Below are 72,089 nucleotides of genomic sequence, written 5' to 3' on the forward strand. Positions count from 1 at the left end.
GTGTGTTTGTCCGCGCGCAGTCTCTACTGCGCATGACGGCTTCAGACAAACACACTTGGCCTTGGACTTTTATAATATAGGATGATGAAAATAATGGTATCTTTAGAAAGTCCATTTAATGGCGAGAAAAACTGTATATAATATGTGTGGGTACAGTAAATGAGTAAGAGGGAAATTACAGCTAAACACAAACACCCCAAAAATGTAAAAATAGCCTTGGTCCCAAACAGACAGAAAATGGAAAAGTGATGTGGTCATTAAGGGGTTAAAAGGTTAAAATACAGCGTTCCCCTAATGGGATTAGTGCAGCAAAAATAAACACCATTACTGGACAGCTGTTTTTATTAGAACTCTTCAGCAGTAGATAGGTTTTTAATTGATGTTTAGTAACACTAATTCCAAGGCAAAGTTAAAATTATATAAATTATGGTGGGAACTGGGGATAAAAGCATGAGACTAAAATTCTCCAACTTGTAGCAATAGCTCAATAGAGTTATTGCATAGGCAATTAGCACATCTAAGCAATTATACCACTCGTCTTTACCCAGTATTCCCATATACACTGTTACCAATACCGGTGGATGCTGGGTAAGATTTGCAAATTAAATTTGCAACATCCCAGATGTTTGCTTTTGGTATTACTGTGTTTTAAAGGGACAGTATACACTCATTTTCATACAACTGCATGTAATAGACACTACTATAAAGAATAAAATGCACAGATACTGATCTAAAAATCCAGTATAAAACTGTTTAAAAACTTACTTAGAAGCTTTCAGTTTAGCTCTGCTAAAAAGGTAGTTGGAAAGCCCACTGCAAGTGGGAAATAAGACACTCCCCCCATCCCCCTTCTTTTGCATATGAAAAGACCCTTTATACAAGCAGGAGAAGGTAGCTGACGGTATTCTCATAAAACTTTGGGGCTTGGTTAGGAGTCTGAAAATCAGAGCAATGTTATTTAAAAATAAGCAAAACTATAAGAAAAATTAAAAAAACAACTTTATGGGCTATATAAATAGATCATCTACAAAACATTAATGCAAAGAAAAAATGAGTGTATAACATTCCTTTAATGTAGTGATCTCTCAACAGGGAAAGTGTAGCAAAATAACCCACTACTGGTCAGCAGTTTTAATCTTATTAAAACACTTTAGCAGTAGATATGTTTAATAGCTGTCAAGATAGAGCTCATTTAATGGGAAAACACAATTTATTTTAAAGATGGTGGAGCTAAAAGCATGTCATTAAAATCCTCCATTCCATAAAAGTAAATCAATAAAAATGATTGCATAGGCAATTAGCGCATCTAGGCACGTATCCCCACTTGCCTTTACTCAGTTAAACTCCACATACACTGTAACCAATGCACCAGATGATTCTGGGTAAGAGATGCAAATTAGATATTTAACATATTCACAGGATGTTTGCTTCTGATACTGTGTTAAAACACAGAGGTATGAAATACCAAAAACTTTACTGGACAGCTGTTTCATTCTTATTAGAGGACTTCAGTAGTAGTTTTTTGATTGCTGCTAGGTAAAGCTCATTCAAGGGCAAAAAAATAAAAAAGGGCAAGATATGTACACTTTTACCAGTGCACCACCATAATTTAAATAAATTTTGATTTGCCCCTGGAATGAGCTTTATCCAGCAACAATCTAAAGCATAGCTTCTGTTGAGGAATACTATTAAGAGCAATGTTGCAATGTTGCAATGTTGCAATGTAGCGTTGTAGCGTTGTTGTTTTTACTGCACTTACTCCTTGAGGGGGCTGATGTGTATTAATACAGTATCTCAAACAAAGAGCAGCAATTTTAAACAACTTTCCAATTTACTTCCATTAACAAAATGTGCACAGTCTTTTTATATTTAAACTTTTTTAGTCACCGGCTTCTACTGAGCATGTGCAAGAATAAGTGTGTATGCATTTGTGAATGGCTGATGGCTGTCACATGGTTTGTGTATGCATTTGTGATTGGCTGATGGCTGTCACATGGTACAGGGGGAGCGGAAAAATACATAACTTTTAAAATTGTCAGAAAAAAAATCTACTACTCATTTGAAGTTCAGACTAAGTGCTATTGCATTGTCTTGTTATCATGCATTTGTTGATTATGCAAAGAGCTAAAGAGGGGGAAGTGCAGAAGAGAGGGGGGAGAGAGAGCAAAATAGAGGGAAGAGAGAGAAAAAGAGAGGGGGAGAGAGAGAAAAAGATAGGGATGGAGAGAGAGAGAGAGAGAGAGAGAGAGAGAGAGAGAGAGAGAGAGCAAAAGAGAGAGGAGAGAGACAGAGCAAAAGAGAGGGGGGAAGAGCAAAAGAGAGGAGGGAGAGAGAGAGCAAAAGAGAGGAGAGAGACAGAGCAAAAGAGAGGGGGGAGAGAGAGCGCAAAAGAGAGGGGGGGAGAGAGAGAGCACAAAAGAGAGGGAGAGAGAGAGAGCACAAAAGAGAGGGGGAGAGAGAGCGCAAAAGGGGGGGGAGAGAGAGCACAAAAGATAGAGAGAATGCAAAAGAGAGGGGGGAAAGAGAGAGCGTAAAAGATAGGGGAAGAGAGAGCGCAAAAGAGAGGGGGAGAGAGAGCAAAAGAGAGGAGGCAGAGAAAGCAAAAGAGAGGGGGGGAGAGAGAGCAAAAGAGAAGTGGAGCGAGAGAGCGCAAAAGAGAGGGGGAGAGAGCACAAAAGAGAGGGGGAGAGAGCAAAAGAGAGGGGGGAGAGAGAGCAAAAGAAAGGGGGGGAGAGAGAGAGCAAAAGAAAGGGGGGGGAGAGAGAGAGAGCAAAAGAGAGGGGGAGAGAGAGAGCAAAAGAGAGGTGGAGCAAGAGAAAGCACAAAAGAGAGGGGGAGAGAGCGCAAAAGACAGGGGGAGAGCACAAAAGAGAGGGGGAGAGAGCACAAAAGAGAGGGGGAGAGAGCAAGGGGTGGGACCGCTGTACTGCAAAAAGTGGCCTGTGTGAACGGGCTTTAGGACTAGTATATATATATATAAGTTCAAAGTAGACAAGCACTACAGAAATCCAATCTCAAGTGCCCAGGGTGCAACAGAAAGGCAAAATAGAAATAAAGAAGAGTGCACTCGTCAGGACTTTTCAGAAATGTATTCCCTGATGCCAGCAAATGGTGGAATGCAGTCTCCCTGAAACTCCAAGTACCATGATCAAATGTGGCCCAAATTTGGAAAAGTGTTTCTTTAAAGAATGCCTTTAGTTGCTGGGACATTATAGAACCCTTAAAGGGACATGAAACCAATTTTTTTTTTCTTTCATGATTCAGATAAAAAATATAATTTTAAACAACTTTCTAATTTACTTCTATAATCTAATTTGTTTCATTCTCTTGGTATGCTTTGTTGAAGGAGCTACAATGCACTACTGGTTTCTAATATTGAACACATGAGTGAGGCAATCACAATCTGTATATATATATGCAGCCACCAATCAGCAGCTAGCACCTAGGTTCTCTGCTGCTCCTGAGCTTGCCTAAATAAACCTTTCAGCAAAGGATAACAAGAGAAGAAGCAAATTAAATAATAGAAGAAAATTGGAAAGTTGTTTAAAATGATATGATCTATCTGAATCATGAAAGAAACATGTTGGGTTTCATGTCCCTTTAAAGCATGCAACAGTAACCAAAAAGCCACCACTGATTTTAATAAAATAAAACACAAATACTACCAACAAGCATACAGTCACTGGTAAGTAGGTTTGTTGTAGGTGGTTGTGCAATAAAGCTACTTTTTATAATGGGACTTTAGTGGGAAGCTACTTTCATATATATATATACGTCATTGTGTCCAAAAGTAGTAAATAGTAATGACAGAGGCTGTAAAAAGGTTTGCCAGTGCGAAATATGGCGGATTTAACTTCACTTGTGGAGTTACGTATTTAGATACCCCACCCGGAAGTGATTGACTATAGGGAGTCGTGTTATATAGGTGTTTGTATGTTCGGTAGCGATACGCTCGCCGCTCCATTCTGGTTTTTATTATAGCGATAAAGATATTATGATGATCATGCCCCATCCGCCATATTTATTAAGGGAAAGCTTTTGCAGCATTTAATTTTATATGATTTGTGACAGGACTGGAAGTTTGTGACGTAATAAAACCGCGCCCTTATCTGGCACGTTATGTGAGTAAAGCATTCTGGAAGTTGTAGTTTTGCAGTTTGCTTTACTGCGGCCTACAAGGTAAAGAGAAGATTTTGTTTGTTAATTATATTTACTTATCTCTTATGACAACGAACGGGAGATTGTGAATGGGGAGGCGATTTTGGGGTTGATGTTTTCCTTGTCTGAGTGATAGGCCTAAGAACATGGGGTGTTAAAGAGTGGACAGGAGTTTGTGTGAGAGGCTGAGAAGGGGCTGGTGTGAGAGAAGTTTAGCAGGAGCTGGAGTTATTGGTCTGAGAGGGTAAACATGCGCTTTGTGTGAGGAAGAGGAGATTGAGCTGGGGCTCAGAGGGTGTGCAAGGGCTGCTCTAATTCAGAGGGGACTGAAACCGGGGGAATGGGACTGGTGTGAGGGAAAGAGGGGTGAAAAGGCAGCCGTGTGTGAGGAAAAGGGGGCGAGGGTGATGAGAGGGGGGGCTAGAGAAGTTCAGCAGGGGAGCTGTGTAAAGGAGAGGGGCAGAGATGGTGAGCAGGGGGCTGGTGTGAAGGAGAAGGGGCTAGAGATGGCGAGCAGGGGGACTGGTGTGAAGGAGAAGGGGCTAGAGATGGTGAGCAGGGGGGCTGGTGTGAAGGAGAAGGGGCTAGAGATGGTGAGCAGGGGGACTGGTGTGAAGGAGAAGGGGCTAGAGATGGTGAGCAGGGGACTGGTGTAAAGGAGAGGGGCAGAGATGGTGAGCAGGGGGCTGGTGTGAAGGAGAAGGGGCTAGAGAAGGTGAGCAGGGGGACTGGTGTGAAGGAGAAGGGGCTAGAGAAGGTGAGCAGGGGGACTGGTGTGAAGGAGAAGGGGCTAGAGAAGGTGAGCAGGGGGCTGGTGTGAAGGAGAAGGGGCTAGAGATGGCGAGCAGGGGGACTGGTGTGAAGGAGAAGGGGCTAGAGATGGTGAGCAGGGGGGCTGGTGTGAAGGAGAAGGGGCTAGAGATGGTGAGCAGGGGGACTGGTGTGAAGGAGAAGGGGCTAGAGATGGTGAGCAGGGGGGCTGGTGTGAAGGAGAAGGGGCTAGAGATGGTGAGCAGGGGGACTGGTGTGAAGGAGAAGGGGCTAGAGAAGTTCAGCAGGGGACTGGTGTGAAGGAGAAGGGGCTAGAGAAGGTGAGCAGGGGGCTGGTGTGAAGGAGAAGGGGCTAGAGATGGTGAGCAGGGGGACTGGTGTGAAGGAGAAGGGGCTAGAGAAGGTGAGCAGGGGGCTGGTGTGAAGGAGAAGGGGCTAGAGAAGGTGAGCAGGGGGCTGGTGTGAAGGAGAAGGGGCTAGAGATGGTGAGCAGGGGGGCTGGTGTGAAGGAGAAGGGGCTAGAGATGGTGAGCAGGGGGGCTGGTGTGAAGGAGAAGGGGCCAGAGATGGTGAGCAGGGGGCTGGTGTGAAGGAGAAGGGGCTACAGATGGTGAGCAGGGGGCTGGTGTGAAGGAGAAGGGGCTAGAGATGGTGAGCACGGGGACTAGTGTGAAGGAGAAGGGGCTACAGATGGTGAGCAGGGGGGCTGGTGTGAAGGAGAAGGGGCTACAGATGGTGAGCAGGGGGACTGGTGTGAAGGAGAAGGGGCTAGAGATGGTGAGCAGGGGGCTGGTGTGAAGGAGAAGGGGCTAGAGAAGGTGAGCAGGGGGCTGGTGTGAAGGAGAAGGGGCTAGAGATGGTGAGCAGGGGGGCTGGTGTGAAGGAGAAGGGGCTAGAGATGGTGAGCAGGGGGGCTGGTGTGAAGGAGAAGGGGCTAGAGATGGTGAGCAGGGGGCTGGTGTGAAGGAGAAGGGGCTAGAGATGGTGAGCAGGGGGGCTAGTATGAAGGAGAGGGAGGCTGGTGTGAAGGGGAGAGAGCTGTTAGGGAGCAGGGGCTGGTAAGAGGGAGATTGGAGGCTGAGAGATGGGGGTTGGTGCAAGGGAGGGTGAGAAAGTGAGCAGGGGCTGGTGTGAGGAGGGTGTGCATGGCAGTGGTGTGAGGGAAATAGGGATGTGTTTGAGTGATATTAAGTTAAACCATAAGAACATGATCACCCAAATATGTTAATGTGCTGAGCTGTGAGTGTGCATTCTGCGCATATATTATTTACAATCACTCTTCATAAACTTTCATCGGATATACAGAACAGTTCTGTTGAGTCTAATAGGAGTGTATGTATGATTGCAGATTTACAGCTTTGTCCATCTGATTTTACAATAAAGTTTTTTTTTCTAATTGATAGCCCTACTGACAGCTTATACACTAACGTAGAGAATGAGAAAAATGTAGTGTTTAGAGAAACGTAACTTTAATTTAAGCTTATTTACAGTGTGCAAAGCTACTTATCTAATCGTTTTTGATTTTATCACATAATTATTTTTTTTAACATTTGAACCATGCATTTTATAGTTTTAAATGTAATATTTTTATGTTAATTATATATACAGGTAGCCCTCAGTTTACGCCGGGGTTAGGTTTCAGAAGGAATGGTTGTAAATTGAAACCGTTGTAAATTGAAACCCAGTTTATAATGTAAGTCAATGACAAGTGAGGGAGATAGGTTCCAGGCCCCTCTCAAAATTGTCATAAGTAACACCTAATACATTATTTTTAAAGCTTTGGAATGAAGACTTTAAATGCTAAACAGCATTATAAACCTAATAAAATAATCACACAACACAGAATATATAATTAAACTAAGTTAAATGAACAAAAACATTTGCTAAACAGCATTATAAACCTATTAAAATAATCACACAACACAGACTTCACTTGCATTTTTCTGCAAACGGTTCTTTCTATGCATTCCAATCTGGACTGATTTATAGACAGGAAGATCTTGTTCCTTTGAAATCTGCTCGATAGCTCAGGTCTGGTTAAACTGATTAATTTCAGCTTGCTTGGGTTTGCTGCAACACAAGCGGACAGCTCCACCTACTGGCTATTTTAATAAATGCACTGCTTCTCAATGCTTTTCAATAGCAGTCACATGACTGGGAAAAAAAGGTTGTTATTCTGAAACGGTGTAAATTGAACCGTTGTAAAACGAGGGCCATCTGTATAACTTTTCCTTATTCTTTTAGGTCTCTTGGCTATTATAACTAAACCACTGATAAACAAGATGAACAGACACAAAAAAAAGATGGCGGAGCAGTTTTTGAATCATGCCCTGGGCATCATCTACTTGCTGACAGGAGAGGTGAGAGCTGTGGGGAAATGTTATAATGTTCCTGTCTACTCATTACTGTGTATTAGTTGTCTTTAAAGGGACACAACAATCAAAATGAAATCTTTGTGTTTCAGATAGAGCATGCAATTTTAAGAGCCTTTATTTACTTTGTTAATCTTGTATCCTTTGTTGAAAAACATAGCTAGGCAGCTACACACATATGTCTCTTCTCATTAGATAACCAGATGTATTCAGCTAGCTCCCAGTAGAGTATTGCTATTTTGGAGCTGATTTTAAATAAACTATATGGCCAAAAATATGTGGACACCCCTACTAATTATTGGGTTCAGGTGTTTCAACCACACTCATTGCTAACAGGTGCATAAAATCCAGCACATAGCCATAAAATCTCCATAGACAACGTTGACAGTACAATTGGTCACACTGAAGAGCTATGTGACTCATGTGGCCCTGTCATAGGATGCCACCTTTCCCACAAGTCAGTTTGGGAAATTTCTGCCCTACTAGATCTGTATCGGTCAACTGTAAGATCTACTATTGTGAAATAGAAGCATCTAGGAACAACCACAGCCCAGCGACGTAGTTGTAGACCACGCAAACTCACCGAGCAGAGCCACAGAGTGCTGAAATGTGTAGCGTGTAGAAATCACCTATCGTCTGTTGCAACATTCACTACAGCGTTACAAACTGCCTCTGGAAGCAACATCAGCACAAGAACTGTGGGTTGGGAGCTTCATGAAATGGGTTTTTATGGCCGTGCAGCTTTACACAAGCCTTATATCGACATGCGCAATGCCACTCGTTGGCCGGAGTGGTGTAAATCACCACTGGACCTCGGAGCAGTGAAAATGTGTTCTCTTTAGTGATGAATCATGGCTCACTGTCTGGGAGTCTGATGGAAAAATCTTGATGTTGTAAATACCAGGAGAATGCTACCTACCAGAATGTATAGTGCCTGGAGTTGTTTTTCAGGATTTGACTAGACCCCTTAGTTCCAGTGAAGGTTCATCTTAATGCTACAGGATACACAGACATTTTAGACCACTGGGTGCTTCCAACATTGTGGCAACAGTTTGGGGAAGGCCTTTTCTTGCAAAAAGTGAGGTCCATGAAGAAGTGGTTTGATAAGTTTGGTGTGAAGTAACTTGAATGGCCTGCACAGAACCCTGACCTCAACACCATTAAACACCTTTGGGATGAATAAGACCATGGGTTTGGAATTGGGATGTCCAACAAGCTCATGGTCAGGTGTCCACATACTTTTGGTTGGACTCGTAACTGGTTCTCTCCTGACTTATAATTCCCCACTTACTAGTGTGAATGTATATACCTGACTATATATATATATATATATATATATATATATAGTGTGTGTTCTCCACAGAATATTTTGCAAGCCGGTTGGCATTATGAAGTAGCCAGGTGGGGGCAGGGTAATAATTTCTAATATTATATAATTTTCTGCTATATATATATATATATATATATATATATATATATATATATATATATATATATATATATATATATATATATATATAGTGTGTGTTCTCCACAGAATATTTTTCAAGCCGGTTGGCATTATGAAGTAGCCAGGTGGGGGCAGGGTAATAATTTCTAATATTATATAATTTTCTGCTATCCAAAGCACAAATTAATTGCATAATTTAAAGGGTCAGTCAAGTCCAAAAAAAACTTTCATGATTTTAATAGAGCATGTAATTTTTAAATAACTTTCCAATTTACTTTTATCACCAATTTTGCTTTGTTCTCTTGGTATTCTTAGTTGAAAGCTAAACCTAGGAGGTTCATATGCTAATTTCTTAGACCTTGAAGGCCGCCTCTGCAATTGACAATTTTTCACCACTAGAGGGTGTTAGTTCATGTGTTTCATATAGATAACATTGAGCTCATGCACGTGAATTTACCAAGGAGTGAGCACTGATTGGCTAAAATGCAAGTCTGTCAAAAGAACTGAAATAAGGGGGCAGTCTGCAGAGGCTTAGATACAAGTTAATCACAGAGGTAAAACGTGTATTATTATAACTGTTAGTTATGCAAAACTGGGGAATGGGTAATTAAGGGATTATCTATCTTTTAAAACAACAATTCTGGTGTTTACGATCCCTTTAATATAAATGTATTTAATGATAATTTGTTTATTTTTAATATTAGCATAATTTAGCTTAAAGTGATGGTAAATCCAAGCGTATAACAAATGCTAGGATTTACCATCACTAAAAATAAAGTGGAGTTTAAGTGATCAAATATGTAAAACAAAGGTGCTAAAACTCACCCTTTCTGTGCCGTTGAACATCGTTAAACTCCGCGTTTTCCTGCCGTCCATGGCACATCGGTCTTCTACCAGTGAGGTGACGCTTGCACCTCTAAACCAATAGCCGTGCGTGCATACAGAACACTGTCAGTTGACACGCACGCCTATTGGATTAGAGGTGCAAACGTCACCTCATTGAAGGAGACTGATGTGCCGTGGGTAGCCGAGCCGCTGGCTTTAGCGATGTGCTACAGCACATTCAGGGTGAGTTTAGCACCCTTTTTGACATATCTCATCACTTAAACTCAACTTTATTTTTAGTGATGGTAAATCCTACCGTTTGTAATACGATTGGATTTACCATCACTTTAATATTGGCTAACATTTTCTTACAATTATTTAATTCTAATGTATTTGATTCTGTTGCTCCCTACAGGAATACACCATTGTAAAGAAAAATTCCTCTCGCAGCAGCATTCACCGATTGACTGGAGAGGTGAGCATTATTAGTGAAAGTGAAGTTCTACAGATTCAGGCACAGTGGTGGGCTTCTAAATTAGAATGTCTCCTATTAAACTATTGTAGTTGGAATTCTACTAGATTAAGAATGTTGTCCCCGCAACAGCAACAATCAATACATTATCCCTTATGGTTGTTGCCGTTATTCTGAAGAGAACATTCCTGGTCTAGTTGTTTTTCAGTTAAAATATTTGGAATCTAATATGCTGTCTGGGAAATTCCAATAGTATTATTATTATCGGTTATTTGTAGAGCGACAAGAGATTCTGCAGCGCTATAAACATAGGTGGTATACAAGGTAACATTTATAGGGATCAAATGGGTAGAGGGCCCTGCCGAGAGTCACACCGTTGAAGGCTCTTATGAAGGTGATCTGCAAGCAGTTGGGCTCTTAGGCTTACATGCTAAGGGGGTTAATTTCGGATAGTAATGGAGAAGAGGAACTGGTATTAGGAAAGGTTAGTGTAGGTTGTAAGCATCCTTGAACAGTAGACTCTTTAGGGAGAGCTTGAAGCTTTCAAAACTAGGGGAGAATCTTGTGGAGCGAGGCAGAGAGTTCAACAAGATGTGAGCCAGTCTGGAGAAGTCCTGTAAACCAGAGACAGTGATTCCCTTTACAGACCAAGTTGTATTTGGACCTGTGTGTATTTCCTACCTTACGCATGTTCGCTTTAACGTTCTCCTGGTCTTGTTATCAGACAGAATAAGTTCCTGTGTCAGCACTGAATGAGTTATGTGTATTTCAGGTACCTATAAAGTGTGATGACGTTGCTGTGTATTTCTCTATGGACGAGTGGGAGTTTATAGAGGGACAGAATGAAATGTACAAGGACACCATGAAAGAGAATCGTCCACTCAAAACAGTAGGAGCCGAGAGCTCAGGTAACGCTGTGTTCTCACTATTGAAAGTAAAATTTTAATATTTCAGAGGTTAATAACTAAATACATCAAATGTTCTAAGATGATCATCCAAGAGTAAATGCCAAAATTCTTCCTTAATACCAAATTAATTGTCCATGTTTATAGTGTCAAAGTAATACAGATAAACATAAAGAGGACTTTCATTCATCACGTATAAAAAAACTTCATGCTGAAAGTTCCTTTATTTGCAGCAAGTTTATGCTGAGCTTAGCGCCTCCGGCCGCCCACTCCAAAATGGCATTTCCTCAATGAGTTGAGGTTTCCACCTGCTAGCCATCTGAAATAATGCCAAAGGGCAAGCACAGCTATTGGCTAAGAGGTGGAAACCTCACCTCATTAAAAAAAAAATGTTTTGTCGTGGGGGACCGGAGGCGCTTAGCTCGGCATAAACTTGCTGCAAATAATGGGACTTTCAGCATGAAGTTTTTTATACTTTATGAATGGAAGTCCCCTTATTTATAGCATTTCAAAAACGCTAGGATTTACCATCATAAATTGTAGTACCTGTCATTTCCCAAACAAAACATCAAAACAATGTAACTAGGTAAAAACATGTTGTATTACTTCTCTGCCACTTAAAGGGACACTAAACCCATTTTTCATGATTCAGATAGAGCATACAATTTTAAGCAACTTTCTACTTTACTCCTATTCTAAATGTTTCTTCGTTCTCTTGGTGTCTTTTATTTAAAATTCAGGAATGTAAAGCTTAAGGGCCCATAAAGTTTTTTTTTTTTTTTAAATAAATGTATAGTTTTGCTTATTTTTAAATAACATTGCTCTGATTTTCAGACTCTTAACCAAGCCCCAAAGTTTTATTTGAATACCGTCAGCTACCTTCTCCAGCTTGCTCCTGTTTGTGTAAAGGGTCTTTTCATATGCAAAAGAAGGGGGAGGGGGGAGTGTCTTATTTGCCACTTGCAGTGGGCTTTCCAGCTACCTTTTCAACAGAGCCAAACTGACAGCTTCTAAGTAAGTTTTTAAACGGTTTTATACTGGATTTTATATCAGTATCTGTGCATTTTATTCTTTATAGTAGTGTTTATTAGATGCAGTTGTATGAAAATTAGTGTATACTGTCCCTTTAGGAGCCGGACCATTTTAGGTTTAGAACCTGGACAGTGCTTGCTTATTGGTGGCTACATTTAGCCCCCAATAAGCAAGCGTAACCCAGGTTCTGAACCAAAAATGGGCAGGCTCTTAAGCTTTACATTCCTGCCTTTAAAATAAAGATGGCAGGAGAACGAAGAAAATTAATAGGAATAAATTAGAAAGTTGCTTAAAATTGCTGCTCTATCTGAATCATTAAAGAAAAAAATGTGTGTTTAGTGTCCCTTTAAACATACTGTATTTAGCACATTCTATCCTTATAAGTCCGCTAACCTGACTTTATACACTAAACAGGGAATTCTAAAGCCTTATCTTCTTAGCTCCCTCATGAGACTGCACTGAAGGCCCTCCAAGGCGGCATCCGAACCGTTATAGAGCCCTTTGCCTTCTATATACAGTATGTGAATATTGCTCCCTAATGAAAATGTCATTGATGTATTTTATTCTAACCTTTGTATCTTATGTCACCGAATGCTCTATGATAATACATCTCTACGTTGGATATTTAAATGGACACAAAACCCCATATTTTTATTTCCCATTTCAGGCAGAATATGTCATTTAAAACAACTTTCCAATTTACTTATATTATCTAATTTGCTTCAATCTCTTGGTATCCTTTGTTGAAGGATCAGTATTGCACTACTGGGAGCTAGCTGAAAGCCACCAATCAGCAGATTCTGAGCCTACCTAGGTATACTTTTCAAAAAAGGATACAAATTGGATAATAAAATAAATTGGAATGTTGTTTAAAATTGCATGCTCTATCTGAATTGTGAAAGAAAAAAATAGTTTCATGTCCCTTTAACTTTTCTCTCACTGTATCGCCTGTGTTTGTTTAAACTTGTGTGTAGTCTACCTTTAAAGGGACAGTTTACTCAAAAATGTTCTCCCCTTTAATTTGTTTCCAATGATCCACTTTACCTGCTGGAGTGTATTAAATAGTTTACAAGTAGCTCCTTTACCCATATATTGGCATTTGAAATAGTTGATTTAGCCTGTGTTATCCCCACCTATTCTGAAAGTTTGTGGCCGCAGGTCCAAGCTATAGATAAGCTTTGTAAACACAGCCAGCAGAAAAAAATTACACTCCCAGTGGGATATAGCAGAGATAAGGTAATACAATGTTGATTTTCCATTGTTCTCTCCAAGTACTGGTGATTGTTTTATGGACATATGTAAGATAAAGAAGCTGGTATATGTACACAATGTGATAAAGTAATGAGATCTGATTATATTTACAGATATAAGATACAGACACATGTATATGTACGCAGTGTGATAAAGTAATGAGATCTGATTATACCTACAGATATAATATGTAGACACATGTATATGTACACCGTGTGATACAGTAATGAGATCTGATTATACCTACAGATATAAGATAAAGATACATGTATATGTACACAATGTGATGCAGTAATGAGATCTGATTATACCTACAGATATAAGATACAGAGACATGTATATGTACACAATGTGATATAGTAATGAGATCTGATTATACCTACAGATATAAAATACAGACACATGTATATGTACACAATGTGATACAGTAATGAGATCTGATTATACCTACAGATATAAGATAAAGACACATGTATATGTACACCGTGTGATACAGTAATGAGATCTGATTATACCTACAGATATAAGATACAGACACATGTATATGTACACAGTGTGATAAAGTAATGAGATCTGATTATACCTACAGATATAAGATAAAGACACATGTATATGTACACACTGTGATAAAGTAATGAGATCTGATTATACCTACAGATATAAGATAAAGACACATATATATGTACACAGTGTGATAATGTAATGAGATCTGATTATACCTACAGATATAAGATATACACATGTATATGTACACCGTGTGATAATGTAATGAGATCTGATTATACCTACAGATATAAGATACAGACACATGTATATGTACACCATGTGATACAGTAATGAGATCTGATTATACCTACAGATATAAGGTAAAGACACATGTATATGTACACAATGTGATAAAGTAATGAGATCTGATTATACCTACAGATATAAGATACATACACATGTATATGTACACACTGTGATAAAGTAATGAGATCTGATTATACCTACAGATATAAGATACAGACACATGTATATGTACACAGTGTGATAATGTAATGAGATCCGATTATACCTACAGATATAAGATAAATACACATGTATATGTACATAATGTGATATAGTAATGAGATCTGATTATACCTACAGATATAAGATAAAGACACATGTATATGTACACACTGTGATAAAGTAATGAGATCTGATTATACCTACAGATATAAGGTAAAGAAGCAGGTATATGTACACAATGTGATAAAGTAATGAGATCTGATTATACCTATAGATATAAGATAAAGACACATGTATATGTGCACAATGTGATAAAGTAATGAGATCTGATTATACCTACAGATATAAGATAAATACACATGTATATGTACATAATGTGATACAGTATTGAGATCTGATTATACCTACAGATATAAGATACAGACACATGTATATGTGCACAATGTGATAAAGTAATGAGATCTGATTATACCTACAGATATAAGATAAAGACACATGTATATGTACACAGTGTGATAATGTAATGAGATCTGATTATACCTACAGATATAAGATACAGACACATGTATATGTACACAGTGTGATAATGTAATGAGATCCGATTATACCTACAGATATAAGATAGACACATGTATATGTACACAATGTGATATAGTAATGAGATCTGATTATACCTACAGATATAAGATAAAGACACATGTATATGTACACAATGTGATATAGTAATGAGATCTGATTATACCTACAGATATAAGATACAGACACATGTATATGTACACAATGTGATACAGTAATGAGATCTGATTATACCTACAGATATAAGATAAAGACACATGCATATGTACACAATATATGCATATGTACACAATAGATAACAAGCTAAAGATGGGTGCACAATGCAGAGCAGCAGCTTCAAATGCTAATAAGATACTAGCATGTATTAAAAGAGGCAATGACTCAAGGGAGGAAAGCATAATTCTGTCAGTATATAAAGCCCTGGTAAGACCTCACCTTGAGTATGGAGTGCAGTTCTGGGGACCAATCGCAAAAAAAGATATTGCAGAACTAGAAAATGTACAGAGAAGGGCCACAAAGCTTATAAGGGGATTGGAGAATTTAACCTATGAGGAGAGGTTAGCCAAACTGGGTCTGTTTTCTTTAGAAAAAAGGCGCTTGAGAGGTGACATGATTTCTTTATATAAATATATTCAAGGCCCATTTACAGAGATGGCAGAAGCTCTGTTTATTCCAAGACAATTGTTTGTGGCCAGAGGTCACAATTTAAGGTTGGAGGAAAGGAGATTTAATCTCCTGCAACAGAAACGTTTTTTCACTGTAAAAGCAATAAAATTGTGGAACTCATTACCAAAGGAGGTAGTGAATGCCAATACCCTAGATACATTTAAAAATTATTTGGATACATTTCTGTCTATAAACAAAATTAATGGATATGATTGCTAGTATTAAATGGGTTACCTTTTAGTGGGATTATTTCATTTTAACTGGAGCTTTTTGTATATATTTTAGATTTTTGATAGGTTGAACTCGATGGACTTCGGTCTTTTTTCAACCTCATCTACTATGTAAATACAAAGTTTGATAAATTGGCAATTAGATTTGACAGGTCATTGCTGTGAAAACGTACAAGCAGAAGAGGAGGAGAGAGAGAAACTTCCACAAGGGGAGACCCACTCGGATCTCTGTACAGGTGAGTCATATACTGTTTGTGATCATATACTATGTACATTTTATTTTTAGTACTTGTGAACTTCAATGCAAATGTTGATGGTGCAGATAACTTTGCGATATATTTTATCATTAAAAAAAGCTGATATAGAGCTTTTTTTAAAGGGACAGTCTAGTTAAAATGAAACTTTCACGATTAAGATAGGGCATGTAATTTTGAACAACTTTCCAATTTACTTTTATCATCAAATTTGCTTTATTCTCTTGGTATTCTTAGTTGAAAGCTAAACCTAGATAAGCTCATATGCTAATTTCTAAGCCCTTGAAGGCCACCTCTTATCTGAAAGCATTTGACAGTTTTTCAGTTAGACAGCGCTAGTTCATGTGTGCCACATATATAACATTGTGCTCACTCCTGTGGAGTTATTTATGAGTCAGAACTCATTGGCTAAAATGCAAGTCTGTCAAAAGAACTGAAATAAGGGGGCAGTCTGCAAAGGCTTAGATACAAGGTAATCACAGAGGTAAAAAAGTGTATTATTATAACTGTGTTGGTTATGCAAAACTGGGGAATGGGTAATAAAGGGATTATCTATCTTTTTAAACAAAACAAATGTTTGTGTAGACTAGGATTGCACCGATACCATTTTTTTATGACCGAGTACAAGTACCGATAATTGTTTTCAAATACTCGCCGATACCAATTACCGATACTTTTTTTTTTTAATGTCATGTGACAGTTTACTAAGCACAATGCAGATTATTTTAGATTCCTTCTTTATTATTATAAAGGGTTGTAATTCAAAAGACATTATGAAATAATAAAACAGTTTTATTAGTTACAAAGTTCACTGAACATGTTTACAAATAAAAACAATTACAATATATTAAATTTAAAGGGGTGATACGATTGGGTTGTAGGGCTGTTATATAACATCAATCTGACATTTGTATGGAGGTCCGACTCTAAGTTGAACAGTCTTTCCCTTTCCACACTACTGCATGGGGCAGAAAGATATTTTTGGGCCATTTTAGCCAGAGCTGGAAATCTGTTTAACTGCCCAGTACTTCAGGGGTTTGTCTGAACGAGGTACAGTGATCTCTCCAACAATAATACAAATAACAGCAATTTGTATTGGCAGAACAGTAGTAAACAATTTTTTTTAGTTTAGTCTCCACTCCAGTTTAAAATGAAATGAGAACATGCAGTTTGAAAAAACGCCACAAGATAGCATATGGGTAGGAAGTGGAGGTATCGCTTTAAGTATCGGTGCATTTTCACGAGTACAAGTACTCATGCAAATACTTGGTATCGGTACCGATACTAGTATCGGTATCGGTGCAACCCTAGTGTAGACTGTCCCTTTTAACGTTAACATCAGCATTTTTTGCATGCCCTGGCAACAATCTGGGTGTACTCAACCACCGATTGGTGCATTTGTTCTGCGCATGAGCTTGATTGACAGGTGAATAATTGCACAGTACATACACGCATGAAAACACATTTATAAAAACAATATAGATTAGAGCGGAGAGGACAGGGAGCTGCAGTCAGACACATTAATCACTTGCAGTGTCTTAAGGACATGATTAGCAAAAACTCGCCGGCATAGAGAGAGCAGGCAAAATCTTTGGGGGCTTTTTTTTTTTTTTTTTTAAATCAAAATTTTTTATTGAGGTATGTTAGAAAACATCATACATTTGCGTCATCATTATTGTGGAATACAAATTTGGAAAAATCACAAAAACAAACAGAACACATGCTTGGGTTTTTACACATTTTCTACCAGAACACATGGGAAAAATTTGCATAGTTGACATACCTGTGGGTAACATGTAAGATCCTATAGAATACCGAAATCCACATTATCACTAGAAATAAATCAAACTTTGTGATGCGATGAAACATCATATATCTTGTCTGAACGTATTGGTAGGATACCAATCTGGGGGAGTCCCAGCAACCAACCCAAGCATGCTAGTGTTATATATATTTTCTACTGAGAGACATAGAAAAAATTTACTCAGCAAACATAACTGAAGATAACACAAAAAATCTCTTACAGTATAGGAACCCACAAAGTCTCTAACAATAATGCAGACTTTACTATATAACAACAAAATATTGATACCTCTTTTTAATTTGTAATGTAACTTAATACCTATACCTCTTTAGTATGTATTGCTACCTATTAGAGTGATCATATATATCTGTCCTTTATAAGCCACATCAAACGTATTTGTGAGAGGTATTACATTTCAACAGACTTGTGTGTGTTAGTGCATAAGGGCGGATTAATACCGCCTAGTAATTCACCGCTCCAGGCGAACAGCGTGTCTATTCACCTAAAGGGGTGAATACATAAATAGGTACACGATGAAAAAAGATACCACATAAGCCTTCTTAAAACATATAATGCATACTATTAAGACTAGGATCCTGCTAATAATGAAACCAAATCTAAAACCGCAATTGAAAACTAAGAACAGAGTGAAATACAGAATCTCACTATATCAGTGTCATGCAAACTCATATAAGGTAACAAACTGCTGAAATATGATTCATAACCACATGCTGATATATAGGTATAACAAAAGGTATATCCTGACTTCTTTAAAGTGAGACGCCCTTTATAGATTTGTAGCTGACTAGCTTACATCTAGCAAAAATAACACTATTTGTCTCACAACCTGTCAGACTGTTCTCTCCTCATGACGATAGAACACACTAAACATACATTTGCAGATATTAGGGTTCCCGTCTGTGAGTCATGGCTAGCATCACATTATATCTTTTTTATACAATTAGAACCTATGGTGACTTCTAGGGGGCACTAAGAACATAAAAGCACAAATATATACTTAAAAGTATTAACATCTATCCCCCATCTCTAGGTAAACTTTGTGAGTACCCATAGATTAGGTTATGACACCAGGATACTCAATGGACATATGTAATTTTGGATAGTCCCCCATACACAACATCAAAATGTCTATAAGAGCACTATATGACCCCCAAAATGACAGCAGTAGTCCCTCATCAGAAATCAAGAAAATGTCACTTCGTTGTCTGTTATGGTTAAAACTTGTATGCTCCGTAGAAAGTTGATAATAATAATATTCAGCTCGTCTCATCTTTTTCTCGAGACTGGCAGATCTAATTATATTTAGGGCTAGTTCTCACCCCCTTTACGATCCGATGCTGCATCAGGGCTCACCCTATACCCGTTCTGCTGAAATGGACCGATGCACCCCGAATATCTCTCCAGACGAGAAGGCTAGCGTACTGCAACTTATGTATGCGAACGAGGGAAATTTGATCTCGCAGCTTTACATCTTCCAGTAGTCGCCTCTCAGGACGCACAACATGCTTTGCAGCCACCGGGCCACGGGAGCCGGCCGCTCTCCCCCAGCCCAGCGCCACTTTCACACGACGTGCATTCAACACCTCATCGCAGTGCCATACCAACTCTGGGCTGCAAACATCTCGGCTTCTGGAGGCATCGGGCGGTGAGTTGATGGGTTTGGGTATTTCCACACTCGAGCAGGAACCAGTATTAGACACCTCCATAGGCGAAGCCTCCTGGTTAAAACTTGTGAGCCCTTGTGGGAATACTGTACGCGTATCTGGAGCAGGCCGTAAGGCCATCTGCATATCCCGCCTTGTACTTCTTATTGTTACCATAAGGTCGAGCATACAGTCATCAAGTTTAGTTTCTAATTTTGATAGCAGAGCCTGTAATATTCTGCAAGACATCTCCATGTTCGTTGTTCGCACGTCAGTAGCGGCTATTGAGCTTATTCAGACATATTTCTTAGGCTTATGGGGGGATGAATGTTTGTATTTGCGGCCTTAGGCCACCACCTAGTATTATTGAGGTCCGGGTTCAGGCCCATAAAATGCAAGCCCAGCTTTATGGACATCAAACTGTTCAGAATTTCCTCCTCTATTCCGTGATCCAATGCTTTTCCCCCAAAACTGGCAATAAATCTCTGAAAGCAGCTAGGAGGTGGAAGTTCAGTGAGGAGCTCTGATTAAAACAACCTAGCATGGCCGCCACCCGGACACGCCCCCCCGGGGGCTTTTTTTAACATATTGTAATGAATGTGTCTTTCTTTCACACCCAGGACCTTGGATATCTAGATAAACAGTTACCAACATAGTATTTACTCCTTAAAGGGACACTCAGGTTAAATAAAATTTTCATGATTCAGATGCAGCATGTAATTTTAAACAACTTTCCAATTTACTTCCATTAAAAAAAATGTGCAGTGTCTTTTATATTTACACTTTTTGAGTCACCAGATCCTATTGAGCATGTGCAAGAATTCAGACTATACGTATATGCATTTGTGATTGGCTGATTGCTATCACATGGTACAAGGGGAGTGGAAATAAACATAACTTTGAAATTTGTTATAAAAAAATCTACTACTCATTTGAAGTTCAGACTAAGTGCTATTGCATTGTCTTGTTATCTTGCATTTGCTGATTATGCAAATCTAATGTGTTGACTGGTCCTTTAAAATGTTTATAGGAACCTCGCAGGACTGACAAGACTTCATAGATAATCTCGACAGAGCGGAGAGCTTTAGGGTCATAAGTAGTTTACCTTTGGACATCCCAGCATATCCTTAATTTGTTTTGATTTATATGCACTGTGCTTTATTTTTGTTAAGTAATTTACCTAACAAGACTCAAAAAAAAAAATTCAAACTAGTTTAATTCATTCTCTGTTAGACTTGACAGGTGAGTGTGAAAATCTGCAAACAGAAGAGGAAGAGCGAAATGAAATTCCACAAATGGAGAAGCACTCCGGTCTCTGTACAGGTGAGTTATATATGTTATTAGTACTTAAAGGGACATTGCGGTCAACATTTAAATGCCCATCGTTGAGTTACATCTTTGAATAGAATCATATTGGCAATATACATGTATATTCTAGTAAAAGTTATCACTGTTTTAGTGTTAGCATTTTTCTCTGCACGTGCATGTGAATCATAACTAGATATTCTCAGTGCACCAGCATTTTAAATACAGCAGCTGCTCAGATCACCAGTGGGGCTTCTATCATTGTCAGCAATTAACAAACTGAGTCATTTCACCTTATGCTCTCTCAGCAAGTGCTTTGTGTAAAATGCTGGTGCACGGTGCATACTTATATACACTATAGAAACAGCTATAGCTTTTATTAGAAGCATTTTTAAAAGCTGAAATGCATCCATGTGGGTTCCAATTTTGGCTGCAATGTCCCTTTAATTACTAAACCTGAGTGGAAATATGTAAAGTGACATTGTGGCCTATAATTCTAACCTAACGTTTGAAGTGACTTTGCAGTATATTGCATGATACATAAAGCTGCTTGAACCTGTTTCTTCATTTCAAGATCAGCACTTTTTACATATACTTAGGTGCTGATTGGTGCATTTGCTTGACGCATAAGCTTGATTGACAGGCAAGTAGATAAATGATGCACATGCACACATTATTAGCGGTATACACCGCGATTAGCTTGCAGAAGAGTTCGCTGCTATGGAAGGACATAGTGTTGGCGGTCTGTGATTGGATGTTCCGTCTGCCTATCAAGCTTCTGAAAAAATTAAAGGGACAGTCTACACCAGAATTATTTCTTTTTAAGACACGATGAGTCCACGGATCATCTTAATTACTAATGGGATATTCACCTCCTGGTCAGCAGGAGGAGGCAAAGAGCACCACAGCAGAGCTGTTAAATAGCTCCTCCCTTCCCTCCCACTCTAGTCATTCTCTTTGCCTACGTTAGTGATAGGAAGAGGTAAAGTGAGGTGTTAGTATAGATTCTTCAATCAAGAGTTTGTTATTTTTAAAGTAGTGCCAGAGTGTGCTACTTTGTTCTAGGGTATAGCCGTAGTCCATGTCAGTTTCTACAGTAGAGCTATTGGTGGCTTTAGAGCAATAGGAACTTGTGGGACATAATTCTCACTGCGCCTCCCATACATTTTTTGCTGCCCTAATCCTGATAACCTAAGCAAACTAAACTCAAGCTTTATCATTTTCCACAGGGCTATGGGAGGGAGAGGACCTCCTAAACCTGCTGAGCTGCCCTGCTTCCGGGCAGAGTTCAAGGTAAGTGCTAACTTTTTATTCTGGATCTGGAAGATCTCAGAGGAGTGGAACACTTTATTATATTTCAGGGGACATAGCTTCATTTCTGTAAGAAGGAGGACCCTGTGACAGCAATTACTATGTAGGCACTGGAAATCAGAGATTATCGATACTTGTTTAGTCATTCAGTCCACTACTCGGCCTTCAGTGGCTCAGGGCATGGAGGTAATCGGGGCTGATGGTGGCGGCAATGGACATCATCCTGTTTGCTCGGTTCCATCTCAGACCTCTGCAGTTAAGCATGCTCAGGCAATGGATCGGAGATTATACAGATTTGTCTCCTCGAATACTACTGGAGCAGGAGACAAGGGATTCTCTTTAATGGTGGTTGTCTCTGGATTATCTCTCCCAGGGAACCTGCTTTTGCAGACCATCTTGGGTATTTGTGACAACAGACACCAGCCTTTTAGGGTGGGGAGCAGTCTGGGGCTCCCTAAGGGCTCAGGGGGTTTGGATTCAGCCCTTTCTTCCTATAAACATTCTGGAGCTGAGAACTATCTACTATGTTCTTCTGGCCTGGCCTCAGTTAGCCTTGGTCCAGTTTATCAGGTTCCAGTTGATCAAAATGTCGTCAGTGGCTTACATCAATCATCAGGGAGGAACGAGGAGTTCCTTAGCGATAAGAGGTATCCAAAATAATTCAGTGGGCGGAAGCCCCTTCTTGCTGCCTGTTGGCGAGCTACATCCCAGGGGTGGAACATTTGGGAGGCGGATTTCCTGCGCAGGCAGTCCTTTCTTCCAGGGGAGTGGGTATTCCATCCGGAAGTGTTCTCCAGCTTTTTCCTCCGTTTGCTTTTCTTAATCAGGTCATTGCTTGAATCCAGCAGGAAAGGGTTCGGTGATCCTCATAGCACCGACTTCGCCTTGTAGGATTTGGGATGCAGATCTGGTGGACATGTCATCTCTGCCATCTTGGAGACTTCCGTTGAGGAAGGACCTTCTAATTCACGGGCCCCTCCTTCACCCAAATCTGGTTTATCTGAAACTGACTGCTTGGAGATTGTACACTTCTTATCCAAGCAGAGTTTTTCTGACTCAGTCATTGTGACCATGATTCAGGCTTGAAGACCTGTTATTAGTCAAATTTACCATAAGATATGGCGTAAATATCTCTATTGGTGTGAATCCATGGACTACTCATGGAATAGATAGGATTGCTAGAATTTTGTCTTTTCTCCAAAAGGGTTTGGAGGAAGATTTATAGTAAAATTCCCTAAAGGGTAGAAACCCTGTCTTTCTCTAATTTGTTACAAAAACATCTGGTAGATGTTCCAGATGTACAATCATTTTGTCAGGCCTTGGTCAGGATCAGACCTGTGTTCATACCAGTTACTCCTCCATGAAGTCTGAATTTAGTTTACAGAGTTCTTCAAGGGGCTCCGTTTGAGCCTATTCTTTCCTTTAGATATTGTGTTGTTATATTGGAAAGTTTTATTTCTTGTTGCTATTTCTTTTGCTCGGAGAGTGTCAGAGCTCTCGGCATTTCAGTATGAGTTTCCTTATCTTATTTCCATTTAGATAAGGTAGTTTTACGTACTAAATTAGTTTTTTTTTTCCTAAAGTTGTTTCTGATTGGAACATTAATCAGGAGATTGTTGTTCTTTTCTTGTGTCCTAATCCTTTTTCTCAAAAGGAAAGACTTCTGTTCAATTTAGACATGGTCCGTGCTTTACAGTTTTACCTGCAGGCGACTAAGGACTGTTGTCACTCTTCTTTGTGGTTTTCTCAGGAAACAGAAAGCTATGGCTACTTTTCTTTCCCTTTGACTGAAGAGTATCATGTTTTGCATACGAGACTGCTGGACGGCAACCTCCAGAGAGAGTTTCGGCTCATTCCATGAGGGCTGTTGCTTCCTCATGGGCGTTCAAAAATGCAACTTTTGTGGAACAGATTTGCAAGGCTGCAACTTGGTCCTCTCTTCACACTTTTTCAAAGTTTTACTAGTTTGACACTTTTGCCTCGGCTGAGTCCGCTTTTGGGAGAAAGGTTCTTCAAGCAGTGGTGCCTTCCGTTTAGGTTTTCTGTCTTGTCCCTCCCGTATCATCTGTGTTCTCTAGCTTGGGTATTGGATCCCATTAGTAATTAAGATGATCCATGGACTCATCGTATCTTAAAAAAGAAAATAAAATTTATGCTTACCTGATAAATTTATTTCTTTTTTGACACGATGACTCCACGGCCCGCCCTGTTCTGTTAGACAGGTTGTGGGTTATTATAAACTTCAGACACCTTTGCACCTTGGCTTTTCGTTTCTCTTCCTAACTTTGGTCGAATGACTGGAGTGGGAGGGAAGGGAGGAGCTATTTAACAGCTCTGCTGTGGTGCTCTTTGCCTCCTCCTGCTGACCAGGAGGTGAATATCCCAATAGTAATTAAGATGATCTGTGGACTCATCGTGTCAAAAAAGAAATAAATTTATCACGTAAACATACATTTTCTTTTTTTTGAAAGATAGATAATCCCTTTGTTACCCATTCCTTAGTTTTGCATAATCATCACTGTTATATTAATGTACCTTTTTACCTCTGTGATTACCTTGTATCTAAGCCTCTGCAGACTGCCCCCTTATTTCAGTTCTTATGACAGACTTGCATTTTAGCCAATCAGTGCTGACTCATAAATAACTCCACGGAAGTGAGCAGTGTTATCTATGCAACACACACAAACTAGCACTGATAAAAGGCAGCCTTCATGGGCTTAGAAATTAGCATATGAGCCTATCTAGGTTTAGCTTTCAACAAAGAATACCAAGTGAAGAAAGCAAATTTGATGCTAAAAGTATATTAGAAAATTGTTTAAAATGATATGCTCTATCGGAATCATGAAAGTTTATTTTTGACTAGACTGTCCCTTTAATGCACTTGTATTTATTTGTTACAGGAGAAGATACTGATGTATTAAATACTGGACAACATGAAGACTTGTGTGCAAGGAGCCCGCAGGAGATTTCTGACAGTATTGACCCAGGTAAATAAATATAACACGTTATATCAGAAGGTAAAGGGCTACAGCCCAGTGCAATTATTGACATTTTCTCAGCGTATGAGATGAGTAATGAGTAATGTATGTTTCTAGGAAGCATTATAGCCAGGGCCAATTCAACCATGGGACCAAGAGGGTCCAACAGACCCAGGCAGCACTTGACAAGGGGCAGCGCATCAGTGGCTGAATCAGTCACTGTCAGACCCAGACCAGTCCTGTCCTCTGTCTCCGTGGGGGAAGTCGCTGGCTCCCAGCAGCATAACCTCGTCATGCACAAAGACAAAGAACCGGTCAGGGGCGACATTCAAGGTGGGACAAGTGTATTTCTTTCCTAACTATCTTTCCATTTATTGTGCATAAGCATCGGTCGCAGGTAGGTAGGCTTAGTAGGTTGATATGCTAATCAGTAATGTTACTTCTGGGGGGCGTCATTGCATTCTCGGACACAGGCAGCACAATATCTGGAGCCGGCCCTGATTATAGCTATAAGAAATCTGTTTCTATTAGAGTTTTTTGTGTCACTAAAACACATCGTCCTGCAGATTTCCTTGATGGATTTTGATGCTTCCAAACTTTTTTTTAGCCTTTTAATTAGACTTCATATTTGGAGAAAACCAATTAGGTCATTTTTTGCAATAGATTTGATAAGTTTTTCATAGAGCAATAAGGAGATTTTAGGGAAATTTAAGTTGCTGCATTGAAACTTGGTGAGAATTTGTTTGAAATGATTCTGTTGATGTGGTGTTAAATCATTTTATTTATTTATTCCCCAGAGTTCCAGGAAAATCTATTTACTGTGTTAGTTAAGGAGGAAAGTGAGGACTCTCAGCAGACGGAAAACCACTCAGACCTCTATGCAGGTGAGTGATAGAAAATGAAATAATAATTTAAGGGACATAAAACCCCAGATGTGATTTTAAACAAATTTGCATTTTACGTCTATTATTCAATTTGCTTCATTCTCTTGGTATCCTTTGTTGAAGGAGCCGCAATACACTACTGGGAGCTAGCTGAACATATCTGGTGAACTAATGAGGTATTTATGTGCCACCAATCAGCAGCTCCTGAGCCTATTTAGGTATGCTTTTCATCAAAGGGTACCAAGAGAATGAAGTAAATTAGAAAATAGTAAATTTGTTTAAGATCACATGTTCTTTCTGAATCATGAATTTTTTTTGATGCATCATTGGTCATGTTTAGCAAATGTGTGCAATATTTCCTGACCGCCAAGGTATCTTTTGTATATAAAAGCCCATTTTCCAGAACTGTAGTCACTGAAGCTTCTGATTACTTTTGAATCAACATTAAAGGGACACTGAACCCATTTTTTTTCTTTCATGATTCAGATAGAACAGTAATTTTAAGCAACTTTCTAATTTACTCCTAGTATAACATTTTCTTCATTCTCTTGGTATCTTTATTTGAAAAGCAAGAATGTAAGTGTAGATGCCGGCCCATTTTTGGTGAACAATCTGGGTTGTTGTTGCTGATTGGTGGATAAATTCACCCACCATTAAACAAGTGCTGCCCATGTTCTGAACCAAAAATTGTCTGGCTCCTTAGCTTAGATGCCTTCTTTTTCAAATGAAGATACCAAGAGAACGAATAAAAATTGATAATAGGAGGAAATTAAAAAGTTGCTTAAAATTACATGCTCTATCTGAATCATGAAATAAAAAAATTGGGTTCAGTGTCCCTTTAATGGGACATTAAACACTCAACAAATCCTAGAAAAATGTATTCCGAAGAAAGATTAGCCTTAGAATACTATTCAGGTATATTGTCAAAAATGATGGGTCAGATTACGAGTGGAGCACAAAATTGCACTTTCGCAAGCCCGATATTTGCTCTCCACTCGTAAAACCAGCGCACGCAATTGTGTACTGGTATTAGAGGTGACTCACAATGCAAATGCAACCTCACGTTCGCATTACAAGGAAGCTTTGTGCTCACAAGAACGCGTTTCCATAGTCTCCAATGGGAGCTTCGTTCTCATGCTGTCCGAAATGGCTGTGAATCTAGCGAGCGAAGGGGGTAAATCGCGCAACAATGGGCAGCAAATTGAAATATACTGTATATGAATATGTACTTGTGTTTATATGTGTATATATTTACTGGGAGCACACAGTCCCCATAGATCGCAATGCAAATGCTACATTTTATTATTGACACCACTAGACTGAAATTTGGGTACATTTAGAAAATTAACCAAAGATCTGATCTCTGGTTAATTTTTGAAGAGCTAATTGCTACCGCAAATTTGTGGTAGCATTAACCAGCCACTGGTAATCTAGCCATATTGAAAAGTATTAAGTGTTGAAACCTAGGTTTTCCAATGACTGTGTAGAATATAGCAGTATCAAGTATGAAGTCTGCACTCCAACTTTTGTCAGGAATTGGACTTAAAGGGACACTGAACCCAAGTTTTTTCTTTTGTGATTCAGATAGAGCAGCAATTTTAAGCAACTTTCTAAATTACTCCTATTATCATTTTTTTCTCCATTCTCTTGCTATCTTTATTTGAAAAAGAAGGCATCTAAGCTAAGTGTAATGTTTGTGGGATACTCCTCTATCAGACCGAACTCAGCCAGTAGTCTTGTTATCCCGGCGTCGAGCCGGAATGATAGGGAATATCCCAGAGCAGAGAAGGTTTGCAAGATGAGATAAGTGGCACTTACCACAGGCAGGACAGTCCTTGGTGGCAACAGACAGGAAACCGGAGAAAGGTAGTTCAGGGGTAGACCACTAGGATGGTCAGGCAGGCAGGAATCGGCAACAGTAGGGCAGTCCAGATGTAAACCACTAGGATGGTCAGGCAGGCAGGGTTTGGCAACAGTAAATCAATCCAGCAGTTAAGGGTTAAACAGGCAGAGTGGTCAGACAGGCAAGGTTCAGCAACAATATAACAGTCCATCATACAAATAAGCACAACCCAGGAGAACAGTAAGTAAAACCTATACTTGGGCAGTGACTGAGTTACTTACATAGGCGCAGGATTCACGCCACAGGAGATCCTAACCGGCTTCTGAGGGAGAAAGCGTGCGGCGATGACGTCACCGCCGCATGCAGAGAGGAGCCGACTCCCCCCTAGGCAACGAGCATACAGGTCGCTCTCTGTCACTAAGGAGCCAGCCAATTTTTGGTTCAGACCCTGGACAGCACTTGTTTATTGGTGGGTGAATTTATCCACCAATTAGCAAGATCAACCCAGGTTGTTCACCAAAAATGGGCCGGCATCTAAACTTACATTTTTGCTTTTCAAATAAAGATACCAAGAGAATGAAGAAAATTTGATAATCGTAGTAAATTAGAAAGTTACTTAAAATTGCTGCTCTATCTGAATCACAAAATAAACTATTTGGGTTCAGTGTCCCTTTAAAGGGACAGTCTAGTCTAAAAAAACCTTTTATAATTCAGATAGGATAAGTAATTTTAAACAACTTTCCAATTTACTGTTATCACCAATTTTGCTTTTTTCCTCTTGGTATTCTTACTTGAAATCTAAACCTAGGTAGGCTCATATGTTATTTTTTTTAGACCTTGAAGGCCACCTCTAATCTGAATGCATTTGACAGTTTTTCACCACTAGAGGGCGTTATTTCATGTGAGTCTGCACTAATTGCCTGAAATGCAAGTCTGTCAAAAGATCTGAGCTAAGGGGGCAGTCTGCAGAAGCTTAGATACAAGATAATTACAGATGTAAAAAGTTTATTTCGATAACAGTGTTGATTATGCAAAACTGGGGAATAGTAAATAAAGGGATTATCTATCTTTTTAAACAATAACATTTTTGGTGTTTACTATCCCTTTAAGTGTAGAGTCTGCACTCCAACTTTTGTCAGGAATTGGAACCACAATTTACAGACTTAAACTACATGAAACCCAAAAATGTTTTCTTGTGGGTTTGTTGAGACCTGCACTAAAATGTACAAATATTTAGTTGTATCTGGGAACAAATATAAAGTTATCTTATATGGTGTTACATGATGTGTGTAAAATGTTAGATTCTAATTTGCAATTAATCTCATTATCTTAATGTTCATTCTATCTCAACAGACGTATCCACTCACCAGTTTTCTGGGGAAGAATCTCACATTATAGCCTGCTCATTAACGGGGATAAACGAAGATGAACCTAATCTACATATGAAGACTGAAGTTGAAAACTCTGAAACAAACCCTCTTAAAAGATCAAAATTCCCTGACTATGGATTGCTAAACTCTACTGTGGAATATATGTGTGATCAAAAGGAAGTGATTGTCAATGATTATAGTGATGTAATATGTGGAACCAGACTTTTTAATCAGCTCCAGATACCAGAATCTGATAAATTAGCCAATACAATATCAGAATTTGATAAACGCCAAGTATCACTTACGGAAGGGACCTATGAAAAATCTTATACAAATAAGAGGCCATCTAGTTCTCATAGAGGGAAAAAGTTGCTTGTCTGCTATGAATGTAAGAAAGTTTTTACTAAAAGATCTGTACTGATTATACACCAAAGAACTCATACTGGTGAGAAACCATTTATTTGTAGAATGTGCGGAAAAGGCTTTGCTGAAAGATCAAGTCTAAATAGACACCACAGAACTCATACAGGGGAAAGGCCTAACATTTGTTCGACCTGTGGGAAAGCTTTCTCTGAAAGATCAAACCTAATTAGACACCAACTAACACACACAAGAGAGAGGTAATACTTTTGCCAAGTCTAAATGCTCTATCAATATAATTCATAATGACTATGACAGTGTTTTCCATGAATATGGAAATGGCCATTGGTGTCTGGAGAAATTGCATGTGGAGGGGCCACTTCCAGGAGGCCCACTGGAGATTTGTTGGCGGTGCTGAGATGGGACGATGGGACCGAAAGTTCCGTTGAGTCGTGTGGGCGGGACCAGGTGAAGCAAGGAAGGGGGCGTGAGCAGAATGGTGGCGTGACAGGAAGGGATTTACCACCATTGCGAGGGGCTAGTGCCAGCCCTGGTGATGCCATTGGGAATGGCTGCCATGAAAGCTTGTCTATAGACACCATAAAATATATACAACACTGTCATTTTGTTAGCCCACCTTACAAAGGTTTGCAATTCCAGCACATTTATCAGAAGTATTTTACAGCAAAAGAAGAGAACATAAATGGTGAACATATATTCCCATGTTATTTTATTTTCACTCATTAAATATTTTACAGGGAAATTAAATGTTGGCTTTGATGTTCCTTTAATATAAGCTTTGCAAAAATATTTGAGTTTAATGATCCGGCAGACTGGATCTTTTGTGAAGCTAGCTCTGTTGGGACTGTACTGTGAAAGAGGCAGTTACACTATCTACACAGAGTATGTGCACTGACTTATGTGCTTATTTCCCAACTTGATTAAGTATACGGTGTCTGGCAATGAGTATACTGTGAGAGGTACAGCTCATATGTTCGCTCAGGATTGGGTGGTGGTGAATTGTTTTCCCCACAGGCATTTCAATTGCATACTCAGTATTTAACCCTTGGGTGGAGTCTCATCGGTTTTGGTGCTATCATTAGCAATGGGTGTTCACATTTATATATATTTCTTTCATGATTCAGATAGAGCATACGATTTTAAACAACTTTCCAATTGACTTATATTATTCATTTTGCTTAATTCTCTTTGTATCCTTTATTGAAGGAGCAGCAATACACTACTGGGAGCTAGCTGAATACATAGGACTAGCCAATGACAGAGGCATACTGTATATGTGCAGAAACCAATCTGCTGCTTGATTCCAGCTTCTGAGCCTACCTTAGTACGCCATACAAAAAAACCCAAAGCAAATTAGATCATAGAAATAAATTGGAATGTTGATTAAAAATATAATTTCTGTCTGAACCACGAAAGGAACATTTTGTGTTAAATTTCCCTTAAAGGGACAGTCTACACCTTAGTCATCTTAAAGTCTTACTTTAGATGAAGCTGCAAATAGCCTCCTGCACCCTTTCTATACCATGCAGTAGTAATAGTAAAAAGTTATTTTAAAATTATTATTGTTTCTGATCACTTTGAAATGGCTGCAAAGCCCCGCCCACTGATGACATCACGATCTGGGCTGCATTAAAGACTTCACTAGTTACAAAAGACTCACTAATTAGATTCAACAGACTATCAATGCTATTCAGCAGAGTACATAGATGCAGCCCAGATTGTTATATCATCAGTGGGCGGAGCTTGGCAGCCATTTCAAACTGGCCAGAAACAATATTCATTTTAAAATAACATTTTTACTGTTACTACTGCATGATGTAGAAAGGAGTGCAGGGGGCTATTTGCAGCTTAATCTAAAGTAAGACTTTAAGATGACTAAGGTGTAGACTGTCCCTTTAAGGTGTTTAGTTATCAGTATGTTATAATAAACTATATACTTGTAACATTGAGTGTGATTTTGCTATTTTTTAAGGCGGATGCCATTATTTTTGTCACTGTCAGCGCCCTGTAGTTATAATCAGGTATATTTTGGGTAATGAGTGAGCATTATTAACATATATACATTTACGGTATATATTATTTGATTCTGCTGGAAACAAAAATAATGCAGAACTACAGCAACCTGTACTGCGAAATATGAAAATGTCTCTAAATAATAGAGCTCTCTTTTAATTTGTGTGTCCTGTAATGTGTTAAATGTTATGTTGTAAGTGCTCCATGTGACATTCAAGTGTCCCTCTATTATATTAACTTTTATTTAGAAATTTACAGCTTTGCTATATTGTGACATTAAACTGATGATAAAGCAAACACCATGATTCCAAGGAATTTGTAAGGATTATATAGATGGTAAAGTCATATGAGCAAGCATTCAAATATATAATAATTTTTTCTTTCATGATTCAGATAGATAATACAATTTTATACAACTTTTCAATTTACTTCTATTAACAAATTTGCTGTATTCTCTTGGAATCCATTGTTGAATAGCATTCCTACATAGCCTCAGGCGACAACTGCTGATTATTTGGAGCTAGCTGTTGATTGGTGGCTGCACATGTCTCTTGTCAGTGGCTCACTCAATGTATTCGGCTAGCTTCTAGTAATTCTTCACACAACATATACACAGTATGCATACATATATTGTGTGTATATATTACATGTGCCTTTAAGAAATAAGTTACACTTGTATTCTCTTCTGTTCTCAAAGCAGATGCTCTTAGTTAGAAAGAGGGTTGTACCATTCCAATAGACAGATAGTGCTAAGCACTAGTGTGAGGATATTTGCTTGTTATGAGAACACTGTTATTTTGCTAAATGTAGACACACCTTCTAAACTGAAAGTTTAATTTATTCGAATTGCTAAGGGGAAGCAGGAGAGTCTGCTAATTATCATCTTGGAGAGTAGTTTTATACAGCATCTGCCTTTGTTCCACTGAATGAAGACAGCTATCGTGATAGACTGCCTGTTTGCCATTGTACGATATTAATACCTTATCTGAAACCTAAAGATAAGTAATGCATTTATAGTTTAGTCACTGTTTTGTTTTTCTTTTCTGTATGAGAGTGGGTATGGTGTGTTTTGTATGAGATTGTGTGTGTGGTATGAGATTTTACAACACTTAAGTTTGACAACAATCAGGAATAAAGCACAAACACATTTTAGTCACTTTACCAAAAATTGCAGCTATCTTGTATACTAATTCAGAATTTTTCAGACCAAACATAAAAAAGGGCTGCAACGGTACGAGGTATCATGGCACTGGGTCTTGGGGGGAAAAAAAAGTATGAAGAACCCTGCTGTAGAGTATAGACCAACTTGAGACAAAAACACTAAAGGTGACTATACATAAACATATATATTTATAACTCCTGCTCTGTTTAGTGGTTAAAAGAAGGGTGAAAAAGGGGGGGGGGGGGTAAAGCGAGAAGGGGAGTAGTGTAATAAAAATATACAATGCAGTTCATAGCACTGAAATAGCTGACAGACTAGGAACTGAGTATTAGTTAAAGGCACAGTTAACTCCAAAACAAAAAACTTTTATGATTTAAATAGGGAATGTAATTTTAAAGAACTTTCCAATTTATTTTTATCACCAATTTTGCTTTGTTCTCTTGGTATTCTTAGTTGAAAGCTAAACCTAGAAGGTTCATATGCTAATTTATTAGATCTTGGATACTGCCTATAATCTGAATGCATTTTGACCACTAGAGGGCATTAGTTCATGTGTTTCATATAGATAACATTGAGCTCATGCACGTGAAGTTACCCTGGAGTGAGCACTGATTGGCTAAAATGCAAGTCTGTGAAAAGAACTGAAATAAGGGGGCAGTCTGCAGAGGCTTAGGTACAAGGTAATCACAGAGGTAAAAAATGTATTAATATAACAGTGTTGGTTATGCAAAACTGGGGATTGGGTATAAAGGGATTATCTATCTTTTTTAACAACAAAAATTCTGGTGTTGACTGTCCCTTTAAAGGGATTCTAAACCCCATTTTTTTCTTCCATGATTCAGATACAGCAGTAAGTTTAAGCAACTTTCTAATTTACTCCTAATATAAATTTTTATTCGTTCTCTTTCTATCTTTTTTTTTAAAAAAAAGCAGGAATGTAAAGCTTAGGAGCCGGACCAATTTTTGGTTCAGAACTTGGATTATACTTGCTTTATTGGTGGTTAAATGTAGCCACCAATAAGCAAGCACTATCCAGTGTTCTGAACCTTACATTCCTGCTTTTTAAATAAAGATAGCAAAGAAGAAGAAAGAAAAATTGATAATAGGAGTAAATTAGAAAGTTGATTAAAATTGCTGCTCTATCTGAATCGTGAAAGAAAAAATGTGGGTTTAGTGCCCCTTTAAGTACTAATAGCTTACTGCCATTAATCAAGTAAGCTAAATGATAGAATGATGCATTCAAACAAAAGATTAGTCTGAGAATAACCTGTAGATTTATTTTTTAAAGTTTAATTAGTGACAAAATAAGTAATGTTTTAGTGTCTATAAATCAGTGGGAGCTGCCATGTTGTAACTTAGGTTACCTTCTCTGCTGTGGCCAATTAGATACAGTTATAAATAGGTCACTAGAGTGTGCAGCCAATGGCTGTGTGGTACATAACAGTGTTCTGCACTTCCATTTCTAACAGGAACTGAAAAGCTCACAATTTCAGAATGGAATTACAGGAAAAGGGGACAAAATAAATAAAAGTATATTGCAGTTTCTATTTATATATATATACTGCACATACATTTTATATTACCATCTCAAAGTGTTTAATGTCCCTTTAACTCATGAAATTTAATTCTGCCGAAACTCCCCTTGATGCAACCACATCCTCAGCATGGGGACCTCCATCTCTGTGGGATTAAGATTTTAGTCCTAATTTGCCGTTTTTTTTTTTAATTTAGTTTATATATTAAATGGACATTAAACACTTTGAGATGGTAATATAAAATGATAAATCGTATGCATAAAAAAAAAAATCCTCTACAATATACATTATTTTGTCCCCTTTTCCTATAATTCCATTCTGAAATTGTGAGCTTTTCAGTTCCTGTTAGAAATAGAAGTGCAGAACACTGTTATATACCACACAGCCATTGGCTGCACACTCTAGTGACCTATTTATAACTGTCCCTAATTGGCCACAGCAGAGAAGGTAACCTAAGTTACAACATGGCAGCTCCCATTGTTTTATAGACACTAAAACTTTACACTCATTGTGTCACTATTTAAACAGCTAATGAAACTATAAAAAATACATCTACCTGTTATTCTCAGACTAATCTTTTCTTTGAATGCATCATTCTATCTAGCATTTGTGTAGTGTTTAATGTCCCTTTAAAGAAGTAATCTTTTATGACAATGAATGGGTAATGTCCCTTAAAAGCTTGAATTAAGTAGAAGAAATAGTTATGTATATACAAATAATTTTTCACTTGGATAACTTTCTATTTTCTTTCATGCTTCAAACTTGAGCTGCAAGATTAATCGCGAATGCGATTTTAAACCACGATTAATCGCCGCAGTTTTAAAACCGTGAGAGTACGCAATTTAAAAATTAAATACATTTTCAGATCGTCATGAGAACGGAGGCGGAGAGGGAGGATGAGAGGCGGACCAGTGTGCAGACCTGAAAATGCCTGCGAAACGGCCATTTTGGAAGAGATTGAAGAGTGTGTGGGAGTCATCTGGGAGTATTGTGGCGGTGGGACAGCTCAAAGTTGTGAGCAATAAAGTGAATATTGTAAAAAAAACTGAAGTGCCTTACTGATTTTTTTTTTTTTTTACTTCTGTGACGCATAACATTGAGTTTGATAACATTTTAGCATAATACAATATATTTTATTTATAAATGTTCATTAAGGGTTGCTTGTAGGATGTATTGTGAAGTGAATTGTAAAATATAATATATTTAACATGATGTTACCAAAATCTATATATATAATATCTTCTACGTACTGCTCTCTCTCTATCATCTATCTAGTAGATATAGAGGATGAATGATATATAGAGTTACTTACTAGATAGATGATAAATGTAATATTATATTTATTTAATATATAATTTAGTTGAGTCAAGTGTAGATTCCCAGAAGATAGATCATCATCAGTAGTAGTACACAGTAGTGCAGTGCACAACAAGTTTTTTTTTATTTTTATTTTTTTCCTCTAATTATAAGTGTTAATTTCTTTTTTAAGACACAATGAGTTCACGGATCATTTTAATTACTAATGGGATATTCACCTCCTGGTCAGCAGGAGGAGGCAAAGAGCACCACAGCAGAGCTGTTAAATAGCTCCTCCCACTCCAGTCATTCTCTTTGCCTATGTTAGTGATAGGAAGAGGTAAAGTGAGGTGTTAGTATAGATTCTTCAATCAAGATTGTATTATTTTTAAAGTAGTGCAAGATTGTGCTGCTTTGTTCTAGGGTGTAGACGTAGTCCATATCAGTCTCTACAGTAGGGCTTTGGTGGCTTTAAAGCAATGGGAACTTGTGGGACATAATTCTCACTGCGCCTCCCATACTTTGATGCTGCTTTATCTTTATCCACAGGGCTATGGGAGGGAGAGGACCTCCTAAACCTGCTGAGCTGCCCTGCTGTCGGGCAGAATACAAAGGTAAGTGCTGACTTTTTTTATTCTGGATCTGAAATCTCAGATGAGTGAAGCACTTTATTAATGGGATATAACTCCTATACATTAAAGGGAGTGATTTCAAAGTGACAACATTTTATAGCAGGCACTGGGGCTGAGGAGATGGTGGCTTATTTCTGGGGGGGTTTATTGGGCACAAAAATAAAAAGTTATTTTTCCAGAGTAGCGGTCACATATTTTTGGCTAAGCCACTATATACAAAGTGGTAGCCAAATTTGCCCCCAGATAGGTTCTTGGGCTCCCGGTGGCGTAATGGTTGTTATATTAACTCCATTATCCTACTAAGTTAAGCATCTTAGTTAGGATAATGGCGACCGGGTGCTTGATATTGTAACGCCCATGATGAGCGGAGATTCGGGTGGCGCCATTTTGGGCTGCGCACCTCGTGAGTTAAGGCTGCATCATATCGAGACGAGAGCCTGATATTGTGATGCCCATGATGGGCGGACCTACAGGTGGCGCCAATTTGGACTGCGCACTCTAATCTCTAACTCCGTTGTCGGAAACGGAAGGACTCTTTACACTGTAAATAGTGGTCACAGAGATTGCAGCTATGTTCCGGATCATAATGCACTCAGTTATTAGAGCATATGATAGTGTCCCTGCTGATCGCAATCCGTTATGAAATTAGTTGCACTTACCTTCAATCAGTCTCCCCTTTGCAGCAACTGGAATAAAAGAACGATAATTCTAAGACATTCTGCAGTTCCATTGTTTTTTATATTATGTTTCTACTAGCACAAAAACATATTAGAAAGGCAGATGGACACCTCCACAAGGTTTAGCTGAGGTGTGGTTAACTTCTGCATTAGTTGTGTACTATTTTAGTTTGTTCTGCACACTAAAAATAAAAAGAATTTAAAGAGACAGTAACGTTTTTTATCTGTTAATTTTTATTAAAAGAATTTCAGCTGTTTATTTCATCCTTTGTGACTTAGGATGGAACAAGAGCACACAAAAAATGAGTTACTTTTTAAAAATTAAAGAGACAGTAACGTTTTTTATGTGTCAATTTTTATTAAAAAATGTCACTCTTTTCTGAACCTACTCCTTCTAAGGCGATTGCTGTTTAGGAGTCTGTTGACAATGGTCAATCTATGCCACAAATTTCTCCTATAGTGTCCCACATGCAGTGCCCTGCGCTTCCTTCTCAACTCCACCCGGAGTTACTCTGCATTTCATGCATTATATGTTTTTCCCATGGGGTAGAAAACATTACTAGAGGAATTATTTTCAATCATTTAGAATAGAAAATTGATTGATTCAGTAGTTACTATTCCGAATGGTTGTTACCTGAAAGAGGAAGATACTGATTATCTGAGAGAGAATTCTCAGACTCAGATGGAATAATATCTTTTATTTGATCCTGCGATTGTTTTTCTTTCAGTTTTTTTTAGCTTGAACACCTCCATTTGTTACTTTAGGAGGTTTTAGCTACCCTGGGCGACTCCGACACTACCGATGTAATCTATCCTTGTGCGTCCAGTAAGTTATAAGGAATGGAAGACCGCATTCCCTATATTTCAAAATATGTTTCCCATAGCCGACTCAGCTAAGGAGGCTGGGCAAACATTCCCTAGGGTGGAAGGAGTAGTTTCCAGCTTAGCTAAGAGAACTACTATACCCTTAGAGGATAGTTGGATTTTTCAAAGGTCTTATGGACAAAAATTAGAAAAGGGATGTACACCAGGTCTTACAATGGCAATCAGCTGTGTACTTTATTACAGTCACTAGTGCGGCGGTATATTGGTTTGATGTGTTGTCTGATGCTAATAAGTCAGAAACTCCCCTGGATAAAATCCAGGATATGATAAAAGCTTTCAAATTGGCTAATTCCTTTATTTCAAATTCTTCCCTTCAAGTTATCAAAATGGGAGCATAGGTTTCAGGTTTCTCTATTCCAGCTTACAGAGCCTTATGGTTAGAGCTTTGTTCTATGGATGTATGCTATAAGTCTAAGCTTTTAGCGATTCCTTACAAGGGAAGACCTTGTTGTAACCTGGCTTGACGGAAATAATCTCTTTTTTTTTTAAATAATGTTTTTATTTAGGTAATTGATAATAACAGCAAGAACAGGCATGTGAGTGACATCAATAAATAGTACAACATTTTCAATGTACCATATTTTACAGAGTATATACATCCAGTGGAGAGTTTACTGATTAGCACAGTCCATTGTCCATGGGTATCCAAAACTCCCTGGAACTACCCGGATGGGAGCATCAAAGACCAACCATAAAGAAAAAGACAACCGTATTTCTGTTTGGATGGATTGGTAGTTTACATATATTACAAAGAAACATAAGAGAACTGTTCTTACCAACACCAGTATGTAACCATTGTTTGCTTAAGTATAGGGTGTTAAGTTGACCCTTAGGTCTGCGCTGAGCAATAGATAGAAGAGAGAGACAAAAAAAAAGGGGGGGGGAGGGGAGAGAGGACGGTTTCATTCTAGGGAAGGAAGGAAGAGGAAAGGGAGGGGGAAGGGAATAAGTAAGACTACTCATATTATCATAGGGTATTACAGTGTGGAGTCAATGTGGGAACATCATAAATGTAGAAATAAATGGGACTCGCAGCTGGGATTTACTCCGGACCATACGCCCAGATCATAATCTGAAGGTCTTCCGAACCATGTATGTGGGAAACATATGATTCCATCGTCTTTACGAATATAAAAATATCAACCACTTGTTCCCAGGAGGGTGAGGCCCGCTGAAGCCACATTCGGGCTATAGCCAATTTTATTGCTAAAAATAGGTAGATACAAGAAATAATCTCTTTTGAAATTTAAAAGAATTTAAACAAAAAAAAAAATCCAAATAGTGGGAACTCCATCCGGAAGTGTTCTCCAGCTTTTTCCTCCATTTTCATTTCTTCCTCGGGCCATTGCTCGAATCAGCAGGAGAGGGCCTTGGTGATCCTCATAGCACTTGTACTTCGCCTTGTAAGATTTGGCATGCAGATCTGGTGGACATGTCATCTCTGCCACCTTGGAGACTTCCGTTGAGGAAGGACCTTCTAATTCAAGGGCCCCTCCTTAACCCAAATCTGGTATTTCTGAAACTGACTGCTTGGAGATTGAACACTTATTATCCAAGCAGGGTTTTCTGACTCGGTCATTGTGACCATGATTCAGGCTCGAAAGCCTGTTACTAGTCAAATTTATCATAAGATATGGCGTAAATATCTCTCTAGGTGTGAATCCATGGGCTACTCATGGAGTAGATAGGATTACTAGTATGTTGTATTTTCTCCAAGAGGGTTTGGAGGAAGGTTTATCGTCAAGTTTCCTAACGGGTAAAAACTCTGTCTTTCTCTATTTTGTTACACAAATGTTTGGTAGATGTCCCAGATGTACAATGATTTTGTCAGGCCTTGGTCAGGATCAGGCATGTGTTCATACCAGTTTCTCCATGGAGTCTGAATTTAGTTTTCAGAGTTCTTCAAGGGGCTCCGTTTGAGCCTATTCTTTCCTTTAGATATTGAGTTGTTATCTTGGAAAGTTTTATTTCTTGTTGCTATTTCTTCTGCTCGGAGAGTGTCAGAGCTCTCAACATTTCAGTATGAGTCTCCTTATCTTATTTCTATTCAGATAAGGTAATTTTACGTACTAAATTAGGATTTCTTCCTAAGGTTGTTTCTGATTAGAACATTAATCAGGAGATTGTTGTTCTTTTCTTGTGTCTTAATACTTTTTCTCAGAAGGAAAGATTTCTGTTCAATTTGGACGTGGTCCGTGCTTTAAAGTTTTACCTGTAGGCGACTAAGGACTGTTGTCAGTCTTCTTTGTTTGTGGTTTTCTCAGGAAAACGCAAGGGACAGAAAGCTATGGCTACTTCTCTTTCTTTTTGGAAAGAGAAAGCTATGGCTACTTCTCTTTACGTTTTGCATATGAGACTGCTGGACAGCAGCCTCCAGCGAGAGTTACGGCTCATTCCACGAGGGCTGTTGCTTCCTCATGGGTGTTCAAAAATGAAGCTTCTGTGGAACAGATTTGCAAGGCTGCAACTTGGTCCTCTCTTCACACTTTTTCAAAGTTTTACAAGGTTGACACTTTTGCTGTGGTGCTCTTTGATTCCTAATGCTGACCAGGAGGTGAATATCCCATTAGTAATTAAGATGATCCGTTGACTCATCGTGTCAAAAAAGAAATAAATTTATCAGGTAAGCATAAATTTTCTTTTTTATGCTCCAAGAGTGTATTGGACATTGAGAAACATGTACAGTAAAATTATGTAGTGTTAAATAAACGTTTCTACTATGTAACCACAGCACAGGTAGCTAAATTTTATTTGAACTATTGTGTGGTTTGTATTTTTATGCTCCAAGAGTGTATTGGACGTTGAGAAAAATGTACAGTAAGATTCTGTAGTGTTAAACATTTTATTGAAAAATTAAGGTGTTATAGTAATTTTGAATAAAATCGCTATTAAATCGCAATCGCGTAAAAAAAATAAATCACGATTCCCCCCCCCATATCGCCCAGCCCTACTTCAAACATATTATTTGTTTTTAATAAACAGCAAGCCCACTGTCTGTTTAACCCCTTCATGGCAATAATAGTGTTTACATTGGAAATGAAACCACGCGATCGTCAGTGCATTCGCCTGATTTGAAGGCCGGGATCGGATCATGGGAGACTGCCTAAGTTGATAGGCACACCCCCCCGGACCGATCCTTGCCTACGTCAAAGGGGGAGGGCCTCATGTCATCCTAACGGCAATAAAGCCCAGCAATGTTAGGATGGCATGTCATAACGGTGTTAAGAGGTTAAATACGATCAACATAAGAGTTTAGAAGTTTCAACATGTTAATAAATATTACTCGACATAAGAAGTTATTAATTCCACAAATGTTTATATTTTTTCTAAACAATGTCCCTGTACTGAATAAATCTACTTTTTTATGTGGGGATTGTCCCTGTCAGTCAGTGGGCAGTAGAGTCCTAGGGCTGTGTTGTACACAAACATTTACTTCCTGTTAGTTTCACTTTAAATTTAACCCCTTCAGTGCCCAGAGTTTAAAAATATTTCTACTGCTGGAGGCCAGATAGATTGGAATGATTTTGGTATGTATTAAAATTGTGCTTCATTCTTGAGAAGTCACCTGCTACTCCCACAGTACTAACGACCGTCCTATTAACCCTACAGGGCAGAGAGTAGAAGTAGCAGCCGCCAGCAGATGAAAGCACAGCGCTGCAAGTCAGTACACAGCATTGAGCTCCTCATGGGCGGGGCTGCACACATCTGTGCCCCCTTTGCCAATAAACATCAGGGTAGCCTGTGACGCATAACATTGAGTTTGATAACATTTTAGCATAATACAATATATTTTATTTATAAATGTTCATTAAGGGTTGCTTGTAGGATGTATTGTGAAGTGAATTGTAAAATATAATATATTTAACATGATGTTACCAAAATCTATATATATAATATCTTCTACGTACTGCTCTCTCTCTATCATCTATCTAGTAGATATAGAGGATGAATGATATATAGAGTTACTTACTAGATAGATGATAAATGTAATATTATATTTATTTAATATATAATTTAGTTGAGTCAAGTGTAGATTCCCAGAAGATAGATCATCATCAGTAGTAGTACACAGTAGTGCAGTGCACAACAAGTTTTTTTTTATTTTTATTTCTTCTGTTATGTGTGATCAGTCCACGGGTCATCATTACTTCTGGGATATAACTCCTCCCCAACAGGAAATGCAAGAGGATTCACCCAGCAGAGCTGCATATAGCTCCTCCCCTCTACGTCAGTCCCAGTCATTCTCTTGCACCCAACGACTAGATAGGATGTGTGAGAGGACTATGGTGATTATACTTAGTTTTTATGACTTCAATCAAAAGTTTGTTATTTTAAAATAGCACCGGAGCGTGTTATTACTTCTCTGGCAGAGTTTGAGGAAGAATCTGTCAGAGTTTTTTACTATGATTTTAACCGGAGTAGTTAAGATCATATTGCTGTTCTCGGCCATCTGAGGGAGGTAAAGGCTTCAGATCAGGGGACAGCGGGCAGAGGAATCTGCATTGAGGTATGTAGCAGTTTTTATTTTCTGAATGGAATTGATGAGAAAATCCTGCCATACCGTTAAAATGACATGTATGTATACACTTCAGTATTCTGGGGATGGTATTTCACTGGAACTACTCTGTTAAAGGTCACTAATCCTTTTTAATAACTATTTATCATGTTAAACGTTTTTGCTGGAATGTAGAATCGTTTACATTGCTGAGGTACTGTGTGAATAAATATTTGGGCATTATTTTCCACTTGGCAGTTTTTTTGCTTTATTTGTGACAGTTTCGTTTCTCTTCACTGCTGTGTGGGAGAGGGAGGGGCCGTTTTGGCGCTCTTTGCTACGCATCAAAAAATACCAGTCAGTTACTTTTATTTTTCCTGCATGATCCGGTTCATCTCTGATAGATCTCAGGGGTCTTCAAACTTCTTTGAAGGGAGGTAAATTCTCTCAGCAGAGCTGTGAGAATTCTTATAGTGACTGTGAATAAAAACGTTGCTTTGTATTTTTTATGTCAAATTTAATTATTGTTATTTTACTAATGGGAACAAACCTTTGCTAAAAGTTTTGTTGTTTTAAAGTTTGATGCTATAACTGTTTTTCAGTTCACTATTTCAACTGTCATTTAATCGTTAGTACCTCTTTGAGGCACAGTACGTTTTTTGCTAAAAAAGATTATAACCAAGTTGTAAGTTTTTTGCTAGTGTGTTAAACATGTCTGACTCAGAGGAAGATATCTGTGTCATTTGTTCCAATGCCAAGGTGGAGCCCAATAGAAATTTATGTACTAACTGTATTGATGCTACTTTAAATAAAAGTCAATCTGTACAATGTGAACAAATTTCACCAAACAGCGAGGGGAGAGTTATGCCGACTAACTCGCCTCACGCGGCAGTACCTGCATCTCCCGCCCGGGAGGTGCGTGATATTTTGGCGCCTAGTACATCTGGGCGGCCATTACAGATAACATTACAAGATATGGCTACTGTTATGACTGAAGTTTTGTCTAAATTACCAGAACTAAGAGGCAAGCGTGATCACTCTGGGGTGAGAACAGAGTGCGCTGACAATGCTAGGGCCATGTCTGATACTGCGTCACAGCTCGCAGAGCATGAGGACGGAGAGCTTCATTCTGTGGGTGACGGTTCTGATCCAAACAGATTGGACTCAGATATTTCAAATTTTAAATTTAAATTGGAGAACCTCCGTGTATTACTAGGGGAGGTCTTAGCAGCTCTCAACGATTGTAACACCGTTGCAATACCAGAGAAACTGTGTAGGTTGGATAAATACTTTGCGGTACCGGCGAGTACTGACGTTTTTCCTATACCTAAGAGACTAACTGAAATTGTTACTAAGGAGTGGGATAGACCCGGTGTGCCGTTCTCACCCCCTCCAATATTTAGAAAGATGTTTCCAATAGACGCCACCACTCGGGACTTATGGCAAATGGTCCCCAAGGTGGAGGGAGCAGTTTCTACTTTAGCTAAGCGTACCACTATCCCGGTGGAGGATAGCTGTGCTTTCTCAGATCCAATGGATAAAAAATTAGAGGGTTACCTTAAGAAAATGTTTGTTCAACAAGGTTTTATATTACAACCCTTTGCATGTATCGCGCCGATTACGGCTGCGGCAGCATTTTGGATTGAGTCGCTTGAAGAGAACCTTAGTTCATCTACGCTAGACGACATTACGGACAGGCTTAGAGTCCTTAAACTAGCTAATTCCTTCATTTCGGAGGCCGTAGTACATTTAACCAAACTTACGGCTAAGAACTCAGGATTCGCCATACAGGCACGTAGGGCGCTGTGGCTAAAATCCTGGTCAGCTGATGTTACTTCTAAGTCCAAATTACTTAATATACCTTTCAAGGGGCAGTCTTTATTTGGGCCCGGTTTGAAAGAGATTATCGCTGACATTACAGGAGGTAAGGGCCACGCCCTACCTCAAGACAAAGCCAAAGCTAAGGCTAGACAGTCTAATTTTCGTCCCTTTCGGAACTTTAAAACAGGAGCAGCATCAACCTCCACTGCACCAAAACAGGAAGGAGCTGTTGCTCGTTACAGGCAAGGCTGGAAGCCTAACCAGTCCTGGAACAAGAGCAAGCAGGCCAGGAAACCTGCTGCTGCCCCAAAGACAGCATGAACCGAGAGCCCCCGATCCGGGACCGGATCTAGTGGGGGGCAGACTCTCTCTCTTCGCCCAGGCCTGGGCAAGAGATGTTCAGGATCCCTGGGCTCTAGAGATCATATCGCAGGGATACCTTCTAGACTTCAAATTATCTCCCCCAAGAGGGAGATTTCATCTGTCAAGGTTGTCAACAAACCAGATAAAGAAAGAAGCGTTTCTACGCTGCGTACAAGATCTGTTATTAATGGGAGTGATCCATCCGGTTCCGCGGTCGGAACAAGGACAAGGGTTCTACTCAAACCTGTTTGTGGTTCCCAAAAAAGAGGGAACTTTCAGGCCAATCTTAGATTTAAAGACTCTAAACAAATTCCTAAGAGTTCCATCGTTCAAAATGGAAACTATTCGGACAATCTTACCCATGATCCAAGAGGGTCAGTACATGACCACAGTGGATTTAAAGGATGCTTACCTTCACATACCGATCCACAAAGATCATCACCGGTATCTAAGGTTTGCCTTCTTAGACAGGCACTACCAGTTTGTAGCTCTTCCATTCGGATTGGCTACGGCTCCAAGAATCTTCACAAAGGTTCTGGGTGCCCTTCTAGCGGTACTAAGACCGCGAGGGATTTCGGTAGCTCCGTACCTAGACGACATTCTAATTCAAGCTTCAAGCTTTCAAACTGCCAAGTCTCATACAGAGTTAGTTCTGGCATTTCTAAGGTCGCATGGATGGAAAGTGAACGAAAAGAAGAGTTCTCTCTTTCCTCTCACAAGAGTTCCATTCTTGGGGACTCTTATAGATTCTGTAGAAATGAAGATTTACCTGACAGAAGACAGGTTAACAAAGCTTCAAAATGCATGCCGCGTCCTTCATTCCATTCAACACCCGTCAGTAGCTCAATGCATGGAGGTGATCGGCTTAATGGTAGCGGCAATGGACATAGTACCTTTTGCACGCCTACACCTCAGACCGCTGCAATTATGCATGCTAAGTCAGTGGAATGGGGATTACTCAGATTTGTCCCCTACTCTGAATCTGAATCAAGAGACCAGAAATTCTCTTCTATGGTGGCTTTATCGGCCACACCTGTCCAGGGGGATGCCATTCAGCAGGCCAGACTGGACAATTGTAACAACAGACGCCAGCCTACTAGGTTGGGGCGCTGTCTGGAATTCTCTGAAGGCTCAGGGACTATGGAATCAGGAGGAGAGTCTCCTTCCAATAAACATTCTGGAATTGAGAGCAGTTCTCAATGCCCTTCTGGCTTGGCCCCAGTTAACAACTCGGGGGGTTCATCAGGTTTCAGTCGGACAACATCACGACTGTAGCTTACATCAACCATCAGGGAGGGACAAGAAGCTCCCTAGCAATGATGGAAGTATCAAAGATAATTCGCTGGGCAGAGTCTCACTCTTGCCACCTGTCAGCAATCCACATCCCGGGAGTGGAGAACTGGGAGGCGGATTTCTTGAGTCGCCAGACTTTTCATCCGGGGGAGTGGGAACTTCATCCGGAGGTCTTTGCCCAAATACTTCGACGTTGGGGCAAACCAGAGATAGATCTCATGGCGTCTCGCCAGAACGCCAAACTTCCTCGCTACGGGTCCAGATCCAGGGATCCGGGAGCAGTTCTGATAGATGCTTTGACAGCACCTTGGAACTTCAGGATGGCTTATGTGTTTCCACCCTTCCCGCTGCTTCCTCGATTGATTGCCAAAATCAAACAGGAGAGAGCATCAGTAATTCTAATAGCACCTGCATGGCCACGCAGGACTTGGTATGCAGATCTAGTGGACATGTCATCCTGTCCGCCTTGGTCTCTACCTCTAAGACAGGACCTTCTGATACAGGGTCCATTCAAACATCAAAATCTAACTTCTCTGAAGCTGACTGCTTGGAAATTGAACGCTTGATTTTATCAAAACGTGGTTTTTCTGAGTCGGTTATTGATACCCTAATTCAGGCTAGGAAGCCTGTTACCAGAAGGATTTACCATAAAATATGGCGGAAATACCTATACTGGTGCGAATCCAAAGGTTACTCCTGGAGTAAGGTTAGGATCGCTAGGATACTGTCTTTTCTACAAGAAGGTTTAGAAAAGGGTTTATCAGCTAGTTCATTAAAGGGACAGATTTCAGCTCTGTCCATCTTGTTACACAGACGTCTGTCAGAAAATCCAGACGTCCAGTCCTTTTGTCAGGCTTTAGCTAGGATCAAGCCTGTGTTTAAAGCTGTTGCTCCACCATGGAGTTTAAACTTAGTTCTTAACGTTTTACAGGGTGTTCCGTTTGAACCCCTTCATTCCATTGATATAAAAATGTTATCTTGGAAAGTTCTGTTTTTAATGGCTATTTCCTCGGCTCGAAGAGTCTCTGAGTTATCAGCCTTACATTGTGATTCCCTTTATCTGATTTTTCACTCAGACAAGGTAGTTCTGCGTACTAAACCTGGGTTCTTACCTAAGGTAGTCACTAACAGGAACATCAATCAAGAGATTGTTGTCCCATCCTTGTGTCCAAATCCTTCTTCAAAGAAGGAACGTCTTTTACACAATCTGGATGTAGTTCGTGCCCTCAAGTTCTACTTGCAGGCAACTAAAGATTTTCGCCAAACTTCTTCCTTGTTTGTCGTTTACTCTGGACAGAGGAGAGGTCAAAAAGCTTCTGCTACCTCTCTCTCTTTTTGGCTTCGTAGCATAATACGTTTAGCCTATGAGACTGCTGGACAGCAGCCTCCTGAAAGAATTACAGCTCACTCCACTAGAGCTGTGGCTTCCACTTGGGCCTTTAAGAATGAGGCCTCTGTTGAACAGATTTGCAAGGCTGCAACTTGGTCTTCACTTCATACTTTTTCCAAATTTTACAAATTTGACACTTTTGCTTCTTCGGAGGCTATTTTTGGGAGAAAGGTTCTTCAGGCAGTGGTTCCTTCTGTATAATGAGCCTGCCTTTCCCTCCCGTCATCCGTGTACTTTTGCTTTGGTATTGGTATCCCAGAAGTAATGATGACCCGTGGACTGATCACACATAACAGAAGAAAACATAATTTATGCTTACCTGATAAATTCCTTTCTTCTGTTGTGTGATCAGTCCACGGCCCGCCCTGTTTTTAAGGCAGGTAAATATCTTTTAAATTATACTCCAGTCACCACTTCACCCTTGGTTACTCCTTTCTCGTTGATTCTTGGTCGAATGACTGGGACTGACGTAGAGGGGAGGAGCTATATGCAGCTCTGCTGGGTGAATCCTCTTGCATTTCCTGTTGGGGAGGAGTTATATCCCAGAAGTAATGATGACCCGTGGACTGATCACACAACAGAAGAAAGGAATTTATCAGGTAAGCATAAATTATGTTTTTTTTTCCTCTAATTATAAGTGTTAATTTCTTTTTTAAGACACAATGAGTTCACGGATCATTTTAATTACTAATGGGATATTCACCTCCTGGTCAGCAGGAGGAGGCAAAGAGCACCACAGCAGAGCTGTTAAATAGCTCCTCCCACTCCAGTCATTCTCTTTGCCTATGTTAGTGATAGGAAGAGGTAAAGTGAGGTGTTAGTATAGATTCTTCAATCAAGATTGTATTATTTTTAAAGTAGTGCAAGATTGTGCTGCTTTGTTCTAGGGTGTAGACGTAGTCCATATCAGTCTCTACAGTAGGGCTTTGGTGGCTTTAAAGCAATGGGAACTTGTGGGACATAATTCTCACTGCGCCTCCCATACTTTGATGCTGCTTTATCTTTATCCACAGGGCTATGGGAGGGAGAGGACCTCCTAAACCTGCTGAGCTGCCCTGCTGTCGGGCAGAATACAAAGGTAAGTGCTGACTTTTTTTATTCTGGATCTGAAATCTCAGATGAGTGAAGCACTTTATTAATGGGATATAACTCCTATACATTAAAGGGAGTGATTTCAAAGTGACAACATTTTATAGCAGGCACTGGGGCTGAGGAGATGGTGGCTTATTTCTGGGGGGGTTTATTGGGCACAAAAATAAAAAGTTATTTTTCCAGAGTAGCGGTCACATATTTTTGGCTAAGCCACTATATACAAAGTGGTAGCCAAATTTGCCCCCAGATAGGTTCTTGGGCTCCCGGTGGCGTAATGGTTGTTATATTAACTCCATTATCCTACTAAGTTAAGCATCTTAGTTAGGATAATGGCGACCGGGTGCTTGATATTGTAACGCCCATGATGAGCGGAGATTCGGGTGGCGCCATTTTGGGCTGCGCACCTCGTGAGTTAAGGCTGCATCATATCGAGACGAGAGCCTGATATTGTGATGCCCATGATGGGCGGACCTACAGGTGGCGCCAATTTGGACTGCGCACTCTAATCTCTAACTCCGTTGTCGGAAACGGAAGGACTCTTTACACTGTAAATAGTGGTCACAGAGATTGCAGCTATGTTCCGGATCATAATGCACTCAGTTATTAGAGCATATGATAGTGTCCCTGCTGATCGCAATCCGTTATGAAATTAGTTGCACTTACCTTCAATCAGTCTCCCCTTTGCAGCAACTGGAATAAAAGAACGATAATTCTAAGACATTCTGCAGTTCCATTGTTTTTTATATTATGTTTCTACTAGCACAAAAACATATTAGAAAGGCAGATGGACACCTCCACAAGGTTTAGCTGAGGTGTGGTTAACTTCTGCATTAGTTGTGTACTATTTTAGTTTGTTCTGCACACTAAAAATAAAAAGAATTTAAAGAGACAGTAACGTTTTTTATCTGTTAATTTTTATTAAAAGAATTTCAGCTGTTTATTTCATCCTTTGTGACTTAGGATGGAACAAGAGCACACAAAAAATGAGTTACTTTTTAAAAATTAAAGAGACAGTAACGTTTTTTATGTGTCAATTTTTATTAAAAAATGTCACTCTTTTCTGAACCTACTCCTTCTAAGGCGATTGCTGTTTAGGAGTCTGTTGACAATGGTCAATCTATGCCACAAATTTCTCCTATAGTGTCCCACATGCAGTGCCCTGCGCTTCCTTCTCAACTCCACCCGGAGTTACTCTGCATTTCATGCATTATATGTTTTTCCCATGGGGTAGAAAACATTACTAGAGGAATTATTTTCAATCATTTAGAATAGAAAATTGATTGATTCAGTAGTTACTATTCCGAATGGTTGTTACCTGAAAGAGGAAGATACTGATTATCTGAGAGAGAATTCTCAGACTCAGATGGAATAATATCTTTTATTTGATCCTGCGATTGTTTTTCTTTCAGTTTTTTTTAGCTTGAACACCTCCATTTGTTACTTTAGGAGGTTTTAGCTACCCTGGGCGACTCCGACACTACCGATGTAATCTATCCTTGTGCGTCCAGTAAGTTATAAGGAATGGAAGACCGCATTCCCTATATTTCAAAATATGTTTCCCATAGCCGACTCAGCTAAGGAGGCTGGGCAAACATTCCCTAGGGTGGAAGGAGTAGTTTCCAGCTTAGCTAAGAGAACTACTATACCCTTAGAGGATAGTTGGATTTTTCAAAGGTCTTATGGACAAAAATTAGAAAAGGGATGTACACCAGGTCTTACAATGGCAATCAGCTGTGTACTTTATTACAGTCACTAGTGCGGCGGTATATTGGTTTGATGTGTTGTCTGATGCTAATAAGTCAGAAACTCCCCTGGATAAAATCCAGGATATGATAAAAGCTTTCAAATTGGCTAATTCCTTTATTTCAAATTCTTCCCTTCAAGTTATCAAAATGGGAGCATAGGTTTCAGGTTTCTCTATTCCAGCTTACAGAGCCTTATGGTTAGAGCTTTGTTCTATGGATGTATGCTATAAGTCTAAGCTTTTAGCGATTCCTTACAAGGGAAGACCTTGTTGTAACCTGGCTTGACGGAAATAATCTCTTTTTTTTTTAAATAATGTTTTTATTTAGGTAATTGATAATAACAGCAAGAACAGGCATGTGAGTGACATCAATAAATAGTACAACATTTTCAATGTACCATATTTTACAGAGTATATACATCCAGTGGAGAGTTTACTGATTAGCACAGTCCATTGTCCATGGGTATCCAAAACTCCCTGGAACTACCCGGATGGGAGCATCAAAGACCAACCATAAAGAAAAAGACAACCGTATTTCTGTTTGGATGGATTGGTAGTTTACATATATTACAAAGAAACATAAGAGAACTGTTCTTACCAACACCAGTATGTAACCATTGTTTGCTTAAGTATAGGGTGTTAAGTTGACCCTTAGGTCTGCGCTGAGCAATAGATAGAAGAGAGAGACAAAAAAAAAGGGGGGGGGAGGGGAGAGAGGACGGTTTCATTCTAGGGAAGGAAGGAAGAGGAAAGGGAGGGGGAAGGGAATAAGTAAGACTACTCATATTATCATAGGGTATTACAGTGTGGAGTCAATGTGGGAACATCATAAATGTAGAAATAAATGGGACTCGCAGCTGGGATTTACTCCGGACCATACGCCCAGATCATAATCTGAAGGTCTTCCGAACCATGTATGTGGGAAACATATGATTTCCATCGTCTTTACGAATATAAAAATATCAACCACTTGTTCCCAGGAGGGTGAGGCCCGCTGAAGCCACATTCGGGCTATAGCCAATTTTATTGCTAAAAATAGGTAGATACAAGAAAATAATCTCTTTTGAAATTTAAAAGAATTTAAACAAAAAAAAAAATCCAAATAGTGGGAACTCCATCCGGAAGTGTTCTCCAGCTTTTTCCTCCATTTTCATTTCTTCCTCGGGCCATTGCTCGAATCAGCAGGAGAGGGCCTTGGTGATCCTCATAGCACTTGTACTTCGCCTTGTAAGATTTGGCATGCAGATCTGGTGGACATGTCATCTCTGCCACCTTGGAGACTTCCGTTGAGGAAGGACCTTCTAATTCAAGGGCCCCTCCTTAACCCAAATCTGGTATTTCTGAAACTGACTGCTTGGAGATTGAACACTTATTATCCAAGCAGGGTTTTCTGACTCGGTCATTGTGACCATGATTCAGGCTCGAAAGCCTGTTACTAGTCAAATTTATCATAGATATGGCGTAAATATCTCTCTAGGTGTGAATCCATGGGCTACTCATGGAGTAGATAGGATTACTAGTATGTTGTATTTTCTCCAAGAGGGTTTGGAGGAAGGTTTATCGTCAAGTTTCCTAACGGGTAAAAACTCTGTCTTTCTCTATTTTGTTACACAAATGTTTGGTAGATGTCCCAGATGTACAATGATTTTGTCAGGCCTTGGTCAGGATCAGGCATGTGTTTCATACCAGTTTCTCCATGGAGTCTGAATTTAGTTTTCAGAGTTCTTCAAGGGGCTCCGTTTGAGCCTATTCTTTCCTTTAGATATTGAGTTGTTATCTTGGAAAGTTTTATTTCTTGTTGCTATTTCTTCTGCTCGGAGAGTGTCAGAGCTCTCAACATTTCAGTATGAGTCTCCTTATCTTATTTCTATTCAGATAAGGTAATTTTACGTACTAAATTAGGATTTCTTCCTAAGGTTGTTTCTGATTAGAACATTAATCAGGAGATTGTTGTTCTTTTCTTGTGTCTTAATACTTTTTCTCAGAAGGAAAGATTTCTGTTCAATTTGGACGTGGTCCGTGCTTTAAAGTTTTACCTGTAGGCGACTAAGGACTGTTGTCAGTCTTCTTTGTTTGTGGTTTTCTCAGGAAAACGCAAGGGACAGAAAGCTATGGCTACTTCTCTTTCTTTTTGGAAAGAGAAAGCTATGGCTACTTCTCTTTACGTTTTGCATATGAGACTGCTGGACAGCAGCCTCCAGCGAGAGTTACGGCTCATTCCACGAGGGCTGTTGCTTCCTCATGGGTGTTCAAAAATGAAGCTTCTGTGGAACAGATTTGCAAGGCTGCAACTTGGTCCTCTCTTCACACTTTTTCAAAAGTTTTACAAGGTTGACACTTTTGCTGTGGTGCTCTTTGATTCCTAATGCTGACCAGGAGGTGAATATCCCATTAGTAATTAAGATGATCCGTTGACTCATCGTGTCAAAAAAGAAATAAATTTATCAGGTAAGCATAAATTTTCTTTTTTATGCTCCAAGAGTGTATTGGACATTGAGAAACATGTACAGTAAAATTATGTAGTGTTAAATAAACGTTTCTACTATGTAACCACAGCACAGGTAGCTAAATTTTATTTGAACTATTGTGTGGTTTGTATTTTTATGCTCCAAGAGTGTATTGGACGTTGAGAAAAATGTACAGTAAGATTCTGTAGTGTTAAACATTTTATTGAAAAATTAAGGTGTTATAGTAATTTTGAATAAAATCGCTATTAAATCGCAATCGCGTAAAAAAATAAATCACGATTCCCCCCCCCATATCGCCCAGCCCTACTTCAAACATATTATTTGTTTTTAATAAACAGCAAGCCCACTGTCTGTTTAACCCCTTCATGGCAATAATAGTGTTTACATTGGAAATGAAACCACGCGATCGTCAGTGCATTCGCCTGATTTGAAGGCCGGGATCGGATCATGGGAGACTGCCTAAGTTGATAGGCACACCCCCCCCGGACCGATCCTTGCCTACGTCAAAGGGGGAGGGCCTCATGTCATCCTAACGGCAATAAAGCCCAGCAATGTTAGGATGGCATGTCATAACGGTGTTAAGAGGTTAAATACGATCAACATAAGAGTTTAGAAGTTTCAACATGTTAATAAATATTACTCGACATAAGAAGTTATTAATTCCACAAATGTTTATATTTTTTCTAAACAATGTCCCTGTACTGAATAAATCTACTTTTTTATGTGGGATTGTCCCTGTCAGTCAGTGGGCAGTAGAGTCCTAGGGCTGTGTTGTACACAAACATTTACTTCCTGTTAGTTTCACTTTAAATTTAACCCCTTCAGTGCCCAGAGTTTAAAAATATTTCTACTGCTGGAGGCCAGATAGATTGGAATGATTTTGGTATGTATTAAAATTGTGCTTCATTCTTGAGAAGTCACCTGCTACTCCCACAGTACTAACGACCGTCCTATTAACCCTACAGGGCAGAGAGTAGAAGTAGCAGCCGCCAGCAGATGAAAGCACAGCGCTGCAAGTCAGTACACAGCATTGAGCTCCTCATGGGCGGGGCTGCACACATCTGTGCCCCCTTTGCCAATAAACATCAGGGTAGCCTGTGACGCATAACATTGAGTTTGATAACATTTTAGCATAATACAATATATTTTATTTATAAATGTTCATTAAGGGTTGCTTGTAGGATGTATTGTGAAGTGAATTGTAAAATATAATATATTTAACATGATGTTACCAAAATCTATATATATAATATCTTCTACGTACTGCTCTCTCTCTATCATCTATCTAGTAGATATAGAGGATGAATGATATATAGAGTTACTTACTAGATAGATGATAAATGTAATATTATATTTATTTAATATATAATTTAGTTGAGTCAAGTGTAGATTCCCAGAAGATAGATCATCATCAGTAGTAGTACACAGTAGTGCAGTGCACAACAAGTTTTTTTTTATTTTTATTTCTTCTGTTATGTGTGATCAGTCCACGGGTCATCATTACTTCTGGGATATAACTCCTCCCCAACAGGAAATGCAAGAGGATTCACCCAGCAGAGCTGCATATAGCTCCTCCCCTCTACGTCAGTCCCAGTCATTCTCTTGCACCCAACGACTAGATAGGATGTGTGAGAGGACTATGGTGATTATACTTAGTTTTTATGACTTCAATCAAAAGTTTGTTATTTTAAAATAGCACCGGAGCGTGTTATTACTTCTCTGGCAGAGTTTGAGGAAGAATCTGTCAGAGTTTTTTACTATGATTTTAACCGGAGTAGTTAAGATCATATTGCTGTTCTCGGGCCATCTGAGGGAGGTAAAGGCTTCAGATCAGGGGACAGCGGGCAGAGGAATCTGCATTGAGGTATGTAGCAGTTTTTATTTTCTGAATGGAATTGATGAGAAAATCCTGCCATACCGTTAAAATGACATGTATGTATACACTTCAGTATTCTGGGGATGGTATTTCACTGGAACTACTCTGTTAAAGGTCACTAATCCTTTTTAATAACTATTTATCATGTTAAACGTTTTTGCTGGAATGTAGAATCGTTTACATTGCTGAGGTACTGTGCTGAATAAATATTTGGGCATTATTTTCCACTTGGCAGTTTTTTTGCTTTATTTGTGACAGTTTCGTTTCTCTTCACTGCTGTGTGGGAGAGGGAGGGGCCGTTTTGGCGCTCTTTGCTACGCATCAAAAAATACCAGTCAGTTACTTTTATTTTTCCTGCATGATCCGGTTCATCTCTGATAGATCTCAGGGGTCTTCAAACTTCTTTGAAGGGAGGTAAATTCTCTCAGCAGAGCTGTGAGAATTCTTATAGTGACTGTGAATAAAAACGTTGCTTTGTATTTTTTATGTCAAATTTAATTATTGTTATTTTACTAATGGGAACAAACCTTTGCTAAAAGTTTTGTTGTTTTAAAGTTTGATGCTATAACTGTTTTTCAGTTCACTATTTCAACTGTCATTTAATCGTTAGTACCTCTTTGAGGCACAGTACGTTTTTTGCTAAAAAAGATTATAACCAAGTTGTAAGTTTTTTGCTAGTGTGTTAAACATGTCTGACTCAGAGGAAGATATCTGTGTCATTTGTTCCAATGCCAAGGTGGAGCCCAATAGAAATTTATGTACTAACTGTATTGATGCTACTTTAAATAAAAGTCAATCTGTACAATGTGAACAAATTTCACCAAACAGCGAGGGGAGAGTTATGCCGACTAACTCGCCTCACGCGGCAGTACCTGCATCTCCCGCCCGGGAGGTGCGTGATATTTTGGCGCCTAGTACATCTGGGCGGCCATTACAGATAACATTACAAGATATGGCTACTGTTATGACTGAAGTTTTGTCTAAATTACCAGAACTAAGAGGCAAGCGTGATCACTCTGGGGTGAGAACAGAGTGCGCTGACAATGCTAGGGCCATGTCTGATACTGCGTCACAGCTCGCAGAGCATGAGGACGGAGAGCTTCATTCTGTGGGTGACGGTTCTGATCCAAACAGATTGGACTCAGATATTTCAAATTTTAAATTTAAATTGGAGAACCTCCGTGTATTACTAGGGGAGGTCTTAGCAGCTCTCAACGATTGTAACACCGTTGCAATACCAGAGAAACTGTGTAGGTTGGATAAATACTTTGCGGGTACCGGCGAGTACTGACGTTTTTTCCTATACCTAAGAGACTAACTGAAATTGTTACTAAGGAGTGGGATAGACCCGGTGTGCCGTTCTCACCCCCTCCAATATTTAGAAAGATGTTTCCAATAGACGCCACCACTCGGGACTTATGGCAAATGGTCCCCAAGGTGGAGGGAGCAGTTTCTACTTTAGCTAAGCGTACCACTATCCCGGTGGAGGATAGCTGTGCTTTCTCAGATCCAATGGATAAAAAATTAGAGGGTTACCTTAAGAAAATGTTTGTTCAACAAGGTTTTATATTACAACCCTTTGCATGTATCGCGCCGATTACGGCTGCGGCAGCATTTTGGATTGAGTCGCTTGAAGAGAACCTTAGTTCATCTACGCTAGACGACATTACGGACAGGCTTAGAGTCCTTAAACTAGCTAATTCCTTCATTTCGGAGGCCGTAGTACATTTAACCAAACTTACGGCTAAGAACTCAGGATTCGCCATACAGGCACGTAGGGCGCTGTGGCTAAAATCCTGGTCAGCTGATGTTACTTCTAAGTCCAAATTACTTAATATACCTTTCAAGGGGCAGTCTTTATTTGGGCCCGGTTTTTGAAAGAGATTATCGCTGACATTACAGGAGGTAAGGGCCACGCCCTACCTCAAGACAAAGCCAAAGCTAAGGCTAGACAGTCTAATTTTCGTCCCTTTCGGAACTTTAAAACAGGAGCAGCATCAACCTCCACTGCACCAAAACAGGAAGGAGCTGTTGCTCGTTACAGGCAAGGCTGGAAGCCTAACCAGTCCTGGAACAAGAGCAAGCAGGCCAGGAAACCTGCTGCTGCCCCAAAGACAGCATGAACCGAGAGCCCCCGATCCGGGACCGGATCTAGTGGGGGGCAGACTCTCTCTCTTCGCCCAGGCCTGGGCAAGAGATGTTCAGGATCCCTGGGCTCTAGAGATCATATCGCAGGGATACCTTCTAGACTTCAAATTATCTCCCCCAAGAGGGAGATTTCATCTGTCAAGGTTGTCAACAAACCAGATAAAGAAAGAAGCGTTTCTACGCTGCGTACAAGATCTGTTATTAATGGGAGTGATCCATCCGGTTCCGCGGTCGGAACAAGGACAAGGGTTCTACTCAAACCTGTTTGTGGTTCCCAAAAAAGAGGGAACTTTCAGGCCAATCTTAGATTTAAAGACTCTAAACAAATTCCTAAGAGTTCCATCGTTCAAAATGGAAACTATTCGGACAATCTTACCCATGATCCAAGAGGGTCAGTACATGACCACAGTGGATTTAAAGGATGCTTACCTTCACATACCGATCCACAAAGATCATCACCGGTATCTAAGGTTTGCCTTCTTAGACAGGCACTACCAGTTTGTAGCTCTTCCATTCGGATTGGCTACGGCTCCAAGAATCTTCACAAAGGTTCTGGGTGCCCTTCTAGCGGTACTAAGACCGCGAGGGATTTCGGTAGCTCCGTACCTAGACGACATTCTAATTCAAGCTTCAAGCTTTCAAACTGCCAAGTCTCATACAGAGTTAGTTCTGGCATTTCTAAGGTCGCATGGATGGAAAGTGAACGAAAAGAAGAGTTCTCTCTTTCCTCTCACAAGAGTTCCATTCTTGGGGACTCTTATAGATTCTGTAGAAATGAAGATTTACCTGACAGAAGACAGGTTAACAAAGCTTCAAAATGCATGCCGCGTCCTTCATTCCATTCAACACCCGTCAGTAGCTCAATGCATGGAGGTGATCGGCTTAATGGTAGCGGCAATGGACATAGTACCTTTTGCACGCCTACACCTCAGACCGCTGCAATTATGCATGCTAAGTCAGTGGAATGGGGATTACTCAGATTTGTCCCCTACTCTGAATCTGAATCAAGAGACCAGAAATTCTCTTCTATGGTGGCTTTATCGGCCACACCTGTCCAGGGGGATGCCATTCAGCAGGCCAGACTGGACAATTGTAACAACAGACGCCAGCCTACTAGGTTGGGGCGCTGTCTGGAATTCTCTGAAGGCTCAGGGACTATGGAATCAGGAGGAGAGTCTCCTTCCAATAAACATTCTGGAATTGAGAGCAGTTCTCAATGCCCTTCTGGCTTGGCCCCAGTTAACAACTCGGGGGTTCATCAGGTTTCAGTCGGGACAACATCACGACTGTAGCTTACATCAACCATCAGGGAGGGACAAGAAGCTCCCTAGCAATGATGGAAGTATCAAAGATAATTCGCTGGGCAGAGTCTCACTCTTGCCACCTGTCAGCAATCCACATCCCGGGAGTGGAGAACTGGGAGGCGGATTTCTTGAGTCGCCAGACTTTTCATCCGGGGGAGTGGGAACTTCATCCGGAGGTCTTTGCCCAAATACTTCGACGTTGGGGCAAACCAGAGATAGATCTCATGGCGTCTCGCCAGAACGCCAAACTTCCTCGCTACGGGTCCAGATCCAGGGATCCGGGAGCAGTTCTGATAGATGCTTTGACAGCACCTTGGAACTTCAGGATGGCTTATGTGTTTCCACCCTTCCCGCTGCTTCCTCGATTGATTGCCAAAATCAAACAGGAGAGAGCATCAGTAATTCTAATAGCACCTGCATGGCCACGCAGGACTTGGTATGCAGATCTAGTGGACATGTCATCCTGTCCGCCTTGGTCTCTACCTCTAAGACAGGACCTTCTGATACAGGGTCCATTCAAACATCAAAATCTAACTTCTCTGAAGCTGACTGCTTGGAAATTGAACGCTTGATTTTATCAAAACGTGGTTTTTCTGAGTCGGTTATTGATACCCTAATTCAGGCTAGGAAGCCTGTTACCAGAAGGATTTACCATAAAATATGGCGGAAATACCTATACTGGTGCGAATCCAAAGGTTACTCCTGGAGTAAGGTTAGGATCGCTAGGATACTGTCTTTTCTACAAGAAGGTTTAGAAAAGGGTTTATCAGCTAGTTCATTAAAGGGACAGATTTCAGCTCTGTCCATCTTGTTACACAGACGTCTGTCAGAAAATCCAGACGTCCAGTCCTTTTGTCAGGCTTTAGCTAGGATCAAGCCTGTGTTTAAAGCTGTTGCTCCACCATGGAGTTTAAACTTAGTTCTTAACGTTTTACAGGGTGTTCCGTTTGAACCCCTTCATTCCATTGATATAAAAAATGTTATCTTGGAAAGTTCTGTTTTTAATGGCTATTTCCTCGGCTCGAAGAGTCTCTGAGTTATCAGCCTTACATTGTGATTCCCCTTATCTGATTTTTCACTCAGACAAGGTAGTTCTGCGTACTAAACCTGGGTTCTTACCTAAGGTAGTCACTAACAGGAACATCAATCAAGAGATTGTTGTCCCATCCTTGTGTCCAAATCCTTCTTCAAAGAAGGAACGTCTTTTACACAATCTGGATGTAGTTCGTGCCCTCAAGTTCTACTTGCAGGCAACTAAAGATTTTCGCCAAACTTCTTCCTTGTTTGTCGTTTACTCTGGACAGAGGAGAGGTCAAAAAGCTTCTGCTACCTCTCTCTCTTTTTGGCTTCGTAGCATAATACGTTTAGCCTATGAGACTGCTGGACAGCAGCCTCCTGAAAGAATTACAGCTCACTCCACTAGAGCTGTGGCTTCCACTTGGGCCTTTAAGAATGAGGCCTCTGTTGAACAGATTTGCAAGGCTGCAACTTGGTCTTCACTTCATACTTTTTCCAAATTTTACAAATTTGACACTTTTGCTTCTTCGGAGGCTATTTTTGGGAGAAAGGTTCTTCAGGCAGTGGTTCCTTCTGTATAATGAGCCTGCCTTTCCCTCCCGTCATCCGTGTACTTTTGCTTTGGTATTGGTATCCCAGAAGTAATGATGACCCGTGGACTGATCACACATAACAGAAGAAAACATAATTTATGCTTACCTGATAAATTCCTTTCTTCTGTTGTGTGATCAGTCCACGGCCCGCCCTGTTTTTAAGGCAGGTAAATATCTTTTAAATTATACTCCAGTCACCACTTCACCCTTGGTTACTCCTTTCTCGTTGATTCTTGGTCGAATGACTGGGACTGACGTAGAGGGGAGGAGCTATATGCAGCTCTGCTGGGTGAATCCTCTTGCATTTCCTGTTGGGGAGGAGTTATATCCCAGAAGTAATGATGACCCGTGGACTGATCACACAACAGAAGAAAGGAATTTATCAGGTAAGCATAAATTATGTTTTTTTTCCTCTAATTATAAGTGTTAATTTCTTTTTTAAGACACAATGAGTTCACGGATCATTTTAATTACTAATGGGATATTCACCTCCTGGTCAGCAGGAGGAGGCAAAGAGCACCACAGCAGAGCTGTTAAATAGCTCCTCCCACTCCAGTCATTCTCTTTGCCTATGTTAGTGATAGGAAGAGGTAAAGTGAGGTGTTAGTATAGATTCTTCAATCAAGATTGTATTATTTTTAAAGTAGTGCAAGATTGTGCTGCTTTGTTCTAGGGTGTAGACGTAGTCCATATCAGTCTCTACAGTAGGGCTTTGGTGGCTTTAAAGCAATGGGAACTTGTGGGACATAATTCTCACTGCGCCTCCCATACTTTGATGCTGCTTTATCTTTATCCACAGGGCTATGGGAGGGAGAGGACCTCCTAAACCTGCTGAGCTGCCCTGCTGTCGGGCAGAATACAAAGGTAAGTGCTGACTTTTTTTATTCTGGATCTGAAATCTCAGATGAGTGAAGCACTTTATTAATGGGATATAACTCCTATACATTAAAGGGAGTGATTTCAAAGTGACAACATTTTATAGCAGGCACTGGGGCTGAGGAGATGGTGGCTTATTTCTGGGGGGGTTTATTGGGCACAAAAATAAAAAGTTATTTTTCCAGAGTAGCGGTCACATATTTTTGGCTAAGCCACTATATACAAAGTGGTAGCCAAATTTGCCCCCAGATAGGTTCTTGGGCTCCCGGTGGCGTAATGGTTGTTATATTAACTCCATTATCCTACTAAGTTAAGCATCTTAGTTAGGATAATGGCGACCGGGTGCTTGATATTGTAACGCCCATGATGAGCGGAGATTCGGGTGGCGCCATTTTGGGCTGCGCACCTCGTGAGTTAAGGCTGCATCATATCGAGACGAGAGCCTGATATTGTGATGCCCATGATGGGCGGACCTACAGGTGGCGCCAATTTGGACTGCGCACTCTAATCTCTAACTCCGTTGTCGGAAACGGAAGGACTCTTTACACTGTAAATAGTGGTCACAGAGATTGCAGCTATGTTCCGGATCATAATGCACTCAGTTATTAGAGCATATGATAGTGTCCCTGCTGATCGCAATCCGTTATGAAATTAGTTGCACTTACCTTCAATCAGTCTCCCCTTTGCAGCAACTGGAATAAAAGAACGATAATTCTAAGACATTCTGCAGTTCCATTGTTTTTTATATTATGTTTCTACTAGCACAAAAACATATTAGAAAGGCAGATGGACACCTCCACAAGGTTTAGCTGAGGTGTGGTTAACTTCTGCATTAGTTGTGTACTATTTTAGTTTGTTCTGCACACTAAAAATAAAAAGAATTTAAAGAGACAGTAACGTTTTTTATCTGTTAATTTTTATTAAAAGAATTTCAGCTGTTTATTTCATCCTTTGTGACTTAGGATGGAACAAGAGCACACAAAAAATGAGTTACTTTTTAAAAATTAAAGAGACAGTAACGTTTTTTATGTGTCAATTTTTATTAAAAAATGTCACTCTTTTCTGAACCTACTCCTTCTAAGGCGATTGCTGTTTAGGAGTCTGTTGACAATGGTCAATCTATGCCACAAATTTCTCCTATAGTGTCCCACATGCAGTGCCCTGCGCTTCCTTCTCAACTCCACCCGGAGTTACTCTGCATTTCATGCATTATATGTTTTTCCCATGGGGTAGAAAACATTACTAGAGGAATTATTTTCAATCATTTAGAATAGAAAATTGATTGATTCAGTAGTTACTATTCCGAATGGTTGTTACCTGAAAGAGGAAGATACTGATTATCTGAGAGAGAATTCTCAGACTCAGATGGAATAATATCTTTTATTTGATCCTGCGATTGTTTTTCTTTCAGTTTTTTTTAGCTTGAACACCTCCATTTGTTACTTTAGGAGGTTTTAGCTACCCTGGGCGACTCCGACACTACCGATGTAATCTATCCTTGTGCGTCCAGTAAGTTATAAGGAATGGAAGACCGCATTCCCTATATTTCAAAATATGTTTCCCATAGCCGACTCAGCTAAGGAGGCTGGGCAAACATTCCCTAGGGTGGAAGGAGTAGTTTCCAGCTTAGCTAAGAGAACTACTATACCCTTAGAGGATAGTTGGATTTTTCAAAGGTCTTATGGACAAAAATTAGAAAAGGGATGTACACCAGGTCTTACAATGGCAATCAGCTGTGTACTTTATTACAGTCACTAGTGCGGCGGTATATTGGTTTGATGTGTTGTCTGATGCTAATAAGTCAGAAACTCCCCTGGATAAAATCCAGGATATGATAAAAGCTTTCAAATTGGCTAATTCCTTTATTTCAAATTCTTCCCTTCAAGTTATCAAAATGGGAGCATAGGTTTCAGGTTTCTCTATTCCAGCTTACAGAGCCTTATGGTTAGAGCTTTGTTCTATGGATGTATGCTATAAGTCTAAGCTTTTAGCGATTCCTTACAAGGGAAGACCTTGTTGTAACCTGGCTTGACGGAAATAATCTCTTTTTTTTTTAAATAATGTTTTTATTTAGGTAATTGATAATAACAGCAAGAACAGGCATGTGAGTGACATCAATAAATAGTACAACATTTTCAATGTACCATATTTTACAGAGTATATACATCCAGTGGAGAGTTTACTGATTAGCACAGTCCATTGTCCATGGGTATCCAAAACTCCCTGGAACTACCCGGATGGGAGCATCAAAGACCAACCATAAAGAAAAAGACAACCGTATTTCTGTTTGGATGGATTGGTAGTTTACATATATTACAAAGAAACATAAGAGAACTGTTCTTACCAACACCAGTATGTAACCATTGTTTGCTTAAGTATAGGGTGTTAAGTTGACCCTTAGGTCTGCGCTGAGCAATAGATAGAAGAGAGAGACAAAAAAAAAGGGGGGGGGAGGGGAGAGAGGACGGTTTCATTCTAGGGAAGGAAGGAAGAGGAAAGGGAGGGGGAAGGGAATAAGTAAGACTACTCATATTATCATAGGGTATTACAGTGTGGAGTCAATGTGGGAACATCATAAATGTAGAAATAAATGGGACTCGCAGCTGGGATTTACTCCGGACCATACGCCCAGATCATAATCTGAAGGTCTTCCGAACCATGTATGTGGGAAACATATGATTCCATCGTCTTTACGAATATAAAAATATCAACCACTTGTTCCCAGGAGGGTGAGGCCCGCTGAAGCCACATTCGGGCTATAGCCAATTTTATTGCTAAAAATAGGTAGATACAAGAAATAATCTCTTTTGAAATTTAAAAGAATTTAAACAAAAAAAAAAATCCAAATAGTGGGAACTCCATCCGGAAGTGTTCTCCAGCTTTTTCCTCCATTTTCATTTCTTCCTCGGGCCATTGCTCGAATCAGCAGGAGAGGGCCTTGGTGATCCTCATAGCACTTGTACTTCGCCTTGTAAGATTTGGCATGCAGATCTGGTGGACATGTCATCTCTGCCACCTTGGAGACTTCCGTTGAGGAAGGACCTTCTAATTCAAGGGCCCCTCCTTAACCCAAATCTGGTATTTCTGAAACTGACTGCTTGGAGATTGAACACTTATTATCCAAGCAGGGTTTTCTGACTCGGTCATTGTGACCATGATTCAGGCTCGAAAGCCTGTTACTAGTCAAATTTATCATAAGATATGGCGTAAATATCTCTCTAGGTGTGAATCCATGGGCTACTCATGGAGTAGATAGGATTACTAGTATGTTGTATTTTCTCCAAGAGGGTTTGGAGGAAGGTTTATCGTCAAGTTTCCTAACGGGTAAAAACTCTGTCTTTCTCTATTTTGTTACACAAATGTTTGGTAGATGTCCCAGATGTACAATGATTTTGTCAGGCCTTGGTCAGGATCAGGCATGTGTTCATACCAGTTTCTCCATGGAGTCTGAATTTAGTTTTCAGAGTTCTTCAAGGGGCTCCGTTTGAGCCTATTCTTTCCTTTAGATATTGAGTTGTTATCTTGGAAAGTTTTATTTCTTGTTGCTATTTCTTCTGCTCGGAGAGTGTCAGAGCTCTCAACATTTCAGTATGAGTCTCCTTATCTTATTTCTATTCAGATAAGGTAATTTTACGTACTAAATTAGGATTTCTTCCTAAGGTTGTTTCTGATTAGAACATTAATCAGGAGATTGTTGTTCTTTTCTTGTGTCTTAATACTTTTTCTCAGAAGGAAAGATTTCTGTTCAATTTGGACGTGGTCCGTGCTTTAAAGTTTTACCTGTAGGCGACTAAGGACTGTTGTCAGTCTTCTTTGTTTGTGGTTTTCTCAGGAAAACGCAAGGGACAGAAAGCTATGGCTACTTCTCTTTCTTTTTGGAAAGAGAAAGCTATGGCTACTTCTCTTTACGTTTTGCATATGAGACTGCTGGACAGCAGCCTCCAGCGAGAGTTACGGCTCATTCCACGAGGGCTGTTGCTTCCTCATGGGTGTTCAAAAATGAAGCTTCTGTGGAACAGATTTGCAAGGCTGCAACTTGGTCCTCTCTTCACACTTTTTCAAAGTTTTACAAGGTTGACACTTTTGCTGTGGTGCTCTTTGATTCCTAATGCTGACCAGGAGGTGAATATCCCATTAGTAATTAAGATGATCCGTTGACTCATCGTGTCAAAAAAGAAATAAATTTATCAGGTAAGCATAAATTTTCTTTTTTATGCTCCAAGAGTGTATTGGACATTGAGAAACATGTACAGTAAAATTATGTAGTGTTAAATAAACGTTTCTACTATGTAACCACAGCACAGGTAGCTAAATTTTATTTGAACTATTGTGTGGTTTGTATTTTTATGCTCCAAGAGTGTATTGGACGTTGAGAAAAATGTACAGTAAGATTCTGTAGTGTTAAACATTTTATTGAAAAATTAAGGTGTTATAGTAATTTTGAATAAAATCGCTATTAAATCGCAATCGCGTAAAAAAAATAAATCACGATTCCCCCCCCCATATCGCCCAGCCCTACTTCAAACATATTATTTGTTTTTAATAAACAGCAAGCCCACTGTCTGTTTAACCCCTTCATGGCAATAATAGTGTTTACATTGGAAATGAAACCACGCGATCGTCAGTGCATTCGCCTGATTTGAAGGCCGGGATCGGATCATGGGAGACTGCCTAAGTTGATAGGCACACCCCCCCGGACCGATCCTTGCCTACGTCAAAGGGGGAGGGCCTCATGTCATCCTAACGGCAATAAAGCCCAGCAATGTTAGGATGGCATGTCATAACGGTGTTAAGAGGTTAAATACGATCAACATAAGAGTTTAGAAGTTTCAACATGTTAATAAATATTACTCGACATAAGAAGTTATTAATTCCACAAATGTTTATATTTTTTCTAAACAATGTCCCTGTACTGAATAAATCTACTTTTTTATGTGGGGATTGTCCCTGTCAGTCAGTGGGCAGTAGAGTCCTAGGGCTGTGTTGTACACAAACATTTACTTCCTGTTAGTTTCACTTTAAATTTAACCCCTTCAGTGCCCAGAGTTTAAAAATATTTCTACTGCTGGAGGCCAGATAGATTGGAATGATTTTGGTATGTATTAAAATTGTGCTTCATTCTTGAGAAGTCACCTGCTACTCCCACAGTACTAACGACCGTCCTATTAACCCTACAGGGCAGAGAGTAGAAGTAGCAGCCGCCAGCAGATGAAAGCACAGCGCTGCAAGTCAGTACACAGCATTGAGCTCCTCATGGGCGGGGCTGCACACATCTGTGCCCCCTTTGCCAATAAACATCAGGGTAGCCACCAAGGAACCCTTCAAGAAAGGGGAAAGTATACCGGGGGATAATTAGTTTTGCCTTAGGGAGTAGGAATTAAATAATAAAAAACAGACTTAAAAAAAAACAGCAGAAACAAAAAGGAGGGCATGGGTGATCAGCTTAGTTTTGCTACACATTAATTTAATGTACTTGGCCCTGAAATCCCACTTCACAAAATGTGCACAATCTTTTTATATGCACACTTATGTGCCAGCTTCTACTGAGCATGTGCAAGAATTCACAGTATATACATATATGCATTTTGTGATTGGCAGATGCACGGGGAAGTAAAGTGGAACTAAAATTGTCAGGAAAAAAAATCTGAAGTGCATTGGCCTTGTCTTTTTTTTTCCAAAAAATAATTTTATTGTAGGGAAATATTACAACAACAACACAACAAACAATCTTCCGTAGACATCGTACAAGGATATAGCAGTACATTCTTCGGAAAAATAACATGGCATTCTTGGCATTTCAGTATTCGATACATACAAGTCATGTTATCTTTTACTTTCTGCTCAACATCTCTTAAAATAGATATATTGTAACATACCTATATGGTAAAGAAAAATTTCGGTAGGGTTAGGTATGCGGCAAATGTCGCCATACTTAGATACACTTACATATCAATATGGATCAGATATATTAGCAAACAACTCTGTAAGAACCTAATCATTCACATTTCCTGCTGGCTCCTAGACTCATCGGTATAAGGGCGAGGAAATAGGAAGGGAAAAAAAAGGGGGGGGGAAATGAGCTAGAAAGGGGGAGAGAGGGGTAATAGGGAAGGGAGGAGATCTCTAATCTCTGAAATGAGGGCACCCCATCTTACTCACATTCAGGTGCCCTGTCTAGTACTCTTATGTAGTCCCTGAAGGAGAATCTCGAGTCAGCCACTTAAATCCTACCGCAGCCCACTATCTTCACCGTGACAGATAGGTCTCCCAAGGTTCCCATATTTGGCTAAATTCTGACGACTGTTTTCTAACTCTGAAGACATAGTCTTCCATTGGCCTTGTCTTTTTATTATGCATTTGTTGATTAAGCAATTCCACTTTAATTAATGGTCCTTTAACGATCTTGGCACTCAAGGGGTTAACCAGCTTTTAATTTTATTTTTTCTTTCATGCAAAAAAAACAAACTTTATGCTTACCTGTACTTATGGCATGATGCTGAGAGATCAGTTGGGGTTCTCTAACCATTTAAAACCCATTATGCAATATTGACCATTTTCAGAAAGTATGGTTCTATTGGAGCATGGGAGGGGATTCTCGACCTAGTACTAGCCAAGAGGGAGAGGAGAGAATGGGAACAGGGCAATAGGCTAGGTAAGGAGAGAATAGAAGTACCCTAGCATCTGAGACCTATATACCTGGACATGAAGGATAGCTTAAGCATTATTATGATAGACGACCTTTTAATCTACTGGAAGACATATGGAGTTAGTGGAAACACCTGGTAGGGGGGAGGGGGGATTAAGTTCTTTAATTTATAATGTTCTGTTTATACTACTATATGCTAAATTAACAGATATGACAGTTTGAAATCTCATGGACTAGGTACTTTACATAGATGATATCTGATATAAGTGCTAAGGACTCTGTATCTGTCTATGTGATATATAAGTGTACTTCAGCCCATCTTTATTTGATTTGTATGTTTTGTGCTTTGGTTGTAAGAAACTCAATAAAAAGTATTTCAACTAAAACCCATTATGCCTCTCAGAGGCGTCGGTCAGGACAGAGCGGTGAAAGGATTGTAGCTGTGGAGACGCCACAGTTCCCTGGAACATACTTACAGCTCCTCATCTTACTGTAATGCAGACTGACAAGCTGCTGTGGTGAGTAACTGAATCCTGCTGCAGGTAAGTGCATTGTATATACCTTCCTGAGGCACAGGGACCATTTACTGTATTACTATTTAGTAGCCACATGGCTGGGGGTGCTACACTTATATTTGGGGCATTTTAAGCACTTTTTACAAACTTTACTGGTTGTGTCTCTTTAAAAAGCCAGAGTTAGCACATTTTAACATGATGCTCACTGCTCATTAAAGGGACACAAAACCCAAAATGTTTATTTCATGTCTCAGATAGAGAATACAATTGTAAAAAAGTTTAGAATTTATTATCAAATTTGCTTCATTCTCTTGTTATAAGTAACCCCTCCTTCCCTCTACATTACAGCAGCCATCTTATACCTTCATATCTATTATCCAGAAGGTTGGTAAGCACTTACTAACTTTGACGTATTGCTACTGGCTAAATTCCATAGTGTCTAAAGATTCTATCTTTTGTCCACTAGGAGGCACCCCAGAGCACTGCTACACCGCCCCTCCCACTTCTGGGATACCCTTCTAATTAAAGAGTTACTCTCAATGCCACAAATAGCTTTTACCCTTACATATCCTGGAACAAGTAAAGTTACCATATACAGGATGACCCCCTACACTCACAGACCCAAAACAACCCCAAAATGGTAACCTCAACAGCCAGCACTAGAATGTTATGAAAGTAGTGTTTAATTCATAAAGAGGAATAAATTACAGTCAAATAAAACAAACAAAACTGAAGACATACACAAAAGATGCATTACAGTCCCTGTATTCCCCAAATGACATAATCCAGTGGGTCGGGGATATCCTGAGCAGAAGAAAGTATCCTAAAGAGTTTATTGTCATGTTCTCTTGGTTGTTATCTGACCCACAACATGAACCGTCTACTTGTCCTTTTAAAATCATATTCCCATTCACAGGAAGGGTCTAGATCCAATCAGGGATAACCAGCCCTGAGCATTGTCCAATCAGTGGTGAGTATATTCTTGTCTCATCCATTTAGTGGAGGAATAAAAAATGGAGGGGGTTCTACACATCTAGTTTGAGCAACACAGATAGTGAAACCATATTGTCCTATCGAACTACCTGTCCAGAGTGGTTGAGATGATTCTTCTTTATGCAAAATGTCATCCTATAGGTGTTTGGCACATAAAGCTTTGTGGCTGAAGTCCTGGCCCGCTGATATTGTAACTAAGAGCAAACATTTACCCTTTTAGGATAAGATCTTATTTGGCCTGGGACTGAATACTATAATTTCTAGTCACTGGAGGTAGCCACTCCAGGATAAGAAAGCCAAAAGGACAGTGTCGGTCTATATAGGGCATTTCGTCCCTTCTCACAATCCAAGAGTCACATATCAGATTTTGTTTTTGCACATATAGGGCCAGAATACAAGTGGCGCATTAGTTAACAATGCCACTCGCGCGTTAACTGCTCTAAAAGCAAGCTTTCTGTGCCCGCCGGGTAGCACTCCTATTACAAACCCGATCGCATATTCTAAAGTGCACTAACCCGACATGAAAATATGATTATTTCACAGTTCAATGTTTCTTTACATAGCAGAATATTTCATAAATACATATTTTTACATATATATATATATATATGATGTTTTTTTTGTGTGTAATATATATATTATATCTATATATATATTATTATATATACACGTGTAGATAAATACAGATTCTATATTTTTTATATATATATACTTAGAACATATTCTGCTACGTGCAGAACATTGGAATGTGACATATTTACAGTAAATAGTTGAAACCTTTATTGTAAATGAATGCTGCATAAATATGTTTTTACATGTTTTCATCAATTTAACTGCAAAGGGCTCATATATATATATATATATATATATATATATATATATATATATATATATATATATATATATATATATATATATATATATATATATATATATATATAGTATTTATGTGTTTATATGTGTATAAAGTCACCTCACAGCAAAATAGCGTTCTGCCGTGGGCGGCCTGAGGAGCCTAGTGCGGCGAACGCTTCAAACAAATAAAGGAACTTTCAGCATGAAGTATTTTTTACTTCATGACTGAAAGTCCCCTTTATTTGTCCTACTGATAAATCTTAGTGTTTCACAAATGCTAGGATTTACCATCACTTTAAGTTGCCGCAATACTATTTTTGAGTTGGTTCAGGGCCGGCTCAACCATTTGACCAAGTGGGTCCAATGGACTCAGGCAGCACTTAACAAGGGGCAGGTAGGCAGGCTTAGTAAGGTCACCAGCCATGCTAGTAAGTTGATATGCTAATCAGTAATGTTACTACTTGGGGGGGGGCATCATTGCATTCTTGGACACAGGCAGCACAATATCTCCAGCCAGTCCTGAGTTTGTCAAGCATTTCTTATAGTTAGGGCAAATAGATAGCTTCTTTCTAATATAGGGCTCCAGATGGTTCACCAGACAAGCTTCACTATCTTATTCATTCCCCCGTTCATGGCAAACCTGGTGCCACTGAGCATAAATTATTAAGGGTTCATTTAGACATAGCACAAATACTACTTCTCTTTTGTGTGCGTTAGTTGGTGTCTAATCAGATACGACCTTTCATAGAAGCTTTTCCCACATGTCAAGCAAATATATGGCCTCTCTCCTGTATGTTTCCTGTGGTGTCTATTCACACTTGATCTATCAGGAAAGCCTTTGCCACAGACTTTACAGATAAACGGCTTTTCTCCTGTATGTGTTCTCTGGTGTATAATCAATATGGACCTTTTGGGAAAAACTTTTTTACATTCATAGCAAACGTGTGATTTTGGTCCTTTACGGGAAATAAATTGTCTCTTTTTTGTACCACGTGTTCCAGGTTCCACAAAAGATCCTTCATGTTCATTAAATGCCATCTTATTAAATATCCTGGTTCCGCATAGTCTATCACTATAGTCATTGGCAAACATCCCATTTAGATTACTGGATGTCTGAGGATATTGATAGGACGTTACATTAGAGGTGTGGAATTCATAGTCATGGAATTCTGATATTTTAAAGGTGTTTATTTCAGAGTCGTCAATGTTCATAGACAGACTGTGATCCTCTTCGTTAAGCTCCACCGATGAGCAGGATACTGTGTGGGAGTTTTCTTTAACAACCTGGTGAGTTGATACGGCTGTTGGGATAAAATGCACAATGGGCTAATGTGATTAACAGAAAAGGCAAATCATTTTACACATTTGACTGTATCATGTGACTAACATGAAAGACAACTTTGTATTTGTGTCCTGTAAGTATGTGTTATGCTTATTTTACCTACTTGAGAAGTAGATCAATATTGCCAAAATATATAAAAAAAAAAAGATTTTTCCTCGGCCACACTTAGACTGCCCTAAAGCTGCTTGTGCACATTAACAAATCAGAGAATTTTCATTTTTCATTACTGACCCTAGATTACTACGTGGTTAATTACCCAATCATTTGATAATTGTCAACATGCTAACGGCTGCAGATGAGCTCTTTTTGATATTGACGCAATCACAAACAGCCCTTTTTTATTGTTTATCGGAAATGTTTTATTATTTATTATTATCGGTTTGTTGAAAAATGGCCCTATACGTAAATGTCCTGTTTGGCCTGATCACAATGCAATTCTCGATAATTATCAACACATTTTCAGGACCATTTTTCAATTATCGAATTCCACAGGTAGGAGGACTAGATAAACTACCAGAGAACACTTATCGGCTTATTATAGAATAACCCAAAAAATTTAATATTGGTTTTGCACATGGGCAAAAAAATTTACAGATATTTCCCCCCGCCAAATAGGACAGTGTCAAAAGCAAGGTGACCAGAACAGATGCAAATATTACCTGCTTAATTAAAGTTAAAAAAGTATTAAACACTTTACACTTTCCATGTTATCGCAATCTATAACAACAAAAACATGTGGCAAATACTCCCATAATGCTCCTGTCATGTTAAATGCACACGTCACCTATCGGCACTACACAGATCAATCAACATGAATGAATGTCCTAAAGATATTATTTCCCTGTTTCTCACTCACATGCACGGGGTTCTGGGTGGTTTTCCATCCGCTGAGTATCACTTTCCTCCTTAACTAAAACAGTATATAGATTTTTATCCTGGAACTCTGAAAAAAATAAAATGATTTATTAAGCAAAACCATAGAACCATTTGAAAAAAAAATGTAACGCGTAAAATGCATTTTTCACATTCTTAAAGTCATTGTAAACTTGACACGTTTTAAAATCATGTCCGTAATTAAGCAATATTATATAGGGACATTAACTGATCACTTCTAATGAAGATGCACTGTAACTTACTTTTTAATCTAGTTGTGCCATTCGAATACCCCGTGCTCCGGCCGCTTACTTCAAAACTCCTATTTTTTGTGAGTTAACAGTTTGACCTGTCCTCCAATGGGTGCGCTAGCTACAAAAAAAGTGGTGTACAGCTAGAGCACTGATTGGAGAAAAGATTAAACTGTTGGCTCATAAAAAATATGTGGGAAGAGAGTCCACAGCTTCATTCAATACTGTTGGGAATTAAGAATCTGCCCACCAGGAGGAGGTAAAGACTCCCCAGCCAAAGGCTTAAATACCTCCCCAACTTCCCTCATCCCCAGTCATTCTTTGCCTTTCGTCAAAGGAGGATGGCAGAAAAGTGCCGAAGATCGGAGTAGTCTCTTATGGAGGGTAGTACTCTTCGCATTGGGACTGGAGTTTTAAGTAGTACTGTCAGCCTCTCAGT

At 39.5% G+C, this 72,089-nt stretch overlaps 2 protein-coding genes across 5 annotated transcripts in view; one reads left to right on the top strand and one right to left on the bottom strand.

Annotated features, from left to right (window-relative positions):
- The first annotated feature begins 4,073 nt into the window (after nucleotides 1-4,073).
- Nucleotides 4,074-35,250, top strand: LOC128667114 (zinc finger protein 2). 4 transcript variants are annotated; one of them, XM_053722021.1, is made up of 11 exons: nucleotides 4,074-4,179; nucleotides 7,174-7,289; nucleotides 9,992-10,051; nucleotides 10,821-10,956; nucleotides 15,845-15,937; nucleotides 20,657-20,746; nucleotides 24,940-25,026; nucleotides 25,135-25,350; nucleotides 25,815-25,901; nucleotides 29,098-29,734; nucleotides 35,071-35,250. In XM_053722021.1, exons 2-11 carry the CDS (start codon nucleotides 7,212-7,214, stop codon nucleotides 35,078-35,080), a joined length of 1,494 nt encoding a protein of 497 aa, XP_053577996.1. In that variant the 5' UTR covers nucleotides 4,074-4,179; nucleotides 7,174-7,211; the 3' UTR covers nucleotides 35,081-35,250. The 4 variants fall into 4 exon arrangements, with proteins under 4 accessions (XP_053577996.1, XP_053577999.1, XP_053577998.1 ...); XM_053722024.1 differs by lacking the exon at nucleotides 35,071-35,250 and adding an exon at nucleotides 28,579-28,645 and having other exon boundaries at nucleotides 29,098-29,158; XM_053722023.1 differs by lacking the exon at nucleotides 4,074-4,179 and adding an exon at nucleotides 4,207-4,402.
- A 34,036-nt stretch (nucleotides 35,251-69,286) lies between these two features.
- LOC128667118 (gastrula zinc finger protein XlCGF53.1) overlaps nucleotides 69,287-72,089 on the bottom strand; it is a 19,963-nt gene continuing 17,160 nt past the window's right edge. Inside the window, exons 8-9 of the mRNA XM_053722027.1 lie at nucleotides 71,383-71,469; nucleotides 69,287-70,485 (exon numbers count right to left, since the gene is read on the bottom strand). Of these exons, the coding sequence (XP_053578002.1) occupies nucleotides 69,878-70,485; nucleotides 71,383-71,469 (695 nt within the window). The 3' untranslated portion in view covers nucleotides 69,287-69,877. The remainder of the gene's footprint in view (nucleotides 70,486-71,382; nucleotides 71,470-72,089) is intronic.

This window comes from Bombina bombina, chromosome 7, assembly GCF_027579735.1.
Source record: "Bombina bombina isolate aBomBom1 chromosome 7, aBomBom1.pri, whole genome shotgun sequence".
Classification (NCBI taxonomy): Eukaryota; Metazoa; Chordata; class Amphibia; order Anura; family Bombinatoridae; genus Bombina; species Bombina bombina.

Excerpts from the sequence above, each read along its gene's own strand:
- LOC128667114 (XM_053722021.1), top strand. The coding sequence starts at position 7,212 with ATGAACAGACACAAAAAAAAGATGGCGGAGCAGTTTTTGAATCATGCC. Across the intron at positions 10,957-15,844 it reads AGTAGGAGCCGAGAGCTCAG|ATTTGACAGGTCATTGCTGT; the intron begins GTAACGCTGTGT and ends ATTGGCAATTAG. Across the intron at positions 15,938-20,656 it reads CCACTCGGATCTCTGTACAG|ACTTGACAGGTGAGTGTGAA; the intron begins GTGAGTCATATA and ends ATTCTCTGTTAG.